The sequence below is a fragment of the Necator americanus genome, chromosome III, assembly GCF_031761385.1.
Source record: "Necator americanus strain Aroian chromosome III, whole genome shotgun sequence".
Taxonomy (NCBI): domain Eukaryota; kingdom Metazoa; phylum Nematoda; class Chromadorea; order Rhabditida; family Ancylostomatidae; genus Necator; species Necator americanus.
In genome coordinates, this window is record NC_087373.1 from 33,998,616 (window position 1) to 34,070,108 (window position 71,493).

General features: G+C 39.8%; 8 protein-coding genes across 12 annotated transcripts; 5 read left to right on the forward strand and 3 right to left on the reverse strand.

The window, feature by feature from the left end:
* Nucleotides 1–9,336: 9,336 nt before the first annotated feature.
* RB195_011840 (uncharacterized protein) lies at nt 9,337–19,475 on the forward strand (the record flags this gene model as incomplete). The annotated part of the gene is made up of 25 exons (XM_064193423.1): nt 9,337–9,390; nt 9,445–9,499; nt 9,916–10,028; nt 10,088–10,220; nt 11,518–11,717; nt 11,822–12,001; nt 12,062–12,145; nt 12,214–12,354; nt 12,523–12,595; nt 12,884–12,965; nt 13,040–13,167; nt 14,397–14,474; nt 14,620–14,712; nt 14,904–15,058; nt 15,205–15,412; nt 15,488–15,610; nt 15,685–15,761; nt 16,898–16,983; nt 17,093–17,200; nt 17,542–17,626; nt 17,719–17,824; nt 17,877–17,995; nt 18,064–18,222; nt 18,517–18,588; nt 19,344–19,475. The coding sequence occupies 25 exons, from the start codon at nt 9,337–9,339 to the stop codon at nt 19,473–19,475; spliced, it is 2,844 nt and encodes a 947-aa protein (XP_064051006.1).
* Nucleotides 19,476–22,521: 3,046 nt separating this feature from the next.
* RB195_011841 (uncharacterized protein) lies at nt 22,522–27,775 on the forward strand (the record flags this gene model as incomplete). Its single annotated transcript, XM_064193424.1, has 12 exons — nt 22,522–22,556; nt 24,157–24,259; nt 24,380–24,521; nt 24,581–24,765; nt 24,824–25,031; nt 25,494–25,672; nt 25,874–25,961; nt 26,012–26,118; nt 26,215–26,394; nt 26,452–26,648; nt 26,717–26,810; nt 27,665–27,775. The coding sequence occupies 12 exons, from the start codon at nt 22,522–22,524 to the stop codon at nt 27,773–27,775; spliced, it is 1,629 nt and encodes a 542-aa protein (XP_064051007.1).
* Nucleotides 27,776–29,205: 1,430 nt separating this feature from the next.
* On the forward strand, nt 29,206–34,671 carry RB195_011842 (uncharacterized protein; the record flags this gene model as incomplete). 3 transcript variants are annotated; one of them, XM_064193425.1, is made up of 14 exons in its annotated part: nt 29,206–29,343; nt 29,404–29,525; nt 30,401–30,509; nt 30,577–30,707; nt 30,767–30,893; nt 31,086–31,200; nt 32,017–32,106; nt 32,174–32,289; nt 32,790–32,871; nt 32,929–33,029; nt 33,538–33,801; nt 33,879–34,136; nt 34,305–34,463; nt 34,591–34,671. In XM_064193425.1, 14 exons carry the CDS (start codon nt 29,206–29,208, stop codon nt 34,669–34,671), a joined length of 1,893 nt encoding a protein of 630 aa, XP_064051008.1. The 3 variants fall into 3 exon arrangements, with proteins under 3 accessions (XP_064051008.1, XP_064051009.1, XP_064051010.1); XM_064193427.1 differs by having other exon boundaries at nt 32,216–32,289; XM_064193426.1 differs by having other exon boundaries at nt 30,577–30,659.
* A 3,615-nt stretch (nt 34,672–38,286) lies between these two features.
* On the forward strand, nt 38,287–40,830 carry RB195_011843 (uncharacterized protein; the record flags this gene model as incomplete). 3 transcript variants are annotated; one of them, XM_064193430.1, is made up of 5 exons in its annotated part: nt 38,927–38,999; nt 39,063–39,065; nt 39,134–39,207; nt 39,278–40,574; nt 40,628–40,830. In XM_064193430.1, 5 exons carry the CDS (start codon nt 38,927–38,929, stop codon nt 40,828–40,830), a joined length of 1,650 nt encoding a protein of 549 aa, XP_064051013.1. The 3 variants fall into 3 exon arrangements, with proteins under 3 accessions (XP_064051011.1, XP_064051012.1, XP_064051013.1); XM_064193428.1 differs by lacking the exons at nt 38,927–38,999; nt 39,063–39,065; nt 40,628–40,830 and adding an exon at nt 38,287–38,539 and having other exon boundaries at nt 39,110–39,207; nt 39,278–40,600; XM_064193429.1 differs by lacking the exons at nt 38,927–38,999; nt 39,063–39,065; nt 39,134–39,207; nt 39,278–40,574; nt 40,628–40,830 and adding an exon at nt 38,287–38,775.
* Nucleotides 40,831–41,191: 361 nt separating this feature from the next.
* On the forward strand, nt 41,192–42,226 carry RB195_011844 (uncharacterized protein; the record flags this gene model as incomplete). The annotated part of the gene is made up of 1 exon (XM_064193431.1): nt 41,192–42,226. One exon carries the CDS (start codon nt 41,192–41,194, stop codon nt 42,224–42,226), a length of 1,035 nt encoding a protein of 344 aa, XP_064051014.1.
* A 628-nt stretch (nt 42,227–42,854) lies between these two features.
* On the reverse strand, nt 42,855–43,316 carry RB195_011845 (uncharacterized protein; the record flags this gene model as incomplete). The annotated part of the gene is made up of 1 exon (XM_064193432.1): nt 42,855–43,316. One exon carries the CDS (start codon nt 43,314–43,316, stop codon nt 42,855–42,857), a length of 462 nt encoding a protein of 153 aa, XP_064051015.1.
* A 5,357-nt stretch (nt 43,317–48,673) lies between these two features.
* Nucleotides 48,674–49,508, reverse strand: RB195_011846 (uncharacterized protein; the record flags this gene model as incomplete). Its single annotated transcript, XM_013438249.2, has 5 exons — nt 48,674–48,720; nt 48,806–48,977; nt 49,039–49,158; nt 49,226–49,335; nt 49,415–49,508. 5 exons carry the CDS (start codon nt 49,506–49,508, stop codon nt 48,674–48,676), a joined length of 543 nt encoding a protein of 180 aa, XP_013293703.1.
* A 9,385-nt stretch (nt 49,509–58,893) lies between these two features.
* Nucleotides 58,894–59,415, reverse strand: RB195_011847 (uncharacterized protein; the record flags this gene model as incomplete). The annotated part of the gene is made up of 3 exons (XM_064193433.1): nt 58,894–58,926; nt 59,042–59,092; nt 59,287–59,415. The coding sequence occupies 3 exons, from the start codon at nt 59,413–59,415 to the stop codon at nt 58,894–58,896; spliced, it is 213 nt and encodes a 70-aa protein (XP_064051016.1).
* Nucleotides 59,416–71,493: the final 12,078 nt, after the last annotated feature.

The following is a 71,493-nucleotide window of genomic DNA, read 5'->3' on the forward strand; positions in this document are numbered from 1 at the left end:
TAAATCTTAACAGAATGCTTGAGAAGGTATCTATGAGCATTTCCGCCCAGAAAAAATGAAGGAATCGCAATAGAAGCTGGGGCGGCAAAAGGTCTTTCCTTGATTATTATCGAAAATCTTTGACTCGGACCCAACTGAACGCTCAACAAGAGAAATACGGGAATTTCCCTCCGGGAAAATGCCGTGGCTTCACAACAAAAGTTGAGAAGAAAGGCTTCCTTTATTTAACGGTATCAGTTCAAGAAAAGGAAGCATACTACGAATCTGACATGGTGAGGGAATCCACGCCAAAAAGCTTGTAGATTGCGGGATTCGCGGTTGTTCCGGAGATCTCTCCTTAATTCTCGTGAAAAACTACGTGGGAATCCCTTTAGTTCCCACCACATACGTTAGAACGCTCCTCTATGCCCACGATACAGTCCATTCAGCAGCCTATTCATTGGTTTTACTTGGATAGATTAATGGACAGATCTTATTGATTTTCGACTGCTCGCACCTGAATGCGGCGCGTGCACAAAGATATCGCATTGCCGGTGAAGTCATCGTGAAAAAAAACGGCATCTTCCACTCTGCTTGTTACGACGATTAAGGAAAAATGAGCGGAACAACCCCAGATCCCGTAATCCACAACCTCATCTCCATCTTTCGCTTCCCTCATCACGTCAGGTTCGTGGTATCCTGGCTTTAAAGTGGAAACGTAAGCGACGGCGACGAGAAGATGCAAAGACGCGGTCTCAAAGTCCATAGGAAGTTAAGTTCCTAAAAACGCAAAGAAGAAGAGAGAAAAGTCAAATTATACAACTGCAAGAGCAATAAATCAATCGAAAACCTTATTAATTAGTTTGTAAGTCAGGAAATATATTTTTCAGAAAAAAGTAGAGCAATTTCCAAAAAAATATCTGCGGAAATGAGGCTTTCGCTTGATTTATTCTTATTGTAAATGTTACATTCTGTTTTTTTTTTAATTTCTGTGGATGTGCCGAAGTAACGGAAGGAAGATGAAGACGGGAAAGGGAAGCAGACTACGAAAAATTCAATTTAAAAATCCAGAAAATAAGATCAAATAGAGAAAAAAATACATAGATAATACTGGTCTATCAGTATTTTTACGGGCCCAGAAAAAATACGATGGGTGATATGTGAGAAGAGAGTTGAGCTGCCGCCCTGAGGGCAAGGCGAGATGTGTACGCTGTGAATAACTCATCAAGCTCAGCCGAGAATATGCGTGAATTAAGCACGATCCACATCGAGTACCTCTAGCTGCGTAGGAAATGCGACTAAGGATGAAAAGAGTTTAAAAAAAAGAAAAAATTATCCTTGGGAAAATGATGATAAGCGCTTCTCGCTGAAACCATACGAGAAAAAGCAAATTTTCAAATTCATCACGGTTTACTCTCTAGAAGGATCAAAGGACAACAGCGAAACGGGTTAGGTAATGTTTGCGCACTGGTTGTTTCGCCCATCATTGGATTATTCCAGAAATTTCTTCCAGACGTCGTCAAATTTTACAATTCATAGAAGCGTAAGTAACTTCTTGATCATGATACTATTAGCAACCCACCCGATCGATCAAACGAAATCATCGATTATCATCGATTATTATAGCGACAACATTATTCAATTAAACATTTTTTTGTTGAAGAGCTAAAAAATTGCAGAAAAAAAACTAAGTGGAAATAAATGAGAAAAAGGAAAAAAAAACGTGGAAAGAAAATCATGAAACTAATTCATGCCACTTTCACTGTGAACAGGCAAAGCATGGATGTAACTGTATCTTTCTCTTCAATTACTCTTCCAGAAATATGTAAAATTAGATTTTTGTGAGGATTTAAAGGAACTATATTTAAAGGAACTATAGCCTAAGCTAAACAGCTAGACTTCTTAACATTTAGTTATATACAACTCATCAAATCATTAATTAATTTATCTTCAAGTATATACGTGAAATCACCTCAGAAAAGCATTAATTTGTTAAGGACAAAATTTGAAAAAAAACATAGATTGTATGCAAAAACTAAAGCAGATCGTATGTTTCAATGTTTCCTTGGTCCGTTGCAAAAAAAAGTACGTTAAAAATAAGAACGGTTCATCTTGTTGTAATGAACATACAACAAGAAAATGAACTTTCTACGGATACGAATGCGCAAAATTTTTCTCCACCCATTTTTCTCTCTTCTTTTTTTTATATCTAGATTAAATGTTGCGATCCACCGCTCACAACTATATGATCTACAGTGAGTGAGGTCGATAGGGCATGATCCACTATCCAAAATGTGATTTAATTCTCCATATTACTTCCCACATGGATAATAAAAAATGAAAGTTTTTTTTTGATGTGCAGCATTTCTAAGCAAGTAAATTTATTCCTTGCAACAAATTTCTTCATTGTTTTCGATTTTTTTTGTTTCTATAGTTTTATTTTAAAAAATATATCGTTGTTTTCTTGTCTCGTTATATAAGTTGTTTTGTGAAAGATGCAAAAAAAAAGTAAATTTCTCGTTAATGTACCCTTTCATAATATTGATTGATGAACGATTAATGAATTAAAGGCATCACCCCACAAATCTGAGGCGGTACGGATTTCAGGTGGAGTATTCTTATACGGGAAAGTAGATTATGGGGAGGAGGGTGATCCCGTCCATTTCTACCTAATTGCCGTAAAAAACGCGCCGGAAGATGCGGCGCGCGCACTAGGCTGGCAGTCGAACTCCTTGTAGAAAATAGTGCGCTAGAACGCCTGAAGCCGTATCTTCCAGGCCATTTTTTACGGCAATTGGGAAGAAACGGACGGAATCACTCCCCTCTTCATAATTTACTATCCCGTATACGAATATTCCACCTGAAATCCGTACCACCTCAGATTCGTGGAGTGATGCTTTTAAGTTAAATTCAGGGATAGGCATTACATATTTGGTGCTAAAGTTAGCTAAATATGCTGGTCTGAAACTTTCATGACGTCTGAATAGTTGAGCTGGTAAAGCAAAACGCGGAGTACGGTAGGAGAATGGGGACTGTGTGTAGACAACGCAGACTTGAAAGCAGTAATTCTATTCTAATGTAGATTTTTTAAGTTCACAAATTTCAGCAAAAATCACACTAAAACACTAGATCTCAAACGTATATAAAAGATAAGAATGAGAAGAAGACAAGAATGTTCATTTATGGATTATTTATGGGTTTTTCTACTCCTTCCTCCTACTTGTCTTTTTAAAAATACTGTCTTTAGCATTTGAGGATTTTTCTGCCATGACTACACTGGAGAGCTCGGAGATCACTTTAAGAGCAGGAAAGATTTCCTGACAAATGTTCTTCTGTTTCTTTTCCCTTTTCTGGACATTAATTCCTTCTATGCACTGTGCAGTTTAAAAGAACTTCCTTTGAAAAGAAAAACAACGTTAATCGGACTATCACTATTGTCATAAATAAAAAGAAAAATTAATTAATAATTTAAAAATACGACTTGGCAGAAAACCACCGAAAAGGAAAGGAGAAATTTATCGAACAAGATTGGCTACAGTAAGCTTATGCGTTTTTGTTTGTTGTAGTGACTTTTTCTGAAATATTCCGCTGCAAGGATCTGCTAAAAAAAACACTATCCATCTAAACTAGTCAAGCTAACATACGGAAAATTGAAGTCGCATACACATATGTCAAAATGATCAAGTAGGTGGCACGGTGTGTTGTCAAAAACAACAAGTGACGGGCAGGTCGAAACCACAACAAGCCAGGAAAGCGAAGTGGAAGGAAGAGCCGTTACGGCTTACGATTCCAATTCTTATTTCGTTCCTGCTGTTGCTTTGGGACCTCCATGCAGACGAGTACATAATTAATTTTCAGAATTTCCACACAAAAAGAAATTTGAGCAGAGAAAAGAATTATTTATTGCTGGAAAAGATCTAACATTTAGAAGATCTGAAATTTTCGTCTTACGGTAATAAAACTCTAATCAAACTATAATAGCTATTTCTATTCCTCTTTTTTTGGAATCTCCGCAAAATTCGCACCGAGGATTACTGTTTATCAGGGATCTTACGCCTGCTTTGTATCGCAAATAAAGCATTGATAATAGTAATGATAATAATAATAATAATAATAACAACAATAATAATAATAATGATAATAATAATAATTAAAATGATGAACGAGCAGAGAGTGCATTAGTCGTCAGGATGTGAGGAAAAAAGACGGAAAAGATGAGAGGAAAGGCGAAAAAATGGAAGAGTTCGGAAATTCACTACTTAATCTATGTGAAACTGCTTTAATTTAATCCTCATATGTTTATCCTGACAACCATGAAATAATTTTCTGTTGCAAAATATGCTCTTTCTGTGCTCGTTATAAATTTTAATTTCTTAAAACAGTGCTCCAAGCAATTTCGCGTCGCGATTGTCCGCATAAACATAAGTCCCGGTCCCTATACCGCATTAATTCTCGTAATAATAATAGCATATAAATAAATAAATAAATAAATAATGTACTAATATTAATTCAAGTACCGCAAATAAATAATAATGTCTCTTCCCGAACTTTGCGCCGAAGAGAAAGATTATGCTTATCACGGATTCAAAGCCTGCTTTGTACCGCAAAAACCATATCTCATGAAATAATTAATATCATAATAAAGGACAAATAAATAAAGAAAAAATAAATAAAAAATAAAGGATAAAGTGTCTGGCGTTAATCGATCCGCTTGGGACGCGCCCCCACGTTCCCTTCAATTCAGGATCGTTGGAGGATTACGAACGTGTAACTGTCCTATACAATTAATTGCAGGGGCTAGCCGATGTGTCAAGTTAGTGCTTTTCTCCTCCCAGACAAGTCTGGTACCAATTTATCGACCCCGGAGCGATGAAAGGCTTGGTGAGCACTAGAGCGGATTCGAACCATCGATCGATCGAGCAGAGACAGTGGAACCTCGGTAATGATATCGGCGCAGTGGATTATTGAGTCTGTCATGGAATACGGCATTAAATAGAATAGAATAGAATATCATAATAGAATAGAATAGAATAGAAAAACTTCAGTTTATTTTAAATCAAGCAGGGGTTTTTTATTATCGAAGTTTCTTTATGTGAGGAAATCATATAGATACAGAAGAAACTACAAAAGGTCGCTAAATAGATAGAATAGAATAATAATTGTCCATAATTACTGTACTTAAACTCCTATTACTGTGTAACATCAGTACGAAAATGTGATCGCATTGCAACAAATTAGATCAAGTTCGGAGCTAACTTAATATTTCCACCAGTAATAGCGCAATTGTGGACAAAATGAGAGAATTTTTCTTTAAAAAAAATATGGGACCCAAGAAGCAGTACAGATAAGTAGACACGTCAATTACGTTACGAGTTGATTATAGTTAGGTAGATAAAGAAATTTCTTCCCGTTCCATCGCTCTGGGTTCGACACATCAATGTATTGATCGATTTATAGTCAAAAAATTTGCTAATAGATCAGTGAAGAGCACACATGGAAGGGTCACCGAGGACTCAATTTATCATTTTGTTATCACTTGTTCATAATTTTACCATATAATTTATGTAGAAGATATAAATATACAGAAAAATATACGTCTATTATTACACATTAAATTAATTACATTAAAAATTAAATTAGTCACATTAATTCACTAAATTAATTTAGATACATTAAAAATATACGTACATTATTACCTAAATTTAAATTAAAGATTCGCATTAAAAAGGATGAGTGTCCATAGGAGAAGAAAGGCTTGACTCGGCCAAGAATTAAATTTTTACAGCCATTATAGGTGAGACAAGCTATCCTAGGTAAATCCATAGAAGATTTAACTCACGAATCACCTGATATCACAAATCACAGAGGGATTTGTATTCTAACGACTTTCGATGGCAAATATTGTAGCTTTGAGTGCTGACTGTTGGTGTTAGAGAATTACTACAATTTTACAATGGAAATATAGGAGAACACAGGTATTTCACTACAAAAAAAACGAAAAGGCAAAATTTTTCCTAAAAACGATCAGAAAGAAAGAGGAATGAAAGAGATCAAAAAGAAAACGAAGAAGTAATGGGTGATGATTGTAACTATATCCAACGAAGAAGAAACTTTTAACCACAGAGGATGTGAATATGAAAAATAAAGTGTAACTGTGCCTGCCCTACATATACAGTGACTTCCAGGTACTTCCAGGTGCAATGTGTCAAGTCAGCGTTTTTTTATCTTCCCAAACATGATACCTGACACCAATTTATCGATCCCAAAAGGATAAAAGTCAGCGTTGGCACACTAGAGCGGAATCGAACCTCCCATCGATTGTGCAGACACAGCAGAACCTCTTACCTACTGCGCTATGCTATCCGTCCTATGCGAATATAGTTGATTAACAATGTAGCCATGATATCTAAACGAAAAATTAATTGAAACGTATATGATGCAGCGCTAGTTCAAAACGCGTGTTAGATCACATGTGTCGATATGTGTCGTGGCCCGTGTCGGCGCGGTGGATCAAAACTCGGAGATCGACAAAAAAAACAACAACACGACCTTTTTTCTTCCTAATCTATTCTTCTACCTACTCTTACTTTAAATTCTCATATTCTAGACAAAATTACTTGGAAAATATTTTTCTAAGTATAAAATTTTTGAATTTATTTGGACGAATTATGGGCTCATGGTCTACCCATAAATTCCACAGAAATTATATTATAGCAACATACAGGCTAGGCCAGGTCTCGGAAAATCTCCGACATAGCAGTAAGAAATCAATAATGGAACAGGAAGTGAAATGTAATACTTAGAGCAGTCACGAGGCCATGAGAAAAAAGTAATAGTAGAAAATTATGGATTTTCGGGATCAGATATACCTACGCGCCGTCTTATCGTAGTTAGATCATTCAAACCATAGCTAGATCATTCAAACTAATGGTTTTCTGGCGAGAATGAAAACTGAATGAAAAAGAAAGGAAGGAGGAAAAGAGGAAAAGATGGAATTGATTGCGATAGAAAATATAGAAAATAAAGAATGAGAAACAAAGCATGAAACAGAAAACACCGAAGAAATAGCTATTAAATTCCACTTAATTTTACTAAAAATCGCCAAATTTATCAATTAACTTAATTAATTTGATCTTGGGTGAAATGGTACATATTTGCAACGTAATTAGAAAATACTATGCTAAACGAATGAAAATTAGGAATATGAAAATTAATAAAAATGTTTTTTTACAACAACAAATGCACTAAGAATAAAATTTGTACAATATATTTTAAAATTGATCAATAAGAGGTGAACGTTAAAATACAGAATGGATTATCAAGAAATCAGGATTTTCGGTCAAAAATATCGCAGTATCGAGTTAGAGTCGCTGATCAATTGTGATTTTTATCGGTATCTTTACCTGAGAACTGATTTCCTGGGGTTTTTTCTCTTCAAACACAATTAGGCAACAAAAAATATACGCCTACGTCTTCTCTTTTTGTTCATATTCTGGGGAATTTGCAAAATCTCCAGAAGTTTCGGATCGATTTGAATAAAACCTTGAAAGCAGATAATTTACCCACATTTCCTTTAATAGTTTCGATCTATCCAACTGCTCATATCAATTTTATCCTAAAAACTGCATGCTATGACGATTTTGCACGAAAATGTCGCTTTTATTAGTATTATTAGTATTATTATTAGTTTCAAATTTAAAGCAAATAATTAATTCTTGAATAAATTTAAAGTAAATCAATTTTAAAATATATTGTACAATTTTTATTCTTATTGCATTTGTTGTTGCAGAAAAACGTCATTTTTACGTTTCTAATTTTCATTCCTTTGGCACAGTCTTTTCTAATTACGTTGCAATTATGTACGATTTCATTCAAGATCAAACTAATTGCGTTAATTAACTTAAATTAAATTTGCCGATTTTTAGTAAAATTAGTATTGCTAGCATTAGCATTACTATTATTTATTAGTGTTATTAGCTTTTTTAGTATTATTATTATTTTTATTTTTGGATATTTATTCAATATTCAAGAGCTTACAGAGATCTTAGAGATCCTATAGGAAAAACTTACGAGGATTCTCGAATGCGTTCATTAGGAACATGAGAGCATAATAGGAATGTGACGTAGGATGAAAAGAAATATTTTGCCAAGGAGAAAATTCCACTGTTAAGAATTCTTCTGACACATTCGCCAATCCAGTTTCTAATCAGACTGGTCCAGTCGCTTTCACAATAAAAATAAGCACTAAACTACTAATATGGGTCGTTTCACCAACCTCCGCGCTAAAAATCTCCAGAACTATATGTTCGAAACGGCTGCGTCAACTCGCTGCGAAAAATCGGTTCACTGCAATCGGGTCAACGTTCGTACCTGAATTCAGATGCAGTTGCATAAGCGGCAGCAACCCGAATCTTACGTATCTCTGCAGTCCTCTTGCTGGAACCCGCCTCGATCGTTGGTTGCAAACTCGGCCGCTCGCTCGTCTCGATGGCAGCCTTTTACCCAGTAGCGCTGGACTTAAAGGCATCCCCCCTTCCGAATCTGACGTGGTAGAGATTTCCGACGGCCAACGACTATGCAGGAGCGTAGATTGCAAAAACGTGTGGGATCTCGCACGTCTCGCCTGGGATTCGTCGAAAATCGCCCCAATTGGCAATTCATTTCATTCGACGAATCGCAGGCGGGGGCGGAGCGCAAAGGTGGCGCGTTGCAATAGAGGATGTCGCAAGGAACCGCATTCCGAAACGGTATGTTTACAGTGATGCAGGGAGAGATGAGCGAGATCCCACCAGTTTACACAATCTACGGCGCCGTATATTATTATTATTATTATAGTATTTGGCCCTCGGAAATCCATAGCACGTCAGATTCGTGGGGTGATGCCTTTAAAGTGGTTTTTACCGTACAGCTAGGTTAAAACGACATGAAGCACGGACAGTTCCATGAACGGTTGCGCTGGAAGCGGCGCGGTGGAGCGTAGTGGTTGCGATCGTGTGAGGATCCTCGCTACCGCCACCCATCTCTGCAGATCGTCATGGTCCTTCTTCGATTCCAATCGCTGTCTCCACCGCACCGCTTCGAGCGCAGCTGCTTGCGCAACTGTCCGTGCTTCATGTCATTTCGACTCGACTATACTCCACAATGAACATGAACATCAGTATGATATTTGCCTCATCACAAAAATTTAATCATGTGTCAGAAAATCCCAAGGACGCCACTGACAACCTGTTATCGTAGCGTTCTCAATCTTATCAGAAACCCAATTCCCAACCCTTCACTTCCGCTGCTGGGTGAGTTCCATTTTTAGTACATTTCCCGTCAATTGTGGTCGGAATGTTTTTTCTTAGCATCTGAAACATGAACTCATATGATCCCTCGGCTACAGATTCTTTAACTCACCCTACTAGAAGTGTAAGCTATGCGGTTAACCATAAATCAGATCATCTTTTTAGCCAAAAATTTTAGGATGATTCAGAGGATTTCTATAGCGGTAAACGAAATTCACGACGGGCAAGTAGAAGTGAGTTCCAGTGCTCTTATACTCCCCTATTAGATTAGAGAAGAAAAATTAGCAAGAAGTTCTTCTAAAAGATTAATTTTTAAGGATGGATTTTTGAAAATGAATAAAAAATGCTCAAGTTCTAAACACCAAGTTCTCTGTAGTTCGCCATAGATCGTGATAGGACCTAGTGATGCGTCATGCGCATTGTGCTGCTTCCTTCTTTTTTTTTTTCTAAATCATGTATTTGATTCTCAAGTCGTCGCTAACCCGACAAAATCACCAAAAGAAACCCAAAAGCTCGGATTTCTGGGTTTCTTTCGTGGCGTTCAGGAATACTTTTAATCAAAAGAGATGTTCACTACATTGTCATCCACTAATTCTTATCGTTACGTACCATATCATGTTAGTTGTAATTATTTTACATTATTTTACAGATATTTTTGCATCAATATGGTATAGAATACAACAGTTCATTACTCTGAAGATGATATTTTACTCGTTTGGACTATATGTCGCAAAATATCCTCTATTTTTCCTCTTTCTTTCGGTTTGTTCAAGAGTTTTCAAATCCATCAAGAAGCACTTTAAGAATCACCCCTACTTCAGATGCTATTGTCTTTAACAACCTTTGGAATGCGGAAATTAACGCTTCGGGACAGTATACGAGAGGGATATACTGCCTTGGATGCGAGGTCTCGCTACGAGACCGAAGTGATGAGACAATTTGCAGGCGTTTCCGGTAAGTCAAAAAAAAAAAACGAAGAGATTAGTACGTATTAAATAAGTCATTGTGTCAGAAAGAAAAAATTGCGTTTGAACGCTATTTGACTGTCATCGCTTGATTGTTTTTATAGTAGGGTCAAAACGACATGAAACACGTACGCAATTGCGTACGCAACTTCTCTCAAGGCGCTGGAGCGTAGCGCTTAGGAGCGTAGTGAAACCCTTGCTAGCACCTCCCATCGCTGCAGTTTGCGACGGTCCCAACTCGGTTCCAACTGCTGCCTCCACCGCGCCGTTTTGAGCGCGTACGCAAATGCACCGCAACTGCACTCGTGATTCATAAGGTTCTGATTCGGCTATAGATTATGTGATGAGTCGTTGTCTTCACTTATTCACTCTTGATTAATGTGTCCAAGAATGCACGAAAATGTAGAAATCGCATAAAAATAATCTCTTGTAACAGAGAGGCCACTAGTAATTCCACGGTTAAAGGTATCAATCCACGGATCTTAGGTGGTACGGAGTTCAGGTGGATTATTCGTATACGGCATTGTAGCTTATGGAGAGGGGGTGATTCCGTCCATTTCTTCCTAATTGCCGTAAAAACGGCCCGGAAGATGCGGCGCGCGCACGAGGCTGGCGCGCTCCAACCAAACTCGTTGTGGAAAGTAGCGCGCCGGAACGCTCGAAGCCGTATCTTCCGGGCCGTTTTTTACGGCAATTAGGAAGAAATGGGCGGAATCACCTTTCTCTCCATAATCTACGATACCGCATACGAATACTCCACCCTAAATACGTACCACCTCAGATTCGTGGGTGATGCCTTTAAGTATTCATTGGATCAACTGACCGATAATTGTTTATTTATTTTTCTACTTCTTTCTTATCTTAGCCACTCTAGCTCTTCCATTGCACTATTTTCTATAGTTGACACATGTCTTCTCCCGACCAGAACGCATTTTTTCCCCTAAATGCCCTCATAGGCACGCTGCGATAAACGTTCTACTATTGTTGGGACCTGTGTCGTAAGCAGGCGCGTAAGAGGTGATGCTGAAAGCTGCGAGTTTGAGATAGCAGTTGCAATTGACTTGGGACCTTCACTACTTGAAATCATCTCGGCAGTCTTAGTGGAGCTAGCGTTGGTCCCACATCGCAACCGCTATCTCCACCGCAACGCTTCGAGCGCAGGCGCTTATGGGACGCCAGGCTCCGCTGTTGACCACACTACCAGCGCCTAAGTATGAAAACGTTGATCCTGATACAATCAGCGGAATTCGACTTTGTGAACGCAGTGTAATCTGAGCCGAATTCAGTTGATCTCATGAAAACTATCGTTCTACTAATGGCTAAAGATGGTGGATCTATGCACCGAAAAGAATACTTTGATGAGGCGGAAAACATCGTGAACTATATGTATAATCTGACAGTGAAGACTAATGAACGAAGTGTGTCATACAATAAAATGTGTAAGCCGTATTGCATGAGCAGCAAGAAACTTCTCATGGCATTTAAGGTGAGTGGTATTAGAAATAATGAGAGGAATGAAGCTAATCATTCTTCTACAGCAACCTAGTCACTCGAAAAAAAAATCTAAAAAAGTGGAAGGGGATTTTTCAGAAGTACTATGACATAAACTATAAGTCAGCGGTTAAAAATCAATACTACAGTGATCTATATAATCTTTCCTATCCGTTTGGTACAATATGGGGTATTCGTATCCCTCTAGAAAAAGCTCTATTCGGTGTTAGACTCACTGAGAAAGAAGAAGAACCGCCTGAGCCCAAAAAGAAAGCAAGAGTAGGCGATCTAGTTTAGTTTCAAAGGTTAGCAACCTTCTTTCGAAGCAACACTTTTAAGGGGAAACGATTTTTTGGAAACAAAATCCCAATAGACCCAAATAAAACAATCGAATCACAAATCACAAATATGGAGCACGTCACGGTGAGGTTCTGTAAGGTGAAAAAAGGATACGAAGAGCCTCTAAAGCTCTAAGTTGGGTAATAATTTAGTTGATGCTTTTCGTTCTATACGGGAACAAAAATACGCCACTTAATGTAACTGATTTTTCTCAATGGGAACTTGGAATGTACGAATGGAGCAAAGAATACAACGAAGGAAAACTTGCGAACGATTCACTTGTTAAAATTCTTGTAAGTCAACTAAAATAATGCAATATAAGTCATAGTTATAAATTTGGTTTCCTCTCCGTAAGAAATCAAAGAAATCTTGACCGGTCAAAAATCCTATGCCTCTGCGCATTCAAATCTCGGACATTATTAGATTCCATTGATTTAGCGTTTTCACATCGAAAAGTTTAGATGCTCGGAACAGACGTGTTGGATATGGAAATCAACACCGCAAACACAAAATTAGCACCGTACTTCGGTGCAGGTGAGTCCATCATGGATGAAATATATTTTCCCTTTTTTTCTTTTTTTTCGAGAGCAACAGGTAATATGTGTTACTGTGTAACTTGTAAATTACTTTCGAGGATCTTGTAATATAAAATTCTCGGATCCATTTTCTAATATTCAATCAAATCACTTTCGCTCCATTGCTTGCTGTCGCTTTTGCGCATCTGCAGTCCTTACTAGGTTTGCTGTCTCACTGTTCTTTGTGACGCAGCGCCAGAGTTGAAAAGTATTGGTTTGAAGTATGTATGGATATATAACTATTAAGGATTTGCTTCTATGATTGGATTCGTTGCCTTATGTGTTTTTTCAAGTGCTTACTACTACAATACTCTTGACTTGGGGAAAATGTGAGGAGATGTGCTAAAAGTTTCAATTTTAATGAATCTCTTGAACAGATTTTGAAAATTTGTCTGTTTTACAGTTTGGTTGGAATAGGAGCAACTTTGTGTCCTCTTCTGGCAATCACCTGTACATATGGTATTCTCTCGATGTTGGGATTCCGTATCAATTCCTTATTGTTTGTAATGCCTTTCTTAATTATGGGTGTGGGTAAGTGCATACTTTAAATATTCTTCTAGCTTCTTTATTTTGAATCCTTTTCAAAAGTAACACTTTGAGAATGACAAAGCGTCAAGAAACATTTCCCATTCTAACCATGAGATGTCATGGGTAAACTGTTGGGAGAGAATCAAAAACAATTGAAACAAAGGCGACGCATCATGGTTTTGACATGGTGCGGAAAACACTGCGATATAAAAGCGAAAGCATATAGATGGGATAGTAGATTGCAGTATCCAGCGTAATTCCGCTCATCTTTCCTTAATCGTCGTAAAAAAGCTGCGTGAGAACCATTTTAGTTACTACAAGATGCGCTAGAACGCGCTTCCGCACGTTCCGCACTTGCAGGTGGCGCCTGCACAAGGCTAAAGCTTTACAACAGAAATCGTCGCAAAAACGAAGTCTTCCGCGCCTTTTCTTACGACGTCTAGGGGAAGATGAGCAGAACCACGCTGAGCTCCACAATATACTATCCTACCTCTACGCCTTCGCTGTAGGTTCCGCACCACGTTAAAATCGTGATACGCTACCTTTGAACAACCTAGATAGCTTGGTTTGGTTAACGAAAAAACACGACTGAGGCTTACCAAGCTTGAAAACCAATTCAAAAACAGAAAATGCAAGTGTGCATTGCGTTAATACCTAGGCTTTGTTTTGATTTCAAAAAATGGTTCAGATATCGTGTGGATTCCGTGAGGGACAACAATCCTGCAAAATATTGACAAACGTGTTGTATCGCGGAACCCTTTTATTAGCATTGCTCACTAGGTCGGGAGCGCAGTATTGGAGGCCATCATAGCTTAAATATAACTTTCTTTTTACTCTTCTTTTTGAAATATCGGAAGCTCGTGTACTGTTGGGTCAGAACGACCTTAGGCTCGTAAACACCGAGTTCGAATCGGCGCGGTAGAACGTAGCGGGTGTACTCGAGGTGGAACTAACGTGGACTGGAGCAATGATTGGTACTAGCGAGGCTCCCCTCTGGATTCCAACTGCTACGCATTACCGCGGCGCTTCGAGCATCGCCGCCTACGCAACTCAAAAAAGCTTCAGGCCGTTTTGATCCATCTATACCTATGCCAGAGTGACGGAGAACAAACTCTTCGTGCTTATCATCGTGCCGCTTAGAGTTTGTATCAGTAGGCGATAGCCTCTTCAAAGCAGAGAAATGCCTACTGTTGTCATCAACAAGGTAAACCTGAAATCCTCATATTTTTCAGGAGTTGATGCTGCGTTTTTAATGATAAATTCCTGGCAAAAGCTCAAACACAACGGAAATTCTCACGCGGAAAGGCTGGGTAGGTGAAATCATTATCTGCTACTAACGCTATAATCAATACTAAGGTTTTGGAACCAGTAATGACTTTTGCCCATAAGTTTGACTTAACTCCTGGTTGCATATAGTTTATAAGAATCTTCATCTACAATACTTGACTAAAACAGGTCTGGTTTACGAAGACGTAGGTCCAAGCATCACTATAACGTCGGTGACTAACGTCTTATCATTCGTCATTGGAGCCATCACACCAACACCAGGTATACTCATATTGTTCAGCGAAATTTTTCAACCAGGTGATCGCTGTGATGTCTCCGATGAGGTCAGGGCAGAAGGAACGAAAATGTCTGTCCAGTAAGAGTAGGCGTGCATTGCAGTCACCCGGTTGAAAAATTCCCTTGTAACTTTTTTTCTCATTCTTCAGTTCGTAACTTTCTCGCTTAAAATGCAGAAGTTCGACTGTTTTGCTTTGGAACGGCTACTGCTATGGCGCTCACGTACATTTATCAAATGATTTTATTTGGCGCTGTACTTTCCTTGGTTAGCAGATATGAAAAGAAACATCAAAGAGAACTCGGCGAAGATGAAATGGGGTGGAGAGAAACGGTAGGTTTAAATATTCTAACGATCCCACCAGAGAATTTGTTCTCCATTTATTTGTTGTTGTTGTTTTCACAAAATCGTTTTCTTTTTTTCGTTTTGCAAGATGAGATTTCAATCAGTCATTACTTTCAAATTTCTTTTTTTTTCAGATTGAATATATTTCGCAAAGTTTATTGCACACTCATTGCAAAATAGTGAGGAACAAATCTGTAGCAGTATTTGTACTTGTTGCAACTGTTTTCTACTGGTTTTATTCCATTAGTGGAATGCTTCTGCTAGAAAGCAAACTAGATGCCACAAAAATTCTACCGAAAGATTCTATACTGCATGAAGCGAACACGATCCTAACTGAATTAGGTTTATATTCCAAAATTTTTCTAAAAACAGAAAATAGTATATCCTTCAATGAAAACCATTATGAAAATATTTCAGTGTGGGCGGAATTCTTGGCGCCTGCATTTTATGTGAACATTCGCTTTAATATGACCAATGACAGTTTAACAACTCAGTTTTGGGATATGCTAAAAGGACTGGAAGAACTGCCGCGCTGCAGAGGTTTGCCCAGTTCTGACTCAACAAATTATGTGATTAATTATTGCAGCTTTGCTCCGCACTCTCAATTTATTTAGGTCACAGATCATCTTATATATGGTTTAGAGATTTCGTGCAAAAAAACAACAAGACGAAGGAGATTTATCCCTATAAAGTAGGTGAAGAAAACAAAGAACTAAGATTAGACAACAACGCCACTGTTCTTATCTATAAATCTTACCTGAAGTAACACTGTTCGCAAAAATGGGGAAAGTATGGTCTGGGGTGGGGGCACTCAACTGCGCTCTTATTTCCTGGAGCTTTTTTTCTTTTAGTAACTTTAGTGTACATGTCATAGATCCTCTAATGCTTAGGCCATATGGACCCATTATGTTATTTATTTCCAGAAAGTAGAGCGCGACTGAGTGTCCCCTGCCCCAAATACTTAATAATAATTAATACAAATACCCCAAATACTACCAAACTTTCCGTAACACTTATTTGAGGCGTTCATTACCAATATGACATATATTGCGCATTATATAGCCATGTTCCACAAAATGTAACGTGTAGTACTATCAAAACGGCATGAAGCTCGGTGCAGTTGCGTAATCGGCCGCGCTTGAAGCGGCGCGGTGGAGGTAACAGTTAGGATCGAAGTGGGACCATCGCGAACGGCAGCGATAAGTAGTGCTAGCGAAGACCCCGCTGGATACTAACCACTACTCTCCGCCGCATCAAGTGCAGCTTACGCAATCACACCGTGCTTCATCTCGACTTCACCCGACCATACATGTGAACTATTCTATGAACTTTTATGATTAAGTCCAGTAGAGAACGTAGACTCAAAAACAACTCACATATATTTTAGTTTTTATTACATAACATTAGAATAGGTTTCCTAATACAATGTTTGCTTACTCTCGATGTTAGACCCAAGTACTGGCTTCTGAGCCCCTAGCTATGGATGAAAATCAAATATAGACGAGATTGAATGCATCTGCGTGAACTCATCCGCACAAATTGATATTCCGTGTACAACATGTGCCATATTTGTAATCACAACGTGAGATAAGCCAAAGAAGTAATAGATGATAGATGGTTTGGTTTTAAGAGGTATATGTGTGTCGGTACTGTTGTGATGGAAAAGCTCTGATTTTTTTAAAGCAATAATGTTATAAAATAAAGAATAGAGCTGATGACTGGTTTTTCAAAACCGATATTATTCTAGCCTATATCACATCATGATGGCGTGAAAATAAAATTATGAGCTCAATGACTAATCGATTGGTAATCTTCATTTATTTTTAGGCTCGCATCGATCCAAGACAGCTTAGTGATTTCCTATCAAGTGACGAGTACCACTTCGACACCTCTCTTAAGCTATCAAATGATTCGTGAGCTTTCGTTTCATCTTTTCACTTTTCTCCTCCACACAGACATAAAGTTCTGATGAAGATATTTTTTATTGAAGTGCAAAAAGAAAAACAAATTCTTTCGCTTCAGAGGAAATCTAACTGTAGAGGGATTTTTCTTCAATGTAGCTTACACCAAAGTATACAATTGGGATATTCGAATAGATCTGATGATAAAATGGCGAGAAATTATTGATAGGTGAGCGTTTTTTTTTTTATTTTCACAGTCTACTTCTTATGCTTAAGAAGCCGCTTGCTCATAGCGAAAAACAGTTGCAGGGGTGTTAAGCCAAGAAAAAAATCCAGAGTAAGGCATAGGTCAAAGCAGAAGTCTGACGTCTGTTTTCATTTCCTGCTCTTTCCAGCCTTCTCCTATCCATTCGCGGCAATAAACACACGCACAAACCAATGTCGTTAGGTCTTAGCAAATAAACAAAGCCATTTCTTGTGGCAATAAGCTTTTTTCTCAGTTCCTTTATTGAAATTTTCTTCAGAAACACCATCAAATTAGTTCGTTATCTAAAATTCGCACAGTTTTAGGTATCCTGAACTAAACACAACGGTTTATGAATCCGGAGCAATGTTTGTAGACCAGATGTTGAGCTTAAAGAGGGTCACCTTACAGGTAAATTTTGCCTCATGTCTTTTTATAGCTTAGATCTTCTGGAATTCAAATTCTATCTTCGCTTATTACTATATTAGGTCAAACTCATTTAGACCGCACTTCTCACTTTTCTTTCTATGACAGCAGTATGTGCACTCTTTATGCGAAATTTCTGTACAGTTGCTACAGCAAGTGTTTCGATCGCTTCTATTAGTACAGGTATTTACTTCGTTTATAGCAATCGATACCTAACAAAAAGTGTTGTTCAAAGGAGTCATCGGTATCATGTCGAAACTCTCATTCGAACTTGATCCAATAGTGATGGCGTCGTTGCTTATGACAATTGGAATGAGTGTGGATTACATTGCTCATGTTGCGTATCATTTTCAGGTAATTGCACGCAAAATTTGGCATATTTTTTCCAAAAAGAACAAAAATTCGAAAAACTTGCTTTTCAGCTCTCCTCCAAAACGGAAATAGTAGAAGGGAAAGTTGTAGACATAGCTTTTAAAGACAGAGAAGAAAAACTGGAACACACGATGAGAGCAGTAGCATGGCCAATGGTACAAGCAGGATTGTCTACAGTCTGCTGCGTGTTACCTCTTCTTTTCATAGCCGTAAGTGCCGTAGAATCGAATGTATGTAATAAATATGTAATAGACTTTTCGAAAATTCCTGTACCATTATCGTCTAAAGGGAAACTGAATAGGATTGAATGTGATAGTTATTTTGTGATGAGAACCATGATGAAGTTATTTATCGCTCTTTACTATTGTAAATTCCGAGCGTGAATCAATCATATTCCGTTCTTTCGTCCAAAAACTATGTTATAAAGTAGAAAACTTAAATTTAAAATAAAATTTGTGATTACGTAAATCAAAATCCAACCGGAGAAGGGTATAGATTTTCAGACACATTCCTCTTCCGTTTTCGTTACTGCCATTATGTTGGTGGTGTTATTTGGCATCTTACATGGCCTATTGGTGAGCAATTGTATGCATCGTTCGACTTTCATCATACCAATGCTTGATTTTTTTTTTCTGTATCGCCCAATGGTGACCATGTTACGTGCAGATGGTCAATGATTTTCCAATGTTCAAGATACTAGTTAGAAATATGAGGATTGAAAGTGAGGTTCAACCTGCACCATAGCTTTGTTTCGTGAGGTGCTGCTGTAAGGCTGAAGAAACAGCTTAGTTTCGTACTTTCTGTCTACTTGTTGTTTTCTATGCGCAATACAACCGTGTAGCGAATGAAACAAAAAATTGTGGAAGTTTTCTCTCCTCTTTCTGCATCTCTTTCATGAAAATAGGTGTTTAATAGTATTTAAGACTAGTAAAACATGTTTCGTTCCAATAAACATGAGAAGGAATTCTAAAATAAAGTTCAAACTGGCCATCTAACCTATCAAGTGCTATCATTTTTCAATTTCCGTTTTCTGGAATTTGAAAACGCATTTCACAACCTCACTAAGTGCGATTTTTGCATACGTCTGTGCTGATGTTTTGTTACCTGCGAGTCTAATTCTCTGACAATCAACGAAAATATGTTACAGTCAAGGACCAGCATACCTTTTTTGCTAACCAGGGGGTTATTATCCCCAGGAATAGTTTGCGCGATAAATGAAGCTATAGAATTCACTAGATACTCCGTTTCGTGGTGAATATCGTTCATTTGGGCATGGTATGGTGGAAGTTAGCGAATGTTCTGGATAAGAACAATTTCAAGCTTACTTCAGATTCTACCAGTGTTCCTATCTCTGTTACCGGAATGGTTAACAAATCATACGTGCTGCAAAGGAGAATCGCATGAAGAAGATGACCGTACTTCCGTAGACGCCGCTCATTCTAGCAGTTCGAACGAGTCATAATTATTATCTTGTAAATTCACTTGAGCTCACTGCTTAATTAATTACGACTAGTTTCAAACTTTAATTTCCATCGACTAAATTACTATCTCAGCTCCGAAGTGCTCTAATTCAATTTAATAAAAGACTTATATTATAAACAGTATTTTTCTATGACATGTACTAATAAAAATGCCAACTTATACAAGTTGTTTTCCTTCATAAGTGCACTTATCCAACTAAAATTTAACACAGCATGATATAGTCGGATCAAAACGGTCTGAAACAGATGCAAATGTGCAAGCGGCTGCGCCCGATGAGGCGCGGTGGGGCTACCAGTTGCGATCGGAACGGGACCATCGCCCACTGTGGTCGAACTGCAGAGTATGGTCCTACCCCAACTGCAATCATCAGTCCCACCCCGCCGCTTCCGTAACTGCATCAAGGTTCAGGCCGTCTTGGCACTGCAGTAACTGTTTAAGCGACACAATAATCAGAGGAGATTAATAATAATACCTAATAATATCTACGCCTCTTCTTGCTTACTTCGTGAATGTATTCCATCTCTTCACAGTGTAAGCGAGTTCACAAAAAACATCCTACTATAATGCAGCTTCAGAGTTTATCCGGAAAAAAAATTCCACACGTCCAGCTCAGCTGTGCAGTTTACCGCATATGCACATTCCTAGAGTTTTCCCATTCGTCGCAAAATCTGAAAACATGTGGAGCACACAGTTGTCACTAAGGTACTGTAGAAGACAGGTATGATACTCCTGCTGTCACTTGTCTCGTTAGTAGTTGTCACCTACAGCCGAGTTAAAACGACCTGAAGCTTGGTGGAATTGGTTGCAAGCGGTTGTGCTCGAGATGTGACCTTCCCTGGTTCCAGTCTGACTCAGAGTCAGAAATGAGTAAATTTCAGACGGATTCAAATTCAGATCCTTCTGACCCGACCGCATCTTTTCTTTCTTCTCAGGAAAATTTCCATAGTTCTCGTTAGTGGCGCCCTGCCAGTTCCTTAAGCTTCAGGGCAGTAAGAATAGAGTTAATTTAAATAAGGCTTTAGCTCCAACGAGCAAAACCCCGCTTCTTAGTCAGCTTTATACACAAACCAAAGTAAAGAATTAAGAAATCAGAGAGGTACACTCGAAATATTACTTTGGAAAAGAAATGAGCTACCGTTAGTAGTAAAACTACCGTTCAACACATTCAAAAAGAACAATAACACGTGCACGAAAACATAATCAGCTTTATGATGAATAGGAGCGTTCAAATAAATATTCTAAAAGTACTAGAGTAGTGGACGTCGATCTTTTCGAAACTGCGAGTTGTCGACACCTCATTTGACCTATAGATGGGCCAAAACGACATGAAACATGGTGCAGTTGCGGTAAGCGGTGGCGCTCGAAGCGACACGGCGAAGCGTAGCGGTTAGGAAGGTGGTAGAACCTTTGCCTGCACTACTCATCATTGCAGTTCGCTGTGGTCCCACTTCGATTTTAACCATTGCCTCCACCGCGCCGCTTCGAGCGCAACCGCTTACGCAACTGCACCGTGTTTCATGTCGTTTTGACCCTACTATATTGTTGGTAGTGAAACAACCATGAACACGTTCAAAAAGAATAATAACATATGCCGACGTCGCCGAATATTCGAATAGTCGAAACGTTCAATTGATGGTGATCTTTCACTTTCAAGATGATCCAGTCTCTCCAATATTCCAATACACTCAAACTGATGTACGTTCGGATGTTCGAACAAATTACTACTATCATCACTAAAGACGTGTCGCAAACATTCATTAACTTTGTAAATAGTCTTTATGCTTTGTAAATAGTAATAAAAAAATAAAAGGATTAAGTGCGTGACGTTAATCAATCCACTTGGGATGCGCCTTATGACGCGTTCACTCCAATTCATAATGGTTTGAGTTTTAAGAACGTGCATGAGTAAATAGTCATAGATTATGTAAATAATACGGTATTCTGGAAAACTCAAACTCACCACTTGCAGTTATATGACATTAATATTTACAAAAGTATTTAAAAAATGTGACTGTGACTACCGCACTCAGATAGTTGAATGTCAGGAGTTTCCTACCATCGAAACGCTCCAATTCGAATTCTTCTCGCATGCGAAGGAATAGCAGAATCTCGAACATTCAGGATTACTCGTGGATCCCGGCGCGAACGAGCTCCATTTACAGAACGACGGCTTGCTGCTTGGGTATGTATTGAGAAGTCTGTGGGACGTCATTGGAATTAGAGCAGCACCCTATCGATAGACCATAGAAAATCTCTCATCCTATCTCATCTAATGATCTTCCACTCGTTGGAGCTAGAACTACAATCGAATTTGTTAACTGAAGTCGTCCATCCTCAGATTTAACAAGATTACATTGCAGATGTTTGATTCTTCCTTCGAATATCCTTCTTATTCGAGGGGACCCCGTCTGCTCGAATAAATCACATTCTAGATTTGTGATTCGAATGAACCGCTCGCTCGACTGCGGTGACCCATCGACAAAACCGCCCGTGGTCTCGCGCGCGAAGTGATTTATTTCAAATTTTCTCCGCTGTCACTCCATGTTGTGCTGTTTTCATGTGGTGTCCATTTTTTCGTCGAACTTTCTCTCATTGCTTCTTTCTTGGGATGAATTGTCGCTGATGTAGCCAGCGCTCTTCTGATCACGGTTGGATCTAGTAGATTGTCTGCTCTCTTGGGACCCTGCAGCATTGACCACTGGGAAGCCCGCGGATGGCTGTGCTGGAGTTGTTCTTCATTAGAATAATCGTCAGTGCAGTTGGAAAGATTGAAGTCACCCAATAAATTAGGAAATCTACTTTCTCTGCATGTATAGGATTCCAAACCACTTGAGAATCGCCCCACAGTTAGCTGAGTATCTCGGCGGTCCCAAGTAGTCAAGTGAATTAGTATCGCTTCATGTCACAATACGTTCTATCGGGTTGAACTTGTGTTTATCTTATTCACCCAAAACTGAAGGGAAAACCTCATTTAATAGACGGTACGCTTAGCGGTCAGGCGGTTTACGGCCGCTATCTACCGTCCGATGTTCTCAGCACGTCGGTTGAAGTCACTGAAAAAGTACGTTTTGAATGTTCTTGGTTCACTTTTTTTCTTGCAGCAATCATTGGAAAATCCCGTCAGGGCAAAATGCTGCAGTTATTCCTTTTTTTTGTTCTGAACCGGCCACCAGTATTTTTGTCTTCCAGCCTTCTGGAGGATGAATACGCTGGAGATGAAATCAAAGGTGCTCTCTTTTATTTCAACCGTGCTATCCATTTTTATCTGGCTGCCTTGTTAGCACAAACTCGATGTTGTGCAACTTTCTTCAGAAAGTTTACTCGCACAAATTTTCTCTGGGTTAGAGCGGTATTTTATCCGCTGAAAAGTCTTTATTGGATGGCACTATATCCGACTCACGCCCACTTCACCATAGAGCGTTTATTCGCCGGATAAATTATGTTGGGCGAGGGTATAGGTGGATATTATAAGTGTGATATTATAAGCGTAACATAACGGTAAGAGGTCCCAGTGTGTCTGCGCTGCGCTGCGCCGACATCCCTTTGAGGCCAGTCAAGTCCTTCACCTCTCTGGTCGATAAATTGGTGCCAGATTATTCTCGGAAGATAATGACACTGACCTTATGTATCAGTTAAGGTACAGGTACCCTAAGTAGGTATAAGGTAAATGTTATTATCCCTTAAATGTGATAGCTTAAGCTGATGCTTACCCGCAAGTCGCATGTGCATTCATGAACCTCACCACATATAATGCGAGAAGAATGAGACGCTGCTCACAAATCAAGAAATAAAATGGAACAAAAATACCACATTGATCAACTTACGAACTAACGAAGCAACTCGTTACACCTGTACGACTGATGAAATCCCCTTTAGAAATCTCCATTCCATCTCTTGTACGAGTGTAAAGAGTTGCTTCGTCGGGTAAGTCGATCAGTTTTGTTCTTCTGAACTGTCTGATCTCTTTATTTACATTAGCGCACAACATTTTCGCTCTAATACTCGCGAACCATACCGGAATCTTACATATTATTGAAGGAAACCATCAGTAAGAGAATTTCTCCGAATGCCACCATTAAGCTAGGCTTTTGTTAATGCAAATGACATAGAAAGATACAAACTTCATTAACTTTCAAGAAATCGGTATCTCTCACTACCTTTTACGGAGTGCGAATGATTTGAACGCGCTCCAGGGACAGGTGTGTAGAAATGGGCGGGATTCGTTTCAAAAAGTGATTTTCGTATTCATACATGACCCTGCCTTCATTTCGTGTTAGAGCTCCTTTACGAGTCTCTCTAGGTGTATTATTATTATTATTATCATGTTCTTGCACATCATGTTATTCTTCGCTCAGTATCATTCAAACATTCATCCAAACTTATTGCCTTGAAATACCCTTATCGATTCTCCGAGCGGATTTTCGAAAATGTCTTGTTCTAGAGGTCACTTGGAAGAAACCACTTCTTTCGCAGAAAATTCACTTAGAAGTAGAGCCAAATAGGAATTTGCCGTTTTCCATGCATCTAGTTTTTGTCTTCTATTTCCGTTTGGTTTTCTTTATTGCAAGCGATGTATCTACACGCTTTGGAAGCACTCTTTTGAATCGACATTCGATTTCCACATTTATATCCAAGCTACAAATTAGTTTTCATTCGTTTAGGAAGATGGCTTTACGTCCCGCTCAGGGTGACAACGTACACACGGCGGAGTTCAACGAAGAAGCCGCTCGTCTCAAGCAGTACAAAAATGTTGCGAGACATGAGGTTCGCATGAACTGTTCACTTGATATTATTGATTGATATTATTTCCGTCCACTGGAAATAATATCCTGCTTGGTTTTCGTTGTGTTCATGAGCATTTCATGTGTATAGGTTTAATCTCAGGATATGCGACGTCGCCGAAATGAATCCAGCGTCGAGATCCGCAAGCAAAAAGGTGCTGACCTCATGATGAAACGTCGAAATCAGTTAGTAGATGAAGATGAAGAGGGAGAACTTTCGGATCTAGATCTGAAGTCTGCACCAGGTCTGTTGTTTCGTAATTCAATAAGTTGGTAACGCTAATGATGAAGTTCTGCGTTATAGCTGTGGTCAGTCGATTAACAAATGAGGAGATTGTCAAAATCCTAAGCAATAATCCTACTTTGGACCAGATGAGACAGTGTTTCGAGGCTCTTCGTCGAATACTGTCACGTTCGAAGAATCCTCCAGTTGATGAAGTAATCAAATGTGGACTTGTTAATGCTTTAGTCGAGGCGCTCAAAGTTGAGGTACGCTTTCCAAGTGCTTCTTTTTTGTCTACAAAATCGTTATGTCGTGCATTTTTAGGATGATAAAGTGCGTTTTGAAGCGTCTTGGGCACTAACGAACGTTGTTTCCGGAACATCAGAACAAACCGTAGCTGCTGTAGAGGCAGGTGCCACGCTTCCGCTGATCCAGCTTACTCAGAGTCCGAATGATGGCTTAGCCGAACAGGCTCTCTGGGCTGTTGCTAACATTGCTGGAGATTCTGCACAGCTTAGGGACTATGTGATTCGTAAGTTGTATTATTGATCTTTGCTTTACAACTTCAACTTGTTCACTTGATCTGGGTTTAATGCTAGCGAATTGAACAGGTGTATGTCATTTTGAAAGCGTGTGCAATTTCATAAATTAGAATCATATCTAGAGGGAGGATTCAACGTCACGTTAACTGGTGAATCATCTTCTTATTAGTAATTCTGTCATTGATAACTTTTTTCAAGTAGTAACTTAGTATTTCTTATGGTTTGGAGGCGGAAAAAAATGAAAAATTTCATACTTTAGATTATTTTAGGTGAGCCATTATACATAGTTTTTTTTTGCTCAAAAAAAAAAATTCGGAGGGCGCACGAAAGCAATTGTTGTATGAAATTATTCGCTTATATTTAATAGGTGCAAAAATGTATAATACTTCATATGTTAAGACAAACAGTTTGTTTTCCTGTTTTCTCACACCAATAACGCTCTACTCTTTCAGAATGTGGTGGTGTTGATGCTCTCATGGCGTTAGTGGACCGCTTAGATAAGCTGCATGTTTCGTGCGCTCGAACTCTTGCTTGGGCATTTTCTAACATGTGCCGACATAAGAATCCTCACGCTCCCTTACACATTCTCGAGCGATTGAGCAAAGGTCTTGCAAAGCTCATTTCTTATCCGGTGAGTGACTGTTTATGTGAGCAATAAAAGGTAACCTGCGCTTGTGCCAGGTACGATTGATAAGACATTAGGAAAGCCGACGGTTTACAATAGGTAAGAAAGGTTGACTTATGCAAACTTTTTCCAAATTTGAAAAGAGTGGATATAATGAGAGATGTGATGAGCTTCTAAAACAATGAAATTCATAAGTTTTTTTTAAAGGACAGACAAGTGAAACAAGATGCGTGCTGGGCGGTATCCTATTTGACTGATGGACCAGATGAACAGATTTCATTGGCTAGATCAAGCGGTTAGTATAGCACTCTTATCATAGTATTGTGATTAGTGTACGAGGTTTAGGTGTACTACCTCATGTGATTGAATTCCTGCGCGATTCCGATGCTATGGTGGCCCCAGCGCTTAGAGTTCTCGGCAATATGAGTACGGGTAACGATGAATTGACCCAGGTTCGTAATTTGCCGCTGAGACTATTTGGGGTGGATCGTGATATGTCGTGGATGCTTCATATACTTGATTATTGCAGTAGGCAGTAGTTGTTGCAGTGTGTGGTGGACCTAAACACCCTCGACGAAATCATTCCTCTCTCTGAACGATCAAAGTCAACAACTGTGGTTAAAGAGTGCTGTTGGCTAATCTCCAACATCATAGCAGGAACAAATAGCCAGATTCAAGCTGTCATAGATGCAGGGATTATGCCATTTATTATCGAAGTGCTTCGTTCTGTAAGTTATCTGAGAACTGAGCTTCAGCGGTTGGAATATTTCCGTTCTTTTTTCCAGGGTGATTTCAAGTGTCAGTTTGAAGCATCGTGGGCTGTAGCGAACCTTGCACAAGGTGGAACTGCTGCACAAATCCTTACACTCCTTCAGGACAATGCTGTCCCTGCTCTTTGTGATGCATTGAAACAAAGCAACGTAGATCTTCTCAATAACGCATTAGAGACACTCTATGCTTTATTGAATACAGTGTCCACTTGGTTAGTGTGTTCTCACTTTTCTGAATTATTGGCGTCTTAGGGTTTATAAAGCGAAATCATGACTACAGTTGTCCTGAGCGCCTGGATGAATTACGCGAGGCAGTGGAAGAGAACGACGGATTGGATTATCTGGAGCGCCTGCAGGAGTCCGAGTCTGATAAAGTATGTTCACTTTGAGTTTTTAAGTTCGGGAGTTAGTTGTAGTTGTTAAGGGCACCCCACGAATCTGAGGTGGTACGGATTTCAGGTGGAGTATTCGTATTTAGATTATGGAGAGGGGGTGATTCCGTCCATTTCTTCCTGTATCAATGGAAACGGACGACCCCGGAATGCTGTTTCTTATGACGGCTTATGTTGTAACGTGCAACGTTTGCGCCCGCCCCGCTTGCGATTCGTCGAAAACCCATTCGGACGAATCGCAGGCGGGGGCAGCGCAAGGGTGGCGTGCTGCTATTGAGGACGCTGTAAGAAACAGCGTTCCGGGGTTGTCCGTTTCCACTGATACAGGGAGAAATGGGGGGAATCACCACCACTCTCCATAATCGACGATTCCGAACACGAATACTCCACCTGAAATCCGTATCACCTCAGATTCGTGGGGTGATGCCTTCAAGAAATTTCGTGCCTATATATTGCTGTAGTTCAGACGCGCATAAGTTGCAAATCATGCAACATAGTAGTTCAGTTTGTGAGGACCAGCTCGCTTTTCTAAAAATGCGAATTCTCTTCTGAAAAGGAAGATTTCGTAGTTTTTAAGTTTGTTTACGGACGCATTGTTTACGGTCAGACTTGAGTAGGTTTTGAGGTCATGCTTGAAATGCAACAAATCTTTGATATATGATATATAGCATGTTGTTGGAGCCTACAAGCAATAGACAACAATTTTTGTTTTTGTTCATAGCAGCAAGGGTTGCATGTCTGTTCTCAAGACGTGTTTTTGCTTTCCACACTTTGTTCCGTTAACTTTCCATAGGTCTGATTTTTGAGTATATCAACATCTGCCGTGTCTTTTTTAGGTGTACGCAACGGCCTATCGCATTATCTCGGACTACTTCAGCGACCCTGACAACGAAGAGGATCAGAAAGCTGATGGCGAAGAGAACCAGCCTGCTCAGTACAGTTTTTAGTGGCTGGTTACTTTTAGGCGATTATTCGATGCGATTTCTTCTCTTTTCCTTACATTTCGATGCTCTCTTGCTTGACGCCGGTCTCTTAGGTTGCATGCCATATGTGTTTCGAAGAATGTATTATTTTTTCATTCCAGATTGTTCTTGTAAATCTATGGTTCTATTAGTTACTTTATTTTTCATGCAGTTGTTAAAAATCTGTGTTTTCCGACATCCGGTAAAGAAGTTCTCTATTTTTAAAAAAGATGTACCTTTCTCTCTTTTGTCTCCAAAATCGCGGTTTTATTTATGTTTCTACTGTCCCCTCTCCAAATTGTTGAGAAGTGCTAAAAGTCATGGGTATGGGAGTATGATATTATGATTTCTTTCGAACAAAACGAAGGAAAGAAACATGAATACCCACTATAAATATCTCGGAGATAAAGCAACATTAAGCTGAGATTAGTAATTAGCGATGGAAAGACTTGGTTTAATGCTATACTTCAAGGGCGGTATTGATGCTGAGATAAGAAGGTGACATCATTCATTACAGATTCAAAATTAATTCTGATACAAATATGTAGAAGTGGTAGTAGTAGTGTATCCGAACAAATTCCTCTGCTATAAATCCGAAATAATGAGTGAATACAAATGGTGTACTTTATGCCTCGTTACTTTGCTAAACACCCTAACCGAGAAAAGGATTAGATGTAGTGGAGTCTAACGATTTGAAGTTGGGAGCGGCTGCGATTGAAGCGACGCGATGGTTCTGCCTCGATCATCACCGTAAGCAATAAAACGACCGTGACACGAAGATGTACTGTTTTCTAGTTCGGAATAAGGTGGCAAATTCAGAGGAAGCATCAGAAGCGACTAAATGCTGCGTTCTTTAGATAAGAAATTAAAAATACTTCACGCCTTTTCAGGATGCAAACAATTATCTTAAAATTGAAAATCTGAGGTTTGAACAAGTATCTCTTTTTAAAATGTAGGGAAAGTCGCGCACGTATCAAGCCTCAAAACCACTTCTTTTTATCAGAAGCTACCATGTAGAGTTTGTTGCGATTCGACTAGTGTGGAACACCAATTTTATACTAGTCTTTCCTAGCTCTCCTCCGATGATGGGTACATTAATCGCATAATTCCTCTCTTTGATAAAGCACCAGTTTCCTTGCGAGACCTACGGGTTCACATTGCTAGACCTAGACCTTTTGTTTATCACTTTATAAGCACTAGTTCTGCACTGAGATGGGAAAATTCGAAAGGGCATTCTCAGGAAAGATTAGGAACTTCTAACGATTCTATTTTCAAATAAATTATTCTCAAAGGTACATATCGTTCTTTACTCGATGGGTCCTCCAACGGACTACCAAGATATGTGTGCTCTTCAAATGAATTGCAATGAAATGCACAAATTTGATGTGTGTGGATGATCAGGGTTGGGAAGATTCATGGATGAGACTGTGGGATGTTCGTTTTCTCTTGAACATGGTGCAGAGATACCGTTCGTACGTCTTCTGCCTGGTGAAGCAGTAAAGTCGTATGGAGGGTTTGAAAATGAAGTATTTGTACTTCTTACTAACTATAGGGTATGTTATTCTGATCACATCGATCAGTAGCACGTTGTACATTTGACCTACTCTATTTAGATATGTCTTGTCACCGTCAAACATCATATATTACGCGCCATCCCGCTTGTAGCAATCGAATCAGTGCATTTATCTGATCCGTCGACCATACTCATAAAGAGTAAGATTGGAGGGACAACAAGGTAGTTGAGTTTTCCTTTATTTCCTTTTTTTTTTTGCTTCGTCTCTTCATATGCAATGTTTTAACGTCCAAAGTTTTAATGTCAGGGCGAAGTGCTGAAAGAAGGGATATGTCTCGACAAGAAATATATTTGTCACCTGCGTGAAGCAAAACTATGTGGTGTAGTATCGCCATAAGATTTCCTAAGTCGTCCAATGCATCTAGGGAACAAAAGTGAGAAATTGCTTTCAGCACTCTAGCAGCGAAAAGATCAGGTTTCCATAAACACTTCCAACAGAATTCCAATGATCTATCACGATAACAAGAAGACTACATGGATACTTTGAATAGTGTGACGTTTTGCAATATTTAGGAATGGTACGACTAGATTATCATCGTACACATCATTTTTCTTCTTTTTCCATTTCATGAAGTTTCTTCACCACAAAAATACCCCAGAAACAAGGCAGATCAAGCAACGCAATGAAATTGCGTTCAATGTTGTCTATGCTTTTAGATACCATTTCCTAGCAGGAATCTAGTTCACATTTAATTAAGACCACGCAGGGGAAGTCGTCGCTGAGTTTTTTTCTTTTCTATGGACAATTTGATTTCACGGTCTCGAGTATGGAGCATTCTTATCAAAAATTAGCTTCTTTGTGACTACGGTTTTAAGACGAACGAATATTCATTTTGAGCTGTAGGAACGCGAAAATGTGTTCAATAGTAAATGAATGATAAACTCGATCATAAACTATAAGTAGTAGTAATGCCTACAAACAACAGTTCGGGTAGCCCTCTATCTCCTCCGCAAACAAAGTAATTTCGTAAGGGCTGTAATATACGTGAGTGTAGCTTCTACAACTTACTTAACCTCTAACTTTAAAAAAAGTTCAGTGTGCGAGGGAAGTCGCATGAAAATGCTGGTGCTTGGTACAGCCTTCTGAATGAGGCTATAAATCCAAAGGAATGTGAGGCACTTTTTGCCTGGACTTTTGCGAAAGCGGTTGGTTTAACGATTCGTCCGATTCTGTTTCCTATTCCAACAAATTATTTTAGTTTTCTTTGTTTAGGTGAAGCAATCGCATTTTTGTACCACAAATCCTATACTAGTGGATGAAGAAGAGCTTGTTCGCAGAGATTTCAAGCGACTGGGGTATGATGTTGATCACTTCAGAATTTGTGATGACAATCGATCGTTCGTGTAAGTTGATATCACAATGGCAGTTCTTTCAATTTTTATATTAGAGTTGCGGCTTTCAGGTTGTGTTCTACTTACCCGGAGGTTATGGTTGTCCCAAAGGGGATTTGCCACAAGGATCTTGCTGACAGAGCTGACAGTCTTTGCAAGAAACGCTGGCCCGCTGTTGTTTGGAGATGCAAGGCTACGGTAAGAGTACGACGTTATCTGTGTAGTATCTGAAGTAAGCTATTGAAGATTGCAGAAAGTGAACTTGTAAATATATGCACTTTTACTTGATGGGGTCTTCTGTCAAGTCTTCTGTGCCGAATAGCTCATTATACGCTGCAATATTCGCTGCAAGTCATTCCCTGAACCGGACCGAAATGAGTTATATTGTAGGGGTCCGTCTTGCTTCGCAGCAGTCAGCCGAGGCTGGCTATCTTCGGATGGAGGAATTCTTGGGATGACAAGTTCTTCCAATTAATACATAGCTACATCGACAAGTACGCACCTGGTTGGTAACTACATTTTCAGCCTGGTCCATGAAAAGAATATTGCAGCCTAGAACAGTATAAGTTAGTTTTCAATATTACAAACCTAGTTAGCAGTTAACCATAAAGTTTTACACCAATTTTTGGTTGTGCCTTCTCCGCAGAATTAAAATTAAAAGTGGTAGTTGGTTTCACTAATAGAAATAGTGCACCTACACACGAGTTTGGGTTTTCGTTTTTTTAATCCTCCGTTCCTACAACTCATTGTCATGCGTTAGCGCTGCTTCAAATTATTCGCTTCCAACCGTTCCCTTTCTCTTAAATGAGTACTGAAATAAAATTTGTTCATTCGACAAAGTGATCATATATCCACCAGGCCAAGTCGCACCAAAACTTGCTTGTATTTGAAGTGCACTTTGTCAACGTAACAATGCAAGCGGGCTTGTTCTATACGAAATTAGGCTGCTCAGGTCGAGATGTATGTTTGCTCTCTCATTAACAGAGGACAGATCTTTCTAGGACATTCCGCTGAACTCATGTACAGTGGATGCCTCGAAATCACCTTTACTCAACCAAACCTTCCATCTCTAACGGGTCTGTAAATTGATACAAGGCTTATATGTAGATAATAACATGACAGTAAAATTATTTGCATCTCAAGGAGATCGATCAACGGAAAGCACTCTCCTTTGCCCTTTGATTCTTATTGTTAACCTTTAAAAAGACGCTGCTCCGTATTGGGTACTACTTAGATGCGTGCCCTATATTTGAAGCAATTGTTTAAGCTTCAGATACTCGTTCTGTCGCTAAACATCGTCGCTCAAAATTTTATCATTCAGGTAAAGATCTCGTGAACTTTGACATTCGACCAGCATCCCGTGACCCTCGACATTTAAGAACACCTGTAGAGGGCGTAATGCATTGCCGTAGTATGTATTCTCCTTCTTTTGGTTTCTAGTTCAATTTTTCTTCTTTGTCTCCACAAAATATCTCTAGAACATCAACAAAAGACTCGTTATGAGGTTCTCATGTTACCAGATCTCGATTATGTACAAAGATCCTTCAGCGAGTTAATAGATCTTCTCTCTTCAGATCAACTTCTATCAGATCAGGTATGTATGTATGCACGTATTAGAATGGGAACTGTTGATTGGACGTATATATATATATATATATATATATATATATATATATATATATATATATATATATATATATGTACGTATATATGTATGTATATATACATATGGGCGGGTGTAGTGTAGCGGTTAGAGGTTCCGCTTCCTGCACAATCGACAGGAGGTTTGAATCCGCACTAGTGCTCACCAAGCTTTCATCCCTCCGGGGTCGATAAATTGGTACCAGGCTTGTCTGGGAGGATAAAAGCACTGACTTGATCCTCGGCTGGCCCCTGCAAGTCATTGTATAGGCCAACACGCGCTGAATTGAAGTGAACGTGGAGGCGCATCCCAAGCGAATTGATCAACGCCAGAAACTTTATCCTTTATCCTTATCCTTATCCTTATATATATATATATATATATATATCCAGTCAGCAGAGTTTTCCCATTCTAAGAGTGTTGTGCAATACTGTGCTGTCTCACCTTTTCAGGACTTAGTGGACAAAAAGTGGTTCAGAAGTGTGAAAAAATTGCTCGACTGCGCCAAGAAATGTGTCGACTTTCTTTTCGATGGTATTACACATGTTTTCACCATCATGTTGAGGCACATATGAGGCGGCTTCTGTTTAGGACACTCTGTGCTAGTGCACTGCTGCGAGGGTTGGGATCGCACCCCGCAAATAGTTTCGCTCGCTAAGATCATTGGCGACGAATACTATAGGACAATAAAGGTTTGCACTAAAAGGTGTAGTTTTCCAAATTTTTTATGGATATGAAACATGTGTTTTGCGGTCCCCCATTATAGTACCTGCAGTTGATCTCTGCTTGTTGCACCACGGAACACTTTGTTAGTGAGGAAATCTGTTGTTGTTGTCTTTTGTTTGAGATGCTGGAAAAAAAATTGCGGGTGATACACAGTCCTCCGTACTAGTCTGGATTTCTGTCTTCTGCATTTACCTTGGGATAGCGTCTCAAGATTTTCTTGACTCCTCGTTTCCTTTACCATGCGTCGGTGCCTTGCACAAATCCAAATGCGCGACCTGATTCTCCCGAACAATCCAAACCCACGCATCCTTAGCCAGCGCGGATTATTGCAAGATATTTTGTCAAGTGTAGTTCAGGGAATTAGGCCGTGGCCCGAAATGAACATTTTGACAAAAGAAATGCAGAATTTCCTCGTTGTTTGTGAACAACTATCGGAATGCTCTCGTTGCATTGTTTTATTTTTTTTGTTTCCAGGGATTCGAGGCACTCATTCGGATTGAATGGGTCGCATTTGGGCACAAATTTGCAGAGCGCAACGGTATCTATAGAAAGGATTTGAAAACTAAACAAGGGGACGTTACATCGCTCGCGGATGATCCAAAAACATTGGTGGATTCGATCCAAATCTACCGAAGGAGTGAAAAGAAACTGTCCCCCATCTTTTTGCAATTTCTCCATGCAGTTCGTCACTTGATGCAAAAATTTCCCACCGCATTTCAGTTTAATGAAAAATTTTTAGTGAGTTGACCACTCTCTAATTTTTCTTACCTGGTTATGTTTTGGAATTCCATGAAGTTGATTAGAAATCATTTCAGATTCAACTTGCTTACCACGTGTACTCTGGTCTAGTTGGTCCGTTCATTTTTGATAGCCTTCGAGAGTCGAGAGATTTGGCAAAGGAGATGAACGAAGAAGTGATATCGTTCTGGTATTATATAAACAAAACTAACTGCATTTCCATAAACGCTTTCTATGACAAAACTACCGTCGGTAAACTGCCCACTAATGGAATCGCCGACAACATGAGGGTGTGGTCGGAGTTATACAGCGATACGTTTTTCGATGAAGTCTTTGTAAGTATATGGATTCATTTTCCTTCTGTCGATTAGATTTGTTAATTTTGTCTGCAGTTGTCTGCTCAAGAATTTTGTGCCATTGTAAATCTTTAGTACTAACAATCCCCTATTTGTGCCCTAGCTTCATAGATGGAGGTCGTAAGTCGATCCATTAGTCTTTTTTAGGTTCATTCATCTGCAGTGCAAGGAACCGAAAACAGGTATAGAGATACGCCAATCAACTCAGCGTTCTATTCTACTTGCTCGACTCTAAGAGATGAACAAGGTTCGAGCTGCAAATTTCGACAAAAACCGTTACGCTCTGTCAATGATGATCCCAACAAGGTTTCTCTTTGGTTTCATACAATTATGTCAATTGAATTCTGCTCCTAGCGAGGTTGTGAATGTTATATAAATTATCCTCACAAATTATTCTTCGGCAATACCCTTTAAAGCATGGATAACATTTTAGACGCCGCCAGAGCCTTCTTCAATCAAGGTTAGACGTGAAGTGTCTGAATTACGTCGTGGTACAGAACTGATGCACCTGTAATTGGTAGCCTGGTATTCACATCATTCTGCTTATTTTCCTATAACACATATTATGTTAGTACTCCTCATACACTGTCCCAAAACTTGAAGAGATTTTGATTAGAATGTTGATCACGTATATGAGATCTATCGTGCACATTAACTCAATTTTCTTGTAACAAGAATTTTCCTGATTTTTTGAAGCACGCGTACGGCTTATTTTACCACCAACCGTAAGGATTTTCCTAGAAATTCTGTGCTTAGAACACTAAAGGACTTAAGCTCATACTCTTAAGGAAGATTTATTTCAGCGTGACGTTGAATCCCACTAAGATATTTGTTGTCTCTGAAAGCACGCTTACGTTTGTTAAAGAGCCCGGGTGCAGAACTTCAGCTAAATCCCGAGACATGAAGAACATTTAGCGTTCAAAAATCTCGAATAGACCTCATAAAAAGTTCGAATATACAGCGAATGTTATATCCGTCATCCACAATGAGTAATCATTCGTGATTAATGTCTCAGACCTACCCACATTAGCACTGCATTAGCCAAATCTCGGAATATTTGAAACTGCAAATGTGGAATAGTGCCTCTCTTATGAACATATTGACATATACCTAAGTTATTATCATTGTTCATAGGAGATTGCTTAGTCTGAAGCTCTTTTTTTCGTTAGAAAAGATTGGAAATTATTGTCATTGTTCGAAAGCTTGCATCTGGATTAATTTTTAAAGTATAACTGGTGGAAACATTGTACTTTGCTATTCTATTCATGTTTGAAACAGCAATATTTTTGTGTTAAGGTGTTTGTTAATTAATTGCTGAATGTTAACATGGAGTCAACTTCAAAATAAGGAAAGAATTCGAAAGAGCATGTTTTGATAGTGAGAAGTGTTTGCCGCATATCGCATGCAACCAAGCGAAAACATTTCGTTATGTCTCGCTATGAAAATTAGATTGGCTGCATACTCATGACTTTCCCAGCACATTTTTTGTATATGCTGCCAATGAAGATATTCCCATGTAACTGTTGAAGTCTCTTTCTGAAGCTCTTCAGAATCTTCTGATATTAACACATGCATTAGCGAAACGTACGCGAAAATGTATGTTTAGATGCATTGTTGCTGTGTTTCTTTTCTTCTACAGGTACATTCCATAATAGCATAAGTTTTTTTTTTCTCAAAGATCATGCTATTTAATAACGCGCTTAGTCCGTGTGCGTGTGTCTGTGTGTCACGAAAATACCCCATAATGATGCAAAACTGCATCGGTGAGGTGACGCCATATACCTGATAGGCGAGCACTCTACCTTTTCACAATTGCGCAAGGCTATGGACTCATGTATTTAGGCTTTGATAAGTCAAGTTAGTTTCTGTTATATGTTAGTGAAGGTAAATAAACTTTTATGTGAATGTATACTTCCAAATTTGCTAACTATCATGCTATATAATAACGGGCTTATTCTTTCACGTGTGTGCGTCTGTGTGTGTCTCAGTCAAGACATTCCAAAAAGAAAGGGATGCGTTTCCATTTTGTCGGATTGGTGCGCGGGAGCCCCAATGCAGTAAAATTGGGCGAGACGGGTCCCACGGGGACGAATTATTGCCCCGAAGTCAGACAGCTACAAAATGGGGTGGAAAGGGTCCCACGACGCCGGAATGGTGCGCTGGTGCCAGAAAGTCATAGAGTGGGGCAAGACGGGTCCCAGGGCGTCGCATTGGTGCGCGGGAGCCCCAACGGTAGAATGGGTTTCTATGACTTACCCGCGTATCTATTTCCAAGTATATTTCCCTGGTGCTGCTAACATCCTTTCTTCAAAAAGGGGAAACACACATACAAACGGCTTCTTAAATACAGTACCAGTCAACAGTTTATGTGGTCTGACGTAGAGTGCTATCTTCATCACTACGATGACGATATTCACGTCATTTCATGTTAGCACATCATTCTGTGCTGTGTTGAGAGTGGAGGGAACTCATACTTCGAATAATGTTGCCAAATTGGGGAGGCTTCAGAGAAACATAGAAGTAAAATCAAGTTTCTTTGTTCTCCGAATTTAGTACTGATGCGTTTAGGAAGAAAATCTTGAAATCCCTCATCTATGCCTAAATTTTTGAGGAAAAAAATAGAAGAAAGCGTTAAAAGGAAAAAAAAACAATTATAATTTTACAAAACAAGTCACTACTGTCATTTCTTATTCATCGGTGAAGGCGAGCGAATCGAACACTACAGAAAGTCTGAAGTCCTGCTTTAGCCGGACGTTCAGACTGGTGAATAATAACAAGAATTCAATAGATTTGCAACAAGAACAAGTGTGAAATAGAAGAGAGTGGAAAAATAAAGGTGAGTGTAAATTGTGTTGTGCAGGCAAAATCTGCGATATAGAGCAAAAAGAGAGAGAGAGAGAGCAAGGAAGGGGAATAGGAAGTGCCGTAAATTCTAATCTTCCTTCGCTACCATTCCCCGCAATGATGTACAAACCACAAGATCCCAATTCTCAAGTGTCACTCTTCGTGATACGGAGAGTTCAAAAAACAATGTCGTCATCTCGATAGACTTTGGGTCAAGACAGGAAAGGCTGCGGGGTTACACAGAACAATGATCACACGACTGAATTGCGAACTTCCTAGTTGCCTGGTTCTATACTTACGGGTAAAAACACATAAGCTCTCCTCTTCTGCTCTCCTCTCAGAAGATCCACGGGTATTCAAAATACGTCCTATCATAAGCAATGTAGGCGGGCCTACTGATAGAATATCGTGGCTTTTAAACGTTATACTTGCTCCGTTGCTTAAGTATGTTCTCGCGCATTTATCCAACACCAACATGTTTCTTGAGCAACTTCGAAGAGCGCGCTTAGAACGTTGAATCTTTCTATATCACTTCTCTTTACACCAATGTCTCAAACAGCGCTGCAATGCAGGCCGTGTTCGAGCTACTCGTAGAACACGAAGACATTCTAAACCTGTACGGGTTTTCTATAAGGCAAATCATGACGCTCCTGGATGAATGTCTAAAGTGCTCTATATTTCGCTGGTCGGGACACTAACTACAGACAGGTCAGGGGCAATGACTAACTCCCACACTAGCCACTGCATTCATGTCTAAAATAGAAGAACCCATCCTGGAACGGAAACCTTTCCTGTACTGTCGTTACATTGATGACTGTTACATCATATGTTCCACTCAAGACGAGATGAACACTTGTTTCGAGCTTCTAAACCAGCAATCCCTTACATACACGTTTACATGGGAGAAACCCAAAAAAGAAAATTGGCTGTCCTTCCTTAACATGGAAATACAGTGGTCCAACGGTGATTGGAAGATACGATGGTTTCGAAAACCTAGTAGTAAAAACATATTATTTCACTGTTTTTCAGCTCACCCTTGGAAAACAAAGAAATCAGTCATTCGGAACATGTTTAGGACATCCGTAAGGGTGACATCTGATCTTCAGAAGAGGATCGATGCGGTTAACCTAGCGCAGCGGATCGCAACCTCTAATGGTAACATTGTTGATGTACCTCGTAGGCCATGTCTTATTGCGCAGCGAGATTATGCCAAGGTGGATGACTAAAAAAAAATCAATTTCTGCTTACCTTTCATAACCGACGACCTGAGTAAGGCGATAAGGGCATGGTTATTTGTGGTCTCGATGACCAAGTGAGAATTGTGGAAATACCTCGCACAAATCTCAAGAAGCAGTTAGTGCGAAACAGAATGTACTATCGCGTTTGCCTGACTCAAAACTGTGAAATATGTCCATTTGGTAAGGCAGACGACTGCATGGCCTCTGGTGTAGCTTATTTGTATTTGTGCAAAACATGCGGCGAAGAATATATTGGCGAAACAGGACGATCCCTTTGCGTTCGTATTAAAGAACATCTAGGTGGGATGAAACATTCAAACGCAGCGACCCATCTCGGAGCCCATCGCAGAAAATGTCATGAAAATGCTCCTTTCTGCATAGCTGTCACAATCCTATCGTACGAATCCGAAAATGTAGCTCGCAGAACCTTAGAGGCCTTTTGGCTAAACGCTAAAAGTCCAAAAATGAATAGAAAGGAAGAATGCATAGCCGTGACCAACGAGCTGGCTCTGTATCAAGACCTTTGCGGGTTCTGATCTACGGGGTCATATCCGGGTCGCATCCGAATTAGTATTAGCGGAGCGATTTTATCACGCGGAATTCCACTAATATCACGGCAACGCGGCTACCTAGGCAAGCACAACGTTTTGGACTCTTGGCTTCGATTTTGGATGTAGCATCTTAAGGATGAGGCATTTGAGAGGATATATCACAAATGATCTGACTTTCCAGGCTCTGACGAAGGCGACGACGCTGAAACGTTAGCCGTAATAAAGTTTTTTTTAAACAATCTTGGCTGTTGCTGAATTGGACTATCAATAAGCAGGTAAAATAGTTGTGTAGCATGTAGAATATGAGTGCGAGTCTTAGGAAATCACAGCCGATTGTCTGCAGCCGAATCTGTGCCTTTCGAATGGGCTGTTGTTAGGGCAGAGCACCTATATCATAGGTCTGTTGTGGTCATTATGGTGAGTCCATCCCACAGATATTGCGTTTATTGTTTATTGGCAGCGAATCAAAACACAAACTACGGTTAAGAGGAGTAGTGACAATACGAGCTGCCCTGGCGGTACTGGGCGCAGCTATAAAGGTGTTAGTCAAAGACCGAATCCCTTGGGACAAGGTCAAGGTTCGACTTCCCAACGGCCCTCTTTAGGGCTCGCAAGCCCCCAAGTCGAAGACACCAGTTACGAGCCTTGCGCTCTAAGGTCGAGACGAAGGGGTAAGAATCTGTGGTCCGCTTGCGAACTGCAGAAACTGCCACTGGAAGTCGAACGGTACAGACAGGTCTGTGGACGCGTACAGTGGGCACCCCTCGCGCAAGCTTGGGAGCGCTCACGAAACTGTAACGATGCGCAGCGTAGCATTAACGCCCTCAAGGCGGCATATGCGAAGCTGTGCAAAAGAAATACACAGGCAACCGGTGCAACTGTACCGTTACCAGTGGTAAATAAGAATGTGACGGAAAGGAATAGAGAGGAGTCAATGGAGAGGGGAAACCCTAGCCAAGAGACCTCCATTTCGGATGTGGGTGGAAGGAGTCAAACGACTCCGGAAGCCTGTGTAACTACCTCGAGGACGTTCAAACTCTGGAGCTTACTACTCCAGAGATTTGAAAAGTTCTACGCGACAGCGACCACTTCCGAAGACCGAGTCCCAATAAGGAGGCCAAAGGGCGAAATCCCTGCGGATCTTCTTGAGATTGGCAACGGCATCTTAAACGCCAAGATGCCAGAGCGGCTCTCAAATGGGAAACACTTCCTCAGCAAGTTGAATGTGTCAGTCTACGCGATTGCCCGTGCAATTGCTGCGACGGCGGACAAAATGAATAAAGACGAGGATAGTGTTAACCAAAAACGAACTCTGAAAGAAGCGGTAGAGTCGAGAGGTACTCTCGTAAGCATGATTACATCGCTCGAACATGAGCTGGATCGAATAGATGCGCGTAGGCGAGGAGAAAGAACCCGACCCCCAAGTCGGAAGTACCTTCGAATTGCCGAAATGCATGACGTGCGCGGTGGAGCAAGTCTGAGGAGGCTCCTGAGGGAACTCATGGACCGCCTCGCTACTACGCAAAGTACGATCAAAAAACTGGAGGATACGATGCGCAGACAATTTGTCCGTCACAAAGGATCCTCGTATGTTGTCAGGGACCGAGCTGATCGCGGTACCACTTCGGTAGTACCAGTTACAAGCATCCGCGAGTACTGGGAACCCATCGTGGGAGAACATAAGCTTTTTCAAGTAAGCCCAGCGCAAAAAGAAAGGGCCGGCGATCAAGGCGAGTCAGAAACTCCGAGAAAGTCCGTAGAGCTTAATGAAGAGGAATGGCGGCGTTTATTCAACAAAGTCAGACCTTAGAAGGCGACCGGACCGGACGGTATTCAGGGCTTCTGGTGGAAACACCTCACGGCTGCCAAGACGAGGCTGATCTACTGGTGTCAAAGGGCACTGGTGAAGCCGAGGAAGGTAGTGCCAGCGTGGGTGTGTCAAGGCAGAGTGGTACTGATACCGAAGGAGATGAAGACGAAACAGAGCTTGAGGGGCCCAGGCGACTACCGGCCAATAGCTTGTTTAAATATCTGTTATAAGATCCTGACAGCCAGTAAGTCAACACGCATACTTCAAACCATAGGTGATCGGTTCCCCCGAGAACAGATCGCGCTAAGGCAGGGTATATGGGGATGCACGCATGCCCAAGCCCTGAACCAGACTGTCATAAGAGACTCTCTTAAGCACAAACAGGAGCTACACATACTTTGGGTGGATCTGACCAAAGTTTTTGACTCACTTGCACATGGCGCCATTAAATGGATCATAAAGCAGTGGGGAATAGCCTCAGACCTACGCAAGCTACTCTCGCAGATCATGGGTCTGTAGAGTGTGAAATATCACGGCTTTACAAATGGCAAGCTAGTGAAGAGTCGTCGACTGCGGATCAGAAATGGTCTTATGCAGGGAGACACTTTGAACCCGCTGCTATTCTGTCTAGCCATTGCTCCTGTCTCTTACTGGATTCAACGCCACACAATGCCATACACAACAAAAACAAGGAACCGTACCAACGGGGCCCTCCAGGTCGAACATATCCTCTACATGGACGACCTGAAAATTTACTCACCTAACAAGGATGATATGACGCTAGCGAGGCGAGGAATCCAAGACATGTTTGGATCACTAGGGCTGGAACTCAACACACGAAAGTGCGCTTCACGTAGTCTAAACTGCGCTTCCTCCGGGCAAGTGCAATTGGACAATATTCCAATTCTTGGAGGAGCAAAAGAGTTGCATAAGTATTTGGGTGCTGAGCAGAACAGCTTAGTCCGCGTCGGGGAATTATTTGACAGAGTGGTGAGTGCAGCGATGGAGACCGCTAAGCGACTTCAGCGACCTGACGGTTCGCCAGAAAGTCAGGTCCAGAAAGAGCTGTTCTCCAGCGACCTGACGGTTCGCCAGAAAGTCAATGGGTTCAACCAAATAGTGATCCCAAAGCTTAAATACGCCATCTCGTGTGTCATTTTTGGAGCCGGCAAACTAAGTACGCTCAAAAAACGTGCAAACAGATTTGACGCGAAGGTCCGCAAGGTTATCGAAGAGTCTCATTTGAGATTCCGAAGCAACTGCGCGGCAAGGCTGTATGTAGACAAGGAGTCAGGAGGACTCGGACTGAAGTCAGTGGAAAATGAGCTAGAGATTAGCATCGCGTATTCGTGGTGCTATCTAGCAACGAGCACCGACCTCCTGGTCTCATACGAGTTGGCTGAGTGGTTTCATGCGAGCAATAAACGATCAATAATTTCGGACTTCCAGAAGGTACTTGTTACCAATGGACTCGAACGAAGAGTGTCAAGAGCGATTCTAACGAGTCGTCGTGGACAGCAAAACGTACTTCAACGCAACTGGGGCCGCGCGAGCGATCTCTGCGCTGATCCGAACCAGGTGGGCTCAGCACCAATTACTGGCTTGAAGAAGCAAAGAAGTAGCTAGCCGTGCGCTGCCGAAGCGGGGACGGAGCGATGAGTGGTCAGCTGGGTTATACCTAAAGGACTCGTTCCTGTGGTCAACGAGGGGGTATACCTCATTCGAAATTCTGAGGAACGTATGGGCCGTCCAAGAGGGCTCTCTGCTTACTAGTAGCAGCGCGGCAGGCAGAGCCTGTATGCCTAACGGTAGAGGGATCTATCAAATGTAATGCTTGCCCAAAGCTTTTGAAACCGCAGAGCACATTGTGTCAGCCTGCAGTAATTGGCGAACGAACATCATGGTCGAAAGACATGATGATGTCGCTCAAGTACTATACTCATCATTAAGGAAAAAGTACAAAGTTAGAATGACAGTGCACACTCATGAACCGCATGTCGTTGACTTGCCTCATACAGTGATACTCTGGAGTAACTCGCTCTGGGCCAGTAGGGGACTAACTCAGAATAGACCAGACCTCATTTTGTGGGATAGTAGCTAATCGGATCTGGATCGTCGAGGTTTTGGTCTCATGGTTTACCCGTGTCCTCTCACAGGAAAAGAGAAAGCTTTGCAAGTATGGGGTGGACAGCACTCTACCGGAAGACACGAAGGTGAGTGAATTCCACCCTGGACCAAATCCGAAGGCGGTACTTCAAAAAGATAAAAAGTGCAGAGTTGATGTGATTTCTATCGTAACAGGCACTTGTGAAGAAATCACACCCAACTTAAGCACTAGTGTCCAAGCTTTGGAGTTACCTGACAGTACAGACGTCTTGATCGAGAACATGCAGAGAGCGGCAAATGGGTACAAATAGAATGGACAAATGTCATCTGTCCAATCAGTGAGCAGAGCGAAACAGGATAACTCGTGAACACATGATACTGATGAGGCATTACGGCCATTAATGCTAGTAAGATCTATCCATCGGTAAGCGGTAGCCTGATGATTTTGGGATCCGGCCCAGATTTCTAGTCGAAAGATAGGAAGAGCAGCAGCCTGTCGTTGTCGAATGGGTAGTGTGTCCAAGGTAAAAATGAATGATAAACGAACATCAAGAGAGAGTTCACTAAGGCTAGTATAAGGTAAGAATGACGCAGTTGGTGGAACACTCATCCGGTTCGAGATTCCTGGAGCTGGAGTACTATCATCGGAGTAGGCTGCACCGAAGCACCGCTGAACGTGAATATGGACGGTGAGAATATGACTTATGCCACGGAGCCATGTAAGGACACTGTGCCTTGTTGGCGGTACACAAAGTTCTCATAGTGAAAACTTATTAAGCTGCACACGGTGAGGTCGTCAGGGTACCGGATCCTAGTAACTCGGCGCTAGGACATCTTTTGCAGCTGGTAACCACAATAAAATCAGTGGGAATCTCGACCAGCTCGGAACGGCACTGTGGTAAAGGTGGGAGACTCTGACGCGCATGAGTGGATTAACGAGATTCCCATCGTCTCTAACTACTATCTAGCGAAACCACAGCCAAGGGAATAGGCTTCGAAAAAAAATAACCCGGTTGAGCCTGACTCTAGTTTGACATTGTGAACAGTCATGAAAGGTGTAGCATGGGTGAGAGACTTCGATCGCCAATGAAATACCACCACTTTCATCGATTCTTTACTTATTTGGTAAGAAGAGGATTGAGTTTCAGCTTTTTTTTTTCTTTGTCTTATGCAAAGCCACCTGGTGGCATTGCTACTCTCGCCAAGACGGCGTGGAGTTTGACTGGAGCGGTACATCTGTCAAATCGTAACGCAGGTGTCCTAAGGCTAGCTTAGAGAGGACGGAAACCTCTCGTAGAGCAAAAGAGCAAAAACTCGCTTGTTCTTGACTTTCAGTATAAGTACAAACCACGAAAGCGTGGCCTATCGATCCTTTTAATTCAAATAGTTTCTGGTAAGAGGTGTCAGAAAAGCTACCACAGGTATAACTGGTTTGTGGCAGCCAAGCGTCCATAGCGACGCTGCTTTTTGATCCTTCGATGTCGACTCTTCGTATCATTGCGAAGCAGAATTTGCCAGGCGTTGGATTGTTCGCCCCATAATAGGGCTCGTGAGCTGGGTTTAGACCGTCGTGAGAGGGTTAGTTTTACCCTAGTGTTGACTAATTGATGCAATACTAATCCTGCTTACTACGAGAGGAACAGCAGGTTCGGAAATTTGATTCATGAACTTGACCGATCGGTCAATGGTCCGAAGCTAACATCTGGGGGATTATGACTGAACGCCTCTAAGGTAGAATCCCACCTAATCAAGGTAGCAGTAACTTTGTTTCCTGGTGTCGGAAGGCAACTCTATCTCGTGGCAACATGAGAGCTTATGCCCTAGTATGTAGCCTTGCCGGTATGGATAATCGCTGCTTATTGCCAAAGCCAGATCACTCTGGCTCAATGTCAGAGCGCAAAATCACATGTCCATGGCAAGATATACTGATCAAGATGTATATAGCAGGGTAGTGTTTGTATTCTGCGATCTGTTGAGACTGTTCTATGATTGGGTGTCTTATCCAAATACATAGAAGTCTGTGTTAGTTCAATGTTTAATGAACGAGTTCTTTTTAAGTTTAAAAGGATGCTTCATTTACATTATATATAAATTTACAAATAGTTGTACTGGTAGTTAGCAGTGAGCACTAGTTATTAGATTACTTCTTGTGCTCTTAATTGATTCGATGGCATAGGTTTTTGCAGCAACAGAATTTGATCAATGTAGTTACTTGAGTCGAATATTTGAGTAATGCATCTCGCACATACCCTTACTATACTATACACGTATACTACTATACTCGTAATATTGCTACGTTGACCTCATGTTCCGATGATAGTGAGTGACATTTGTGTTAAAGGGCGGATGTACCACAGTCGGTGACAGGTCTGCACGATCGGTGGTTTGAATCCGCCCTTGTACCCACCGAGCGCTTGATTCCTTCGGGGTCGTTAAATTGGTACCAGACCTGTCTGGGAAAATGAAGACACTGACACATTGGCTAGCGCCCGCAACTCACTTGATAGGCTAATAACACATTCGTAAACTTTCTGAATTAAAATGAACGTGGTGGTACATGCCAAACGGATTTGTTAACGCCAGAGACTTTGTCCTTTTTTTTATTGGCGTTGAATATTTAAATGTGATCAACGTATGTTATCATTTCAATATGTGATCAGCTTAAAAATTAAGCTATTATTTCATATTGCGGAATATTGTTGAGAATTTTGTATGAATTAATGTGTGTAACCTTAAGTTGGTATGTAATTAAGAGCAAGGTAGAAATATTCTTTTAGATCAATTCTTATGCTCTCTATTATTGTTCAATCCCAAAAGTTGTTGCAGTATTAGAATCCGATCAATATAGTTACTTTTGCATTAGAATAGTGTGCTTGTGCGAACTGTGCATGCGGTATAAATCATATCAACATGCGTCGTTACGGTTCTACGTTGACTCCGTGTTTTGATTTTTATGAGTATTCATTGGTGACTGAATGCTTATTGTGTTTATTCTCTGTGTGTATACAAATAAATTCATTAGGTTTGTTAGTACACATAGTATAGCATAGTATTCAAGAATAGCACTTAGTTCTTTTCCTAGTTCCAGCTAGTGTTAGTAAAACGAACAACATAGCTCGATTACTTATATTACTACATGGATAAGAGGACTCCCATACAATCCTTTTTTTTTTGGAATTTAAGTGCTGTCAATATGCAGAGGGGAACCCGAACCTGAATTCAGACCAATTTCGGGGTAATTTCGGGTACGGAACATGAGCATAACATTAACATACCGTAAAATTTAAATCTGGACGTAATTGTCACAAATCAAATGCTTTGGTTAGACACAAAAACGGTTTTGGGTGATTTTGACTTTTCTTCCAAAGATCGTTCACTGATTCAACTTATGGGCGGAATGTGTAGGATATTTGTATTGTATTCATCATTTAAGGTAACCAAGCTGGACACTGAAAAAAATTGAAAAATCGGACTTCCTCCTTCAACAGCTAAAATAGTACCACGAGTTTCACGAGTCACGCAAGCTTATCGGTCAATTTATGGAATAGTAATTAGAATTTAGATAAATAAAAAGTAGTCCATTCTGTCTCTTATATTTCTTACATTGTGTTTTGATTGCAACTTCTTCACACAAAAAAGAAAAGATTCTATCTAAAAGAGGTGGAATTTTTAAGGAAACTATGGAATTTAAAATTGGTAGTGAATCAGAGTTCTTATTACTCGGTTTTCAATAAATTTTGTTTTCCAATTTCACCGGCACAAATGAACTTGGACATTGAGAAATCGCAGCCGATTGTCTTTAGGCTTTTCCCCGTGAACTTTGTGTACTGGTATAATTCATTTAAGAGATCGAACCAAGTGTCCAATTTGGCTTGCGTTGGACATATTATGCAACAATCATCTATGTATCCGCAGTGCAAAAGAGATTTGCGTTCCAGTAGACATGAAAGCAACGGCTAATGTAGGAGCAATTTTTTGTCCCATGGCAAAGCCTCTAATCTGCCTATAGTATTGCCAAGACCAGCAAAATGCGGAACATCTCAGATATTAGCTTAGCAGCATCATCAGGGTACTCCTGACATGTACGATACGGCATATTTGCCGTATCGTACATGTCAGGAGTACCCTGATGTTCGAGAAGCAGCTCTGATGTTGGTTGCAGATAAAGCATCGGTGGGAATGTTGGTGTAGAGCGGGGTGGCGCCGAAGGATTCGATAACACAATCTCCTTCAAGGCGCGCTTTGCGGAGGTGCTCTATGAACATTTTTGTGTTTGAGAGATGTGCAGGAACGTATTGGAGTAACTGGCTGAGAACAGTGCTAAGGAACTAGGATATTCTGTTGGCGGGATCTTTAATACTGCTAATGATAGGCCTAATCTTGAAATCCCCTGTATTGCTTGAACTAAATTCGGCAGCGGAGAGCTTGTGGGCCTTGATTAGGACGTAAAGAATCGCACAAGTGGGCCGATTACATTTTAGGCGCGCGATCGAAACCGGCCATCGAAAGTAGCTAGAGTAAATCGTCTTCGTTTCTTTGGCCGTATATTAAGGAGACCGGCAGGTCGCCTTCTTCATCGAGTTCTGAGAAGTTTGTCGGGTTCGAGTTGGAGGAAGCCACATGGCCGAAAACGGAAAATCTGGACTGAGTTGGTGAAAGAGGACCTGAGGAAACTCGGCGTGGATAGGCGGTTCAGGCGAGACGTAAGGTTTCACAGTATATAGAATAGCGACGAATGGATTGATTCTGTGCAAGCTCTCGCAGAAGATCGAGAAGGTTGGGCAGAACTATATTAAAGAACGGCACACCTCGGCGAAGATGCGGGTAATCCCGTCAGGCGATGACATCAGCCCGCCGATTAAGTCAAGTAAGTAAGTGATACAATTGAACTCTGCGGTGCCAAGATTCAAAGAAGGCCCAACTTGGGACTTACATTTTTTATTATTTACAAATTGCAGCGACAAATAATTACTCACTAACCAAATTAAATATCATCACATCTGTTGGGAACTGCGTTACTCCTCGTCGTTATTATTCGCACTTTTGAAAGTATTGAATTCGAGAGGAAAATATTTGAAAAATGTGATTTAATTCAAATATATTTTGGCAGCGGAAATGATTCCAAGACTTTTTTCGATGTTGAGATTCGAAACGAAAGAATAAGCTCATCGGAATTACCATGGATAGCTAGAAACAGCTGTTTTACAACTTTAGCTTTTTAGTTCATTTTGACGAGGCCATTTCTGTACGCCTATATTTTCATATTCGGAAGGGGTTGATAGGTTTGAGTCGAATATTTTGGAAGCGGAACTGATTCCACTGCTAATTATTTTTAATGTTGGGATGCAAGACGACAATTGTAGATATCCTAGAAATTGCCTCATTCTTATCTGAGATCGAATTAGAATTTGTATTGATTCTTGAATATTTATCTGTGCACGGAGTTCCTAATTGACTTTATTCGCACTCCGATTAGGTCGCTTTTCGGCAAATCACATTCATCATAGCCTGAAGTGACTGATTCGATCCGGAATTTCGATGATTTCGAGTAGAAATCAAAGGAGAGAGAGTTCGACGAATCGTCCACATGTATCACTTTATTGACATCCCGATCAGGGTCCCTTTTTTAAATTTCTGATTTGATTTGCTTCACTCAGCTCGGAAGCATTTCCTCGGAAGACGAATTAGAATATTCAAAGTCTAAGGATTTTAGGAATCCAAGATAGTTTAGGAAGTATTTGGACGTCTTGCGTCTCCTTATCTTTCAACCAGTGTACTTTTATACTTGTAGCATTATGAAAATACTCTTGTTTTTTCTTAAAGAAAGAATTTATTAAATAAGTAGTAGGAAGGACAAGTGAGAGAGGTGAGAGTATGGCGCATTACATTGTTAGCGAAAAATTCTCATACAATTATGATGATACTACACGTTTTGTTGTGGAATTGCGAGTCGAGTTGCTGGTGGATTTAGTTCTTGGCAAGCAGAGTCTCGGCCATCTTTTGGAACTTCTCGTCTGAAGGAAAATTCTCATTAAGTTTTTCTCTTTTTTTTTCAACGATTTGACTGAAATAGATTTGACTTTGAATGGTATTACTTACTCTTGAAGACGGATGTAAGGATGGGGAATTGTTTCTGGAGATCCTCCTTAGCTGCATCAGACAGAGCCTTGTACTTGTTGATCGCGCTTTGTGCCTTCTCCTTAAGTTCGGCAAGGTTCGGCTTGTTTCCGGCAACAACCTGAGCCTGGATCTTACGTGCTCCAGCGATAATCTGCAAAAAATCTCGCTGACGTTTGGATGAAATCCTCGTCAAATCACCGATTATACCCTACCTCCTTAGCGAAAGCTTTTGCTTCATCTCCGAGGGCGTCAACTTTGCCTTTCACCATAGCGTGAAGCTTCTCGGCTTTTTCACCAAGTTCAGGTGATTTCGCTTTCAACGCAGCCAAAGCCTAGACAACGAAAAATTCTGAGAATCAGGAAGAACGATAGGATAACCACTCGGATAGTGTTGCTAACCTCATCCTCGTTCTTGTATGTGGCGTAGTTCTTGGCAATATCCTTAAGCACAGCCTTGTCAGCATCAGAAAGACCGGTCAGAAAGTCCTTAGCTTCTTTGGGGATAAGCTCTAAAGTGCAAATGTCTAACACATTAAAATGGTATTCTGCTATGCTCCACGTCAAAATAAGCTCTAATCCACCATTCACCTCTGTACTCAGCCGGAATATCCTCAATACTTGTGAATGGAGCAGCGTAGGTAAGGCACAAGAAGGCAGCGATGGCAGCGATTTGACGGAACATCACTGAAAAGCACGTCGTATTTCTGGATTCATCTTAAATATTAGTTAAGGAACAGGATAACAGAAATCGACAGAAAGGTGAAGCCATTGTGTGTATGTGCATGAAATGTGCCGTCTGGAACGGCTTTTAACCAGGGCTGCCAGGGGGTTGACCCTAGCGAGGAACGAGACACGAGGAGATCGCGAGATAGTGTATCCGGGTGAAGTGAGCACAAACAGCGACGTTTAGAATGGATGTTTGAATCGTTTCGAAGGGCAGAAAGTAATACGAATTTGTTCTCTTGGGACTATCCGGACGTTTATGTTGGGATTAATTGATGGCAGTTCAAATTGCACCACCAGCGAGCGATATATGTAAAAAGAATGGTCTTTGATCTACCAATGGGGTCCATTTGAGGGGAAATGAGGGCCTGACGTTACCACAATCTTACTAAATATATGCACATATACAATATAAGACTCATATTTGAAACAAAAATTTCTTTTTTTTTTAATTTCAAATAATTAACTTATTTATGTCTTATACTTATATCAACAAATATTAAATTATTTTTTATAGGAATTACTAGACAATGTAGATAAAAAGATTAGCGTGTGAAATTCATAACAACCTACCTATTTCAATGTTCAGGAGATGCAGGCGTTCCAGGCAAACTAAAAATTTATTTAAAAAGCGAAATGTTGAGTTCTCAATTTAATTATAATATCAATTCGGTAGGTATCAGACGCTTCATGGCAATTTTCTCTGACAAAATCAATCCCCACTAAAACATCAGCTCATTTTACTGATTTTTAAAAATTTTTACTTTTATTTTTTCAACTTTTGGTTTTCAACTGGTATTTTTTCTATATGTAAATTTAACAAAACCATCAGACATACATTTATTGCTGATCAGGTGAACATTTGCAGCTGTGGGAGACTGCATAGTTTATTCCTACAATTATTTGTGATTTTGAAGTTAATTTTATCAGAATTCTGTAATTTGAAGCGTCTATGATTCGTAAATAATCACGAAAAGGTGACGATATTTCTTTTTTAGAAATAATTTATAATTGTTAATAATAATTTGCAAACATAAATATGCGGAATTGAACTCTACTCGTTATATTCCTCTTTTTTTCACTATGTACTCACAGTATTTGTTTTGTTTTGGTCTTTCCATATTCTTTTTGGAGCGCTACTGAGAATGACAAATAAGTTAATAAATAAATACATAAATACGTAAATATTTGTGAATTTAGACTTCAAAACGTGAAGTATGGATGGTTATAAATTGGCTTCGTTCATTCATAAATCATCATCTCTAAGAAATATTGTGAGTTCTTCTAAATAAATAAATTGGCTGCGAATTTTTCTAGGGTTAGTAGTTTTGAAAATAATCTTTGAATCGTTGAAATCTCTAATTCGTCTTTTTTTTTTGAAAGACGAAACGTAATCGTAGAATTAACGTATGAGTTCTTATTCTTGGTGAGAGGCTAATAGAAATACAACTTTTTTAAAATTATTTGAATTGTTAATACCATACTTTAAGTACGCTGCGCTTAGCATCCAAATAGCGAAATTAATTTAATAAAATGATGTCGGTGGTTTTTTTTTTGTAAATCTGACCACAGTACAGTTTACACCTCTCCGTTTTCCTTCAATCAGCTGATCTCCTATTTCTCTGGAAATGAGAACTCATGATCTCATTCGCCTGACTTTCATTCCCTTTTTTTCCTCCGTTGAATCACTTTTGTGGTGTAATGCGATGATAAGTGAATTCCTGGCTTTTGAATAGATTCATCAATTTTCGAAGCTGACCGATCGGTCGAGAGCTAAATGCCAAACACCGCTACACTGTGAACAGATTCATAATCTAGCAGAGAGTTAAATACCGTAATCCCATAGGTGAATGTGAGCTGTTTGGATAACATTTTTTCTAAAAGGAAAATTCCTAGAAAGGGTGATGACTCTCTTAATTCTCATATAATTTATAGATATTAACAATAATTTATAAATATAAATATACGAACATCTCGTCATCTGCTCACCGTATTCTTTTCAAAAATAAATTTTCTTTGGAAGCAGAACGCTCAACGTGTTTTTGCGCAACATTTGTCGAGTTTTTGTAGAAAAGTGTTTTGCGCTGCTTTTTTTTTCTTTCTTCCATTGATTTTCTTCAATTCCCTCATCCAGATCCGAGTATCCTCAGTTTTAAAATAGTGTGATACGGCAATAATTGATTGCATGATGCTTCAGAGTACGAGTGCATTTCTGCAAACTACACAGACACATAAAAACGAGTCCGCAAAATGCTTTGCCGTTTTTCTGGATACGAGGTAAAAGTTACGTTAAGAGCTAAAATAGATTTCTTGTTGCCGTTGGCTCCCCAATCGATCTATGAAGCCTATTCTAAACCCACCTCTGATCAGGAATAGGTTCCGGAGCGATTCCCTGAAAATAGCTCCAAACTCTTTCGCTTACGAGTCGTCCAGAGATACCAATCGCTAGATTCAGGAAATGCCTCAATCATGTTTTCTTTTTGTCCAAAGGAAGAAATAAGTTTTCTCAAGGATATTCTGAAGGGAAGAAATTCCCTCCAATCCTATTGCTAATATTTTACAGATTTTCTTATATTATTCACCGTTTCTATTCTATTTCATTAATTTATTACTACATTTTTCTCTTTCCTCTTGTACTTTTTCCCGCAAAAGCGTCATTTTTTCGAGGAGCGATCTATAATGTAATCCATAAACGCATTCAATAAATGGAAGAAGAAAGAAAACATTTGATTTGTAGGATCTCCTATGTGCCGGTCGAAATCTGACGAAAACATAGCTGGCACAGGTGAGTACTCTCGGATCTGGAGGTGAACTGTAAAGAAATTTCTCGATGACGAGAAAAAAAAAACGCGTGGGATTTTATTGAATATTCGTTTCGGTAATTGATAATTAATTGAATTTATTAAACAACGACTCAACAACAACCTATTCATTAATCGTCGACGTATTCACCCCTACATCGGCTGGTTGCTCTTCGACATCCCTTTGTTGTCGTTGTTGTTGTGGTTATTGTTTCGTCTTTGCTCCGTCACACATCCATCACCAGCGAAATGACCGCACAAACGTCGTCTCGGCTCCATTGTACCCAGCCACCAAACGCGGCCCAGCCCGGCCCGGCCCGGCTCGGCTCATCTGGTTCGCAGACAAATGCCTCCAGATGTGCATTAACTGATCAAAGGTTACGTTTATGCGGGGACGAGGAAGGAAGAAGAAGGATTACGTTGCAATGGGTAAAAGGTTGCAATGAATAATAATATCGAAGATCTTTGCACTTCTGAGACACCGAAATTGAATTCATTTTGGAATTTCGATTATTATTACATTTGTTTATCATTATCTTTATTTATTTTTTTATCATTTATCATTATCATTATCATTAACATCCGATATTACTTTTGAAGAAGAAAAAAGCGTTTAGAGACATTTTAAAGGGACTTGAACCTGATCCGAAGGATCTCAATGGTAGATCATATTAAAATTAGTTGAATTATGCACCAGTCAATATTGTGGCTATTCGATTTGGATATATTTTTTGAAAGATTTATATCTGATCCGAAGGATATGACTAGTAGGTCACATTAAAATGAGTTGAATTTCGAATAATTCAGTATGATGGCTATTCGCAATGAACCGAGCAGTTCGAATGACTATTCGAAACTCTGACACCTTTAGCTAACAGTTCGACTCACATCCCTTCAAAATATCGAATATTCAAAAAATGGTATTCGAAATGGCAACCATTCGAACACAATTGAAAGACGGATTGTGTTGAGATTCTGGTTCGAAACGTGAACTGTTCGAGAAGATAGATAGCCTGGAAAATTCTCGGATCTGGAGGTGAACCTTGGAAGCTTGTCCTTCGAAAGTGTTCAATTTTTCCGTTACGTGACATATTCGGCCATTTAGTCTTGTGTGGTCGAACTTCTTAATCTTTGTATCCAGGAAGAGACGGCGGAAGGATGACGCTGCAAGATTCCTCCCCCTCCCCCCAACAAGAAAAAAACCTTGGAAACCAGTAATTTCTATGAATTACGTATGCAGCTCATCGAGAGCTTATGTCAACCCTTCTTGGATCGATTTTAATGCAACACTTTCCGAGTATTTGGATCCTTGCATAACGCGATTCTCACAGCTGTGAAAAAAAAAATCTGGAAAAAATTATTTTGTTAGTTCAAATCAAAGATGAACTACATAATTAGCATCATTATCACAAACCACCTAATGGCCAAAGTCTTAATGTCCTTTCTTTAGAAGGTGGAGCCGTGACGAATAAATTTCGTTGAGAGTTTTGACCTTTCTTTGAATGTTTTTTTTTTTTCGCGCTCATCCTGCGATGTTTCACAACCCGAAAGAGGTGATACTTTTTACAGACAGTGGTTTTCAGTGGTTCCAGTAATTTAATAGAATGAATAAATCACAGCATAAAGTATACAGCATACAGTACACACAGTATAAATTACGTTCCATCTTTCTTTTGTAATCAAATAATCATCAAATAATGTTTATGATCATAGCTTTCAATAAGCTGCAAGTTCGAGTGGATCCTATCTGATTTTTTTTTGTAGTAATTTATTTTTTGTTAGCTCAAGTTGATTGATTTTAGTTTTATTAGATTTTAGTTGTTTTTTTCCGAATTTATTTGGATTTCTCCATTCATAAATATAGATTATTAAAAACATAGCGAGAAAAAAGAACACAGTTAGTGGTTTCTCCTTGAAAAAATCCTTGAATTCCTTTTGCAGTGCAGAACAACTACGTCGTCCGAAGCTCGCACAGAAAATCACACACAAAAGCTCTATTGTCGCTCTTATCGACATGATCGTCGGCCTTCCTTTAAAGGACGGCTACTCTATCGTGGATCTTGTCCTATTAATCACATCAGATGGACGTTGACAAATCGTTGTCGATGTTTGTCAGTGTGACAGCGATGTGGTCCTAGCGTTCGCGCAAGCGGAATCGAATCCTCCTAATTAATGCCGTAGTGTCGTCGTCTTCGTGTCTGAGCAACAATGACCGACGGACACGGTCGGTCGAATTTGCATAGTCGAATAGTCGAGTCGATTTATGTTGACGAGGAGGATGAAGCTGGCGCTGAATCATCATCATCATCATCATCATCATCATTAGGTCATGGATTCACTACTAGTAAATAAGATTATTGGCCGTGCCCGAACATCAACCACACGATGACAGAAGCAGTGGCGTAATTAGGGAGCTGTAGAGTAAACCAGTGGAAATTGTCGGGATTGAAGGAGCTACACTAATAGAGGGTTACCTCTTTTGAATTTTTAAATAATTCCTTCACCATTCGCTCAGGATTTTCCTTTATATTCCCTTTCTATTCTTTATTTATTTGTTTGAGAGGCACTAGTGGGAAATGTGTCCTCGTGATCCGATACTTGCTGAAGTTCGTCATGATGAATCGGATTAATCTACTAAAAATTAGCGGAATCGGAAGAGGTGCTGAATTAGGTGTTTGCTTATTTTAAAAAACTATAAATAAACAGTTTCTACGCTACTCGCCTGGAAATTTTCACTAGCTCCAATAGTGTGAGAAACCACAGACGGAAGTACCCCATCAAAAAAAAACTTTTAATGACTCCTCGATTTCTTCATCAACTACCGTGCCTCCACTTGATCCTGACTTTTTTCCTGATTCAGGGCTTGCTCAAGTTCGTCATGGTGGATCAGAGTAATCCACTGAAGGTTAGTGAAAGTGAAGAAACTACTCTAAATATTGGGTTTGTTCATTTTGGGAGAATTTCCCAAAAATGAGAAGTGAGGAAATGCTTCGCTACTCGCCTGGAATTTTGCCCCGGATCCCGTGATGAAGGTGGATAACGGTAATAAATGACATCTCCTAATCCGAAATTTGCTCCAGTTCGGTTTTTTGTTCAGATCAACTGAAATAATCAACTGAAAATTACCGGCATTGAAAGGGCTGTTCAAATAGCAAGTAAAAGGGGTTTGCTCATTTTAAAGATAACAAATAAACAATTTCTTCAGGCATTCACCCGGAATTTTTCTTTAGGTTCGTGATAGTGTAAGAGATAATGATTAGAAAAGAAAAGTTCCTTGGTTAATGATATAAAATAGTCAAAGAGTAATAATAGAAATAAAAAAATAATAATGTAGAAATAGTCCTTGACGGCTCCTTCAACTTTTCATCAACTACTACCATTCCTTCACTTGATCCAGACTACTTCCAGATCCTAAACCTACTCAAATTCCTCTTAGTGGATCAAATTAATCTATTGAAAATTAGCAGAATTGGAGAAGCTGCTCTAACAACGGGTTTGGCTATAATTAAAAATGAAAAACGAGCAGTTTCTTCTCCATTCACCTGGAATTTTCCTCTGGAGTTCATAATATGTGAGAACGAGTGCTAGAAAATGAGTTTTCTTCATCACAAGTAGTCCTAGTTGGCTCCTTAAACTCTGATAACTATCACTTTCTCATTTGATCAGACGTCCTGATGATCCAGAGTTTGCTCATCGTCACATCGGTGGATTATTGACGCCAGCGGTCATAAATCCGCCGGACTTTGCAGCCGTGTTACTACGCACACAATCAGTTGCACTTTGTATGTGTAACCTTTCAAATCACTGGAGCCGCAAGGGGTTTCTTCTCCATCCGTGCTCGAGGGGTATACATGTGTTATTCAGGATTTTCGACATTTTCTAGGGGATCTGTGAATCTGTGTGGCTGATCGGTGCATGATTTGCACATGACTTGTGATGATTAATAGAAGGATGACTGAACGCTGCATGTATGATTCACACTGGATAGAGACTGTGTGGTGTTAAACTATAGTTAATGGCTGCTCGGATGCGATATTTACGAACTGGGAGGTATGAAGGAGGAATGAGGACAGAGATTCGTCGGGGTTTTAATTTCCTACATTCTTAAATTTATTTCTATTTATTAATTTCTATAATTTTTATTTCTTCTTCATAAAATAATAATAAATTACTTAATTTTATCATTCACGTCTAAATTACCGTTAGATTAGATCCGGATAATTTTTCAATTTGTGCGAGTTAGGAAAAGAAGAAAATTAACAGGAGAGAGAAAAAAAAAGAAAAAGCTACATGTTTTAAAGTACCATAGGAGAGATTGATGATTTTTCACGCTTACAGTTTTGGTCTCATTGATGGAAACATTTGCAGAATAAGGTTTTTGAATTTACTTAGAAAAAATCTGGAAAATCCATTCAAAAGGTTTTTGGACCACTGTAGAATTAAATTTAAATAATTAATCACTTGCAGAGTTACCGGTGAATTTTTCGGATATTATCCACATAAAAATGATTTTAAAAAAAGTTTAGTTTTGTATTCTGAGAGTGCTTCCTGGAAGTTTCTTGGGACAAAAGTGATTTATGATTAGTCAACGAGAGAAGTACAATCTGACGAATATTTCAGTGTGTGCGTGTGATATATCGTTCATCCTATGTTACAGCATTATTTTAAACGAATCGCCTCAGGCGCTACAATTTTTTTATCGTTTAATTGATTATGAAAGCAACAGAAATCCAGAGAAAACACAGACATACACGAAAAAAAAAGAACAAAACTTCAACAAAAACTGATAATGTTCCGAGAACTCGTAAAACTCGTAGCTACTTAAAGATCTGTTTTTAATTAGGCAGTTTAGCCTCTTTTGATGTTCTGTTCCATGTTGTTTCTGTTTTCTGTTTTCTGGATTTTCCTGTTTTTATCTTTCTCGGTTCATATTCGTGCTCAAAATGAACTCGAACGATATTACACACGAGTATCAGGCGATTTGCACGCTGACTACCGACTGTTCATCAATTTTCGGTCTCTGCTCAGACAGGAATTGTTCGAAGCGAGCAAAAAAAAAAACGGAACGAAACGAAAAGAGCAGAAAATTTATGGTTACCATGCGATTACCATTGAATTTGCGGATATGAGATTATTTATTTGATCCAATATTATTTATTTGATATTTTGACAGAAATGAGAATTTTTCGAGATAACCGCACCGGAATCAGGGTAAATGAGTCGAACTATTCCGCGAAACTGTAAGTGTTGTGTTGTGTCGTCATTAAAATTTAAAAAGAAACTATTGATAATTTTGATTTTGATTTTGATTGTGTAATTTTTAATTGTGATTAGGATTTTGTAGTTGTGGTTTTGAAATTCTGTTTTTTTTTAGAACTTTTTAATTATTTGGCAAAAAAGTAGGATAGCGAAGCAATTCGCTGTGCATTCCAAGTCGTCGTGCTTGGTGTTTCGCACCATCCAGAATACATGCAGAAAATCATCCAGGGCCTCGTGGGAGCATTTTCTGAGCTCCTTCAAGATTCTCACCGTTAAGAAATCTCAGTGGAAGAGTGACAGTCTCCAAACCTCGACCGTCACTTGGTGTTGGGGAGAAAAAGGCTTGGAAAAACTTTCGAGAAAATTTCGAGAAAACTACTCCAAATAGCAGAATTTTCACCAATTATCCAGATCTTAGAACGAAAGAACAGATCGATATCATTGTAACCTTTAAGAAGCAGACGCAATCTCCATCATTGTTCCGCTGAATGCTCTGGATTTAATCTTTACTCCAAGAGTGCGAATGTGCTGCAATGTCTGACGGTGTGATAAATCAACGAGAGCACACCATCGCATTTCTCTTGTTCCTCTCTGCCTCCCTCTCTCTCTCGTTCATCTCCGAAGAGGAAAGCCACTGGAAGATCGATGATGACCCGATGAGATGGACATACATAAGTAAGGATTGAGAACAAAGAAATGGAAGAAGATGTTGGAGAGGAAAAAAGGTGTAAGGATTCACCAAGTACTGAGAAGGAGAAATATGTAGATTTTGATCAGAAAAAAAAGCTCAAAATATGAGCGCTGAAATAACAAAAATTAAAAAAGGAAGAATGCTGAATAGAAGTAGGAGTAGGACTGCAAAAATAGGAGTCATTGCTGTTTCTGAGGGATTTTTAGCCATCAGCTGCATAGGAAGTTTGTTTCTGGTATTATAATTATAATTTGGGAGGAATCAGTGATTTATATAGGAATAGAACCTATTTTTTATTATATCTTTCACTTTATTTTCATTTATTATTATTTCAATTATTTCGTTCATTCTCTTGGATTTTTTTTTACCGTTTATTTTACGGGACATTACGTTACGAAGTCACTTTCTCATTGTTGCAACTGTTTCTCTGTCCTCTTCTAACAACCATCAACAAATATGTAAACAATAAATAAACAATAAAGAATAAACAGTCTCCATGTGCGACTTTCGATAAACCTCGGCATTTTGATGCTTCAATAATTGTTTTCTTTAATAGAGCCGGACACGAGGTTATTATAATCCTTTATTCGTGGCTAACGTTTCGGCACTATCGCCTTCTTCAGAGCCTGAAAGGGGTGAAATCGAACGTGATTAATCCGATCAACGCCTTATCCGCCCAACAAAGAAAGTCCTACGTTAACCGTTGGGCCTCATAGCTAATAGTAGAAGATAACGTCGTACCTTAGGATCAGCTGACTGTCCTGCCACTGCTAGATACCTGATGTGAGGTGACTGGCGCAATCAAATATCAGCTTTAAATAAGGCGCGAGTTCCCGCGTAATGGAGAGGCATTCCTCCTTGCGACTCATATTTGGACTCTTGGAGTGGATCCAAAAAGCCTCCAGAGCCTTGCTCGCCGCAATGCTATGTTCGCGCGCCAAAATCGTGACCTTAACTTCAAAATCTTCTCCATTATGACACCGCACCCTGTGACCACCCAATGCAGTGGAGTCACATGATTTCCTTTTGATGTCCAGGTGTTCTTTGATTCGAATACATAGTGGTCTAGCTGTTGCTCCTATGTATTCGTCACCACACTGTACACAGGAAATCATATAAACAACACATGAACTCATGCAATCACCCTCGTTGTTATCCGGGCATATTTTGCACTCCAGTGCCGTGCAAATACGATCATATAGGCGATTCCGAATGAGTATTTGCGTAAGGTTATTAGGGGGGAGCTCTACGATGGCATCAGATTCTTGCAAAAGAATAAACAATTCTGTCTTTCCTTTTCGCGAAATAATTAGGAATAGGCACTAAATAAACAAAGAGGAGTATCAGTAAGAAACGAACAATAAGTACATGATTTCATAAATAGAAGTTTTTCGTTATAAAAAATTAGACTAACGTTATTTCTTGTTCTTCTCGATAAAAATTCGCAGCTGCCCTTCATGTTTTGGGTCTAAATGTTGTGTCTACTTGACCTATTGCTTAGAATGACATGTATTTATGTTTTTTCGTCCGTTTATACTAAAAGGAACGTCCTCAAAATTCACGACAAGTTCACAAAATAGATACACAAACCAAGGCAAGAAATAAGCAACCGTGACCGTAGTAGTTAATGTATAACAACAAGTTTTTTTCACCAGGGTTTTACAGAGTTAATGCGACCTCTTTGTTATTATTATTATTTTATTATTATTATTATTATTATTATTATTATTATTATTATTATTATTATTATTATTATTATTATTATTATTATTATTATTATTATTATTATTATTATTATTATTATTATTGCTGTCGCTATTGTTGTTGTTGCGGCTTTTCTGGTTGATCCTTTTTGTTTTTCCTATTATTGTTGTCATCGTTGTTTAGTTCATTGTATAACATCTCTCTCTCCCGGAAATTTTTAGCTCACATGTAATTTCCAAGCAGTCAAAAATTATCCTCAGCGTTTCGGCGTTTCAGGCCTGCATATAATTTCTAAAATTCTTGCAAAAGTTATTCTCAGCTCTCTTTCTTTTTATCTCTTTCTCTTTTGAAAGAGAAAATTTATTTATTTATTTTTCCGAGGGAGCAAATCTTTTTCGGATTACTACGTTGTACCGTAAATTTTTACCAGTACCTTTTTTATGTTACGACGTCATCATTTCAGTACCCATAACATCGAACACTAAAATCCGCAGTTCCAACTCATAGTTTCCGGTTCCAGGGCATCGAAAAACCCCGGAAAGTCAATCGACGACCAGATTGACGTGACATAGATGGAAATTTGGGACCACCAGGGGTTGAAAAGTGAAAAGATTTCTATTTCAGCAACATCGGTCCGTAAACCGCACGCTCAACTCCTTCATGAGATTTTAAACGATTCCAGGATTTCAAACGTACATGAAGAAAGGAAAAATGTCATCAATTTAATGTTCATAAACAACTCCTGTTGATCCTCAACAGTAAAACATTAATTATACACAAAAATCCCCATTCATTTATTGTTTTTGGATGATTTTTGTGTTTTTGCGTTAGTATGTATTTCTCTTAAAATCGAAAGCATTAAACGAAAAAGATGATCTATGGATCTTTCAGAGCTTCTGCATGTTCTTTGAAATATCCATGCAATCTACTGAACAGTTTTGATAGCATGATCGACCATCGCTGACTGATTGATTTGTTTGGAATTTGATACGATAAACACATACCACGACCAGAGTGAACTCTATGCAAAGAGCGCTAAATGTGTATCTCCTAATCTACAATATATGTTTGCAAAACAAGGGGTTGATCACCCGAGTGAGGACCACCATGGAGCTTTTTCTTTTCAGAAATCAGAAAATATCCCGGTCGTATTTCTAAGTAATTATTCAGGGAAGGAACGTAATACTTCCGCACTCACTAGGTACCGATTCTGTGGTCCATTTAGAGACTTGTTCGCTCAGTGTAACTATGACTTTAATGGTCTTAAAAGGCAAATATTGACCTCGACCTTGACTTTGACCCCCCGCTGCTCTTCGAACTAGTCGAGCGGGCTCCAGTAGTTCTTTCCATTTTTCCTGATTGCGTGCCAAAGTCGCCCAGTGGCTGCTCCTTTTGCGTGGGACGTAAACAGCATGGAAATTTGAATTTTCAAATTCTTATCTTAAAAACAAATTACAAATTACATACAAATCACAATTTTACAAACGAATTACATACAAATCTTACAAACAGAGCAGCATCAAGCCTAAACACTTACTACACTTGGTAACAACACCTTAGCTTTTCATTGCTATTCCATCATGCTCATTCCTACTGTACATTTCGACTCTGGTCCAAAGGTTGTCGTTAAAGCGCATCACGTGTCCGGCCCACCTTATTTTATTTCCTTTGGCACCTTGGCAAAGCGGTGGTGTCTTTAATCTATGATAGCTAGCGTAGGAGAGAACTTTGAATCCTGTCTCTCAATTGTGTGAAGCAGGATAGTTCTAGCATCACTCTTTCAAATACGCGTTCAATGACGCTCACAGTATTTTCTCGCTGCTTGCAAAGTGCGGATGCTCTTATGTGCTTCCTGTGCCGCTCTTTTCCTCCTGCTCAGCTCGGAGATAAAGTCGTTCATCATGTTAAATTTGCGACCTAGTAGCTGGAGCATTCGAACATGTTCATTCCGTTGAGCATAAGTTTCGGATAAGATTCAGCTGAAGACCGATGCATCTACATGTTCCGTCAAATTCGGCAAGCACTCGTTCCACTTGGCTGATGCTACATTTCATCAGAAAGATATCACCGGGAAAGCGCAGATGCTAAAGCTATCGACTGTCAAGTTTGACTCCCACGTCGCCGCCTTCCAGCTTTTGCATTGCGTTCGCGAGAATATTTTATTTGAGATTGTATCATCCTATCGGACCACTCTCTTCACGTCGATGATCATATTTTTGTAGAATGGCGAGATATCCCAGTATCACGAGAACGCTAAAAGCATAGTATTTTTGACACTGCTGTTCTGATCTATCAAATTCCATAGACATAGTTTGTGGCAGTTTTCGCTAACGGGAAAGTGGCTTATCGAAGCAGTACAACCAACTCAACTTCCCCTTATTTTTTTTTGTTTGTTTTGTTCAGAATTTAGCGCTATGTGTGACGTATTTACGGGTCTCTTCGAAGGGCTAAAACTTCAAAGTAGATGGCTACAGCGAGTACTTTAGCACCTTCAGGTGATTTATTCCTCGAATATGATGCATTATTGTACGTTGAGCAAGGACAAAATGTACTTTTTGTATGCGTAGCTAGGCTGGACTCTCCGTGTTTTCTGTTACCATGTGTGGTATGTCCCAGGAGATAGCTATTAAACGCATCACCCCACGAGTCTGAGGTGGTACGGATTTCAGGTGAAGTATTTGTATATGGTATAGTAGATTATGGAGAGGGGTGTGATTTCTTCCTAATTGCCGTAAAAAACGGCCTGGAAGATGCGGCGCATGCACAAGGCTGGCGCGCTCCAATCGAACTCCTTGTAGGAAGTAGTGCGCCGGAACGCTCGAAGCCGTATCTTCCGGGCCGTTTCCTACGGCAATCAGGAAGAAATGGATGGGACCACCTTTCTCTCAATAATCTACGATCCCGTATATGAATACTCCACCGGAAATCCGTACCACTCCAGATTCGTGGGGTGATACCTTTAAGATGGCTTAGAATTCTAACGCCATCTCGTCGTTCAGTCTCTCCAATACGGAACTGGAATCATCTCAGAAATTTCGTTTCGAAACTGAATTTCGTCAGTTATATCTCCGCGCTATCATGCTAAGGACACACAAGTGTGCAAAAATGAAACCTGTTGAGGTGGACAGTAAGCGAAAGTGAAGTGAGAAAAAGCTTGAAAAAAAAGGTGGCGAACGATGAGGATGTATACTAGGGTACTTAGCCTTACCATATGATTAGAACATGAATTCCGTATCGTCAACTGCACGAGTGTTTTTATCAGTTCTACTTGGTCTTGTCCAAGAACTATAGACTTCTCTTCTCTATCTCAAACTCGAAAATTCAAAGAGAAGAGAGCTATATCATTTCCACCCTACTTCTTTCCTTAGCTCTTATTTGTACCCGCCATAACCCTGCGGATATAAAATAAATTAGAAGAAAGGGAGAGAAAGTGGAACAATTCTGGAGGAATCAGCCGGGCAATTAACGTGCAACATTTAACTGTTTTACACACGGGTCTTTCCAAATGTAAGTGAATAAGATGTGCCATGATGTGCTGAAGATGACCAAGAAATGATAAGATTTACGTGGAACTCGCATGTTACACTGTCACAGAGCAGTGCATCAGTCAATAATACTATACTTACTATAATTCATAACTGTAAATTATTATAAATTTATATGAGGTCTGTACGACAATCTCTCGTGGGCAATCGTTGTGCCAAAGTCAGCGTTCGCACCCTTTTAGACAAATCTAGCACAAAGGTACATAAGTAGTAAGTAGTTGAGTACATAAGTAGGAGAAACAAGATTGGGCCGGGGCAATGTCGAGTGGTTGCACTTACAGAGGTAAAGAGAAACTTTTCCCAGTGCACTACACACTAGAACTTAACAATCTCCTTGCATGTCCTTTGATGTAACGCACTACCAATTCGGCCATAAGGAAAAGGGAATAGCAATAGATCTTGATCTTTTTTTAATTGATTCGCTTGAGCTGTAGCCAAGATTAGTGTTGACCTTAATTAATGGCTAAGACTTCGGTATTATCACCTTCATCAGCGCTTAGATAATCAAAGCTATCAGTGATTTATCTTCTCTCATCACCCTGCAGAAGGCGTTCAAACTACAGGCAACCTCGGAGAAGAACAGAAAGGCTATTGTTTACCTCATCTGTTGAAATCGTTCGGCTAAGTGGTTTTGATCTCATTTTTCCAGGTAGCCAGGATCAAGCGTGCGTTGAGAATTTCTTAACAGGAGGTCGTAAGAGGGGTGTCCAAGCAGGAACGGGGTCGTAAGGCTGGTCAACAGACGAGAAGAAAATGAAGAGAGCAAGGAGAAAAAGACGAGCGATTGTCGATTTCAAATAAACTCATATTAAGGGACGAAGAATGTTAGAAAAATAGATGGCTTGAAGTATTTTTTTAAATATGTTGCCAGTATAGTTTCTCAACTTTTGCTCGAGCACCAGTTTGGAAAAATACTAAATAAATGAAGGACATCCAGATTAGGATAAATGGGAAGAGACATGAGTACGAAGGCAACAAGGAGAGTGTAAATTATACAATGTGTTCTGAAGGACGCCTTGCGGCCTTGTCCTTAAGTGAGTTGTTTTAAAAAAATTCCACAAGAAAATAGAGAATACGGGGTATGAGAGATAGAATTTAGGAGTGAGTATCCGGTACACAGAGTCGGTAGAAGCTGATTTAGGTCACTATCCTATAGCAGTCGATGGTGCATCGTGATGTGTTATCGTTTTTACTGCGACTGTCACGGATCAGTCTGTGACAAAAGTGGGATTTTTGCATTTAGTGTGCGAGAGTTAAATACCCACAATTCTCATCCGACAGTGACGAAGATATTATTATCACTCGAAAAATCAATTTCGATGCTGTTTCAGAGCAAAAAAAAAGACATCTACAGGTGCAATAAGAGAGATAAAATTAGTACAAAGTAAGTTCCACGAACTTCTGAATATCGACGATCAGAGTGAATTTTATGCAATATAGCTGACTACGTTTTGCAGAGAAAGAAAGATTTCTTCTATATTTCTGCAACGTTTGGCATTTCTAGCTTTCCTAGTTTTTTGAAACCTAGTTGAGAAAAATCTTAAATTTTGCCTCAAATTTTCGAGTATTTCTCAGCTAGCTTTTCGAAACCACCATAGCATCTAAAGAGACCAAAATTCGCAGCTAAGGGTTCTTCTCGATTTTTAAAATATTGCATCGAATTTTTCAACCACGGTACCGTAATCTCGCAACGGGGAAAGTGCGAAATGTCAGATTTTTGGCGTCAAAAACTGTATAACTTCAAACAAAGTCCAATGACTCGGCCCGTAGTTTATGAAGATGATTTCGGTTTGAAGAATCTCGTAGAGGAAGATTTTTGCCATCATACTTCATTCTTACTTTCTTCCAGATAGTTTTCGTTCTCCCGAATGATAGTTGAGGAAAAAAGTTGAGGAAAATGAAAAATTTCTCAACTTTCCCTCAACGACCTTCCAAAAAAAACCAGAGGGCCCTGAAAAAGATATTATGACCCTTTTATAGCGCAAATCTTCCTACAGAAGGCAGCTGCCTTCTTCTTCCTCCGTCTCTTTAGTAGTCTGTTATTCATATTTATTTCAAGCTACTAAAATCCCGTCCAGCAATAATTTCCAATCAGGGCCCTAAAATTACTTCTAAATAACACCTATATGCGGCGAACTGTACACTAAGTACAATTTCAGAAAAAATGCCGGTGAAATGTTCTTCTCAGTAATTTTTTTTTTTGGTTTTGCAAAAACCAACATTCCGGCGAGGATCGAACTATTCACCTTCTGTAATCACTGCCAATGGATAAAAGTGCGTGTAGAAAGTAGAAAATAGTGAAAAAGTGCTTTTAAAATGCGTTCTGCCTTGGTATTAGTTGTTTGTCCATTTTGCAAAAATTCCGTTCGTTTCCATTGTCGATGACTTAAATTGTTTGTAAACACTAGGAAATAGTGTGAAAATGGTTTTAAAACGTGTTCCCCATCGCTTTTCCAGCTTTTTTTCCATTTCGCAAAATTGATGGATGAAACTGAAAACTGCAGAGATCGAACTCCCGACCGTTTTGTAATCACTGTCAGGGGAAGAATTGTGTCGTCGAATACCCGTTGAGAGTTTCCTCATCATCTTCTTCATTCTTCTCATCTTTTCACTTCATATGTGCACCTATGTACTGACTTACTTGTAATCCTTACATTGAGCTATCAGTCTATATTATATTACGTTTTTTTTTTTAAATTTTATTCGCGCCACTTTATATTACTATCCATTTTAGCACCATTTATTAATATTTACTATATTTTGTGATAGTGTGACCCCTGAAGCGTCAGGCAAATAAAGGGTTCCATCTAAAAAAACCTAGCAGGCACACTATCGCAACACATAGACAGAATATGCCGAGGTTTCAAGACAAGAGAACATTCGATTCACTATATTATATTATTTGATTTACTTATTAAACGTACAATTTTTTTAAACGAGCAATTAGAAGATAAAGGTCCAAATTCGGCCTAGCGCTCACCAACCCTTTCATCCCTCCTGGTCGACAAATTGCTACTAGACTCATCTGGGAGGATAAAAACACTGACTTGGCACATCGGCTAGCCCCGCAAGTTATTGTATGGCCCCTATTACACGTTCGTAAACCTTAAACGATTCGGAATTGCAGTAAAAACTCGATCGAAAATCGATAAGAAAAATCGATACTCCAGTGACTTTACTCTTAGATTTACTTCTTCATTACTTCTATTAAGTTGTCTGTAAGTAAAGATGTTCCTTCTTATTTTATTTTTGTGCTCAGATGGCTCCTGTGCCTCATTCTCTTCACGCATGTTCACCGATGAACATTACAGTGGCACGCAATCGTCATCGCACGGATAAGGATTCGAACCATTGAGCATAATTTCACTGACCTGACATACTGACACTGCTCCATTGTTGACTCTGAATAAATCTCGTCGACTGCAATTAACTACAACCCCAACAGATGTCAACTATGCTAATTCTACTATGAGAAGAAAATTAAGTGAGCGCGCAGTTTTTCTAGAAGAATCTATGGATATTTGTTGATGTAACAATCATATTTACATTGTAAAAAATAAAGAATGTAATATAATTAATAAATTCCTATTCTAATTTATTTATAATTGTTAGAAATTTTATAATGGTTTTTATTATTATAACGTTTATAACAATTATGATAAATTAGAAAATACCTGTGGACTCAGAAAAAATTTCCTGGAATGGGGAGCGGGCACCGGAATGAAGAAAAGTAAGTGTTCATTTGTTTACTTATGCATCACAACTCAACCTATGCATAAAAAAAACAGAAAATAAAAGGAAACTATACGAAAAAAATCGACGATGACGAAGCAATGGGGGGTTAATTTACCCGCTTCGGATGCGCCACGAGGTTCGACCTCCAACACATCAGCATCGTTTAAGGTTTATGAGCGCGTAAAGAGTCTATAGATCGACTTAAGGGCTAGTCGACAGCGGCTTTCATCTTTGTTTTTTTTAACATTTTTACTTGGTATTTTATTCTACTATTCGACAAAATGGGAAAAACACCTTTATCATCTTGTTCGAAATGAGGAAGCCTTAAACAATTCTTTTAAGTAACGAAAACTCATCGGTAGTAGAAAATCTTTTCTCTGTGGTCATATGGTCCAAGTCAAGACTCTTAACGACGAAAATCTCACCTCCGAATTAGCACCGGTAGGAAAAATTCCGAACTTTGGACCGTTTGTTATTGACTTTTTTGAACAGAAAAAAGTCAGAAAGTGCAGCCATAGAGACTTTGTGAACCATGGCAATAATTGTTTTGTTTATTCCTTCATATTATATCATTATTATGTATTATTATTCTATATCTTGTACTTTGTTAGTTTGTTCATTCTTTGATAATAAAATTTTCTTTTTGCCTCGAGGTACGCTACAGCCCCAACACTAAAGGAAGTGATAGATGGAGGTATACGGGGCCGAGCAATTAAAGACCCACCGAAAAAACTAATTAAAGGCATCACCCCACGAATCTGAGGTGGTACGGATTTCAGGTGGGGTATTTGTATACGGATTAGATTATGGATCATTGCGCCCCGCCCCCGCCTGCGATTCGTTGAAGATCTATTCGGACTTATGGTTGCGCACTGCAACAGAAGCGGCGTAAGAAACAGCGTCCCGGGGTTGTCCGTTTCCGCTGACGCAGGGAGAAACGGACGGAATCGCTCTCTTTCACACAATCTACGATTCTGTATAGGTATAACCCACCTGAAACCCGTACCACCCACGATTCGTGAGGTGATGCCTTCAACAGTTCGACGCCTGCAGATTTTTGGCGCTGCGACCTCTGTCGTTTCTTCGGACTTCCGTACCTATGTAGTTACCCAAATCTCTTGTCCTGGACGTCCCACAATTGGATGGAGAATTAGGTATTCTCCAACGTCACATCCTGGTTGGTAGTTGGTCCCATCTGTATTTATTTTTTCGTTTCAAAACACTAGTACGTTTGCCATAAATTAAATAAATGAATAAATAAATGAGGATCAAGAAAGAACAGAGCTCACTGGAATTTTGCCCAAGTTTTACACAGCAATGTTGGATCCTTTAGAAGATTGTGAGGTGGGTTGACAGGTCATTCTCTTTCTACAGAAAGCAGGAAATCCTCACCCAAAATCCGTTTCCCAAACTCCGAATGCTGCAGAAGAATAGCGTTCCCAAAGATTTAGCTTACCAACTTAACCCGGAACGGGGACTATTCTTCAGAGGCTCCGACCCAATAGGTGAGGGGTCTTTAAAGGCATCACCCCACGAGTCTGGGCTGGTGCGGATTTCACGTGAAGAGTTCCTATACGGGGTTGTAGATTGTGGAGAGGAGAGGTCCATTTCTTCCTAACTCCCCGTAAAAAAGAAGGCCCGGAAGATGAGGCGCACGCACAAGGCTAGCGCGCTCCAGTCGAACTCGTTGTTGAAAATAGCGCACTGGAACGCTTGAAGTCGTATCTTCCGGGACGTTTTTTACGGCAATTAGGAAGAAATAGACGGAATCACACTACTCTCCATAATCTATGACTCCGTATAGGCATAACCCACTTGAAACCTGCACCACCCCAGATTCGTGGGGTGATCCCTTTAAGAGGCTCCCTAACTTTGCTATCTTTGAACGGCTATCCACCACCATGAGGGAATGAGGAATATATAGGGACGAATTTGGGGAAAGAGCATATCAAAGCAGTAGTCCAGCTGGCTAGTTTCATATGAACTAGAAACATAGACCAGTGTTTATTCTGGTCGTTAAGAGAAAAGGAACTTATTCCTGATCTCTTTGAATTTGTAAACTGTGAGACTCGCTCATACCCAGAGTACCAGAGTAGTAGGTACAATCAGATTGGTGTGCTAGTTTTTGAATAAATCTGCTTTTAAGTACTTCCTGAAGGTATTGACGATAAAATTCGTGCGAGTGTACCGTAGATGATCCATGCTGTAATACATATGTCCTCCTAGATAACCATTGTTAAATGTTCGCTGCAAAGCTTTTTTCCCTAGAATTTCATTGTCCTGCAATTTTACAGAAATCTGTGACCAGCATCAGACTAACGTTGTCTGATCATAAGTCAGAACATTAATTTGCGTCCAACGCTCTGAACCCCCTTGCTTGACACTTGAATTAGCTGATTGATTCAAGCATAACGGCTCTACACACCTATTTCCTTCTCAAATCACTTAACCTCGCTTCTTTAGGTTATGATAGTGCTTTCTTCTTGTATTGTGAGTATTAAAAGGATAAAGGATAAAGCCACTGGATATTAGTCCACCTAGGATTCGCAAACGCTTTTTACCGCAATTCGTAATCGTTGAGGTTTTGGGACGAGTGTTGGCCTTCAAAATGACTTACGGGGGCCAACCAATGTGACAAGTTAAGGTTTTTATCCTCCCAGATAGGTCTGCTAGCAACTTGAACCAAGGGACCAAGCAAGGATGAAAAGTTTGGTTTGCACTAGTGCGGTTTCGAACCATCGACCGTGTACCATAACCGTATAACGGACCTCTAACCGAATGAGCCACACCCGCACCAATGTTAGTATTAGTTAGTGGATAAACGGTTAAATAAGTGTCTTCTACCAACCGCTCGGGATGCGCTAACGCGTTCAGCTTCAATTGGTAAATTTTCTGAAATTTCTCTGGGAGTTTTGGCTTATTTGACTTAATCGTCGGACCGATATTATCGCCTGACACAGTTGTACGTATCTTCACTGATTGTCCTGTCCAGCTTTCTCGATCCCAACACGGTTCTGTTCAGCTTTCTCGATCTACAGCAAGAGTTCGCACAGATTTCGCCACTGTTCCATCTCCTAGACTTGGCGTTTCGCATGAATTGCTCATCGAAAAATAGCTAGCAGAGAACGTCCACACGTCCATTCTCCCAGAGTTTGACATCTAACTCTAACAATGTCAAAGAAAAACTTCCAAGCCCCTCCTCCATTGGAATTTTCTGATTCAGCAGTGATGCTGCGCTTCGTCATCACTGAATCAACGAAGGATATAAATTGTGAATGTACCTAACTGCAGAAAATTCCTGAACATGAAATGACAGCGTTCTTTTGCTCACTCACGAGAAGTAAAATCCAAGAAAGTCCATTACTTTTCACACCTCTCTACCACTTTTCTAAGACGTGGGAACGTTCCTTGTTGTTTTCTGCATTTTTAATTTTTCTTTATTCATCCTCGAAGCTTAATCCAAGCATCCTCCACGTCAGTTAGTAGTATTTTCTTTTCTATGACGGTAGAACTATCCTGAACAATGTTTTCTCAACCTCTTACGGAAAATAGTAGTGGGAATCTCTAGACGAGAATTTTTTTACTTTAAAGTTTTTTTTTCGTTACTTTATTATTACGCTAAATTTTGGGAGGACGAATGGCGCTGCGAAACTAAACGAGATATCCTCTTTTCACTCACACCTCTGTTCGTTCTTTGACGTTCCTCATCCTCTGATGATCCTAATATGTGAAGATGTCCTTACTAAAAGCTCAAATAAGCGAGAATTACTGCCAACAGCCTTATACATAACAGAAATGATACATGAAGAAAGAAAAGGAAAGATTAAAGGGACAAAGTGCATGGCTCACCCCTTAAAGGCATCATCACCCCACGAATCTGAGGTGGTACGGATTTCAGGTGGGGTATTCTTATACGGGATAATAGATTATGGAAAAAACGGCCCGGATGATACGGCATCGAGCGTTCCGGCGCGCTATTTTCAACAGCGAGTTCGGTTGGAGCGCGCCGGCCTTGTGCATGCGCCGCATCTTCCGGGCCGTTTTTTTACAACAATTGAAAGGGAATGGACGGAATCGCCCTCCTCTTCATAATCTACGACCCCGTATAGGAGCTCTCCACGTCAGATTCGTGGGGTGATGCCTTTAAGGGAATCCGCCTACGCGTTCGACATCAATTTAGAATAGTTAAGAATTCAAATTCAAAAATAA